This window comes from Nicotiana tabacum, chromosome 3, assembly GCF_000715075.1.
Source record: "Nicotiana tabacum cultivar K326 chromosome 3, ASM71507v2, whole genome shotgun sequence".
Taxonomy (NCBI): domain Eukaryota; kingdom Viridiplantae; phylum Streptophyta; class Magnoliopsida; order Solanales; family Solanaceae; genus Nicotiana; species Nicotiana tabacum.
The window spans coordinates 165,138,213-165,210,301 of NC_134082.1; the positions used below are offsets into that span (position 1 = coordinate 165,138,213).

Here is a 72,089-nt window from a genome sequence, read left to right on the forward strand (position 1 = left end):
CTCTAAGGTCTTCAAGGGCTCAGGGCCATGCCGACTTGCATCGAGGGTTTGTCACTTGTTTGTTCTTGGCTACTCCAGTGTGATTTCGAGCAAAGTCATGTTGTATTTGTTACGATCCTTGGGATTCTAGACAGGTTCTCTCATCTCTATATGGGTTTCTTTTGAAACCCTCATTTCTTCCTATATCTCCTAGATCTGCATAGATCTAGGACGATTTTGAGTTTGTTTCTTTAATATTTTACACTGTCCTTGGAACTCTTTACAAGAATCGTTGATTTCAAGTGTTTTTCACCTTCTTCTAAAATTAGGGTTTTGGAACTTCTTTTAAAACTTTATTTAACTGATTCTTTATTTTTAAACTTCAATTTCTTGCATATTTTTGACTAATTCTATGATTTTATTACCTCTTCAAATCGCATATGTTGAAAGCCCTAATTTTCAAGGTTTCTTTGTTTGATTCTGTGTATCAGCATGACTGACCGGTTCTTGTTTGAGTTTCTGTGACCATCTTGCCTTGAATATGTTCCTACTGAGTTTTTTAGCCTAACTTATATTAACTCTATGTGCTTGTATTCATCTTGACTGTAAGCACGTGATTTTTGCTTCACAGACGCTCACTCCAAAAAGAAATCAAAAAATAATGATAAATGGCCTCGCTGTACAGTTTTTCGATTTTTCGTGACATGTGCTGGTAGTCATTTGTGGTTCTGTCCATTTTTTTTTATTTAATCTTATATGTGTAACTGAACCGTGGGTCGGTCATTAAAAGAAAATTAAAAGAAAATTCACAAAAATATGCATCTTTTATTCTAGGATGTGATTTAACCTATTTTAAAAAAATTTAACATGTGTGTGATAAATGTGGGTGTCTTTATTTCATTTTTATTTTTAATTGTGTTTAAAATTAGAAAACAAAAAAAAAAGAGTGCAAATTATTCAGAAAATCGGACTTGGGCCTGCTTGTTTTAAATGTTTTAAGCACAAAAAGCAGCCCAAGTCAGCAGCCCAAGCAACCCGTCCCCAGGCCATCAAAACGACGTAGTTCAATACCAAGACTACGTCGTTTCGAGGACGGCTCATCTCAGCCGTTCCAACCAATCCAATCCAACGGCCCTAAACCCCTTTTCTCGACCCGTTTCCAAGCCCGACCTACTTTAGATGGAACGACACCGTTCCCCTTAAGGGAAGGGATCTTAGCCTTTGATTTCACTTGATCTGACGGCCATGATTTATTTTCCCCTTTCGTATATAAACCCCCCCATCACACCCCATGCCCCTATCCAAGTCCCCACCCAATCCATCGTCCCCCAGACCAGCCTTAACACCCAAACCCTAGAGCCGCCATAGCTTCCCTATCACCTGAACCCGACAGCAAGGACGCCGGTGACCACCTCCTTAACACCCCTGATGCACCTCAACCCCCTGAATCCAAATCCATCAACAGTTTGGCTCGAATCCTCCTCCACCTTCTCGAATCTTCATTGGAAGATTCGAGACAAAACTCGATCTACACCGATCTACCCCATATTCACACTAGATACTCCCCTGACATCCCTCGTGACCAAACCATGCTTGGTTTGGTCCGAATCCACCCACAAATCCCAAAAAAAACCAAAGCTGGAAAAGTCAAACCCTAGAACATAAAGATTTCGTGGGGTCTGTTTGAATTTAGACAAGTTTGAAGTCTAGTGAACCTTAATCGAAGTGTTCTTGGTCGAGAACACCTCGGTTAGGATTTGTTCGACTTTAAACGGGCAAATCAAGCCGAGCCTAGGGTCAGCTATGTTTGAGGTTATTCAGGTTTGCTCATTTGTCCCTGTTGTTGTCCATTTTTAGTTTAATCTGTTGGCATGTTTGGTTTGTTTGTCCGGTCCTGGGATTTCTGTTATCAGTTTGTCTCCCCATCTATACAAGACCTTTTGTTTAGTTTATTCTATTATGTTAAGTTCATGTGGTAGTGTCCTTATTTCAATTCAGTTTGTATTCGTCAAACCAATAATGCCCGTTTGTTTTCCTGTATCGTTGCAAATTGCCAAGAACGTTGTTACACTTTGTTTTGTGTTGTTTTGTTTGGTTGATTGCTTGTCCTGTATCACAATTAATATAGTCGAGTCGATGTATGTCGTCAATTAGTTTCAGCCATTGAATGGTAACAATTTGATTCATGTTGTTTGTGTTCTGCTGTGGTCGTATTTGAATTCAATTAGGAACTGAAGTATGTTGCCCATTGATTTGTTCAATTTGAATCAGAAAACATTTAGGGGTGTGTTATAATGGCAGTTCAGACTTTGGTCTTAAATGGATAGCATGTTTACTTGGTTCAGATTTTGGGCAGCATATGCTTGGTCAGCTGTTAAGGAATTTAAATAATTGTACAGCATGTGCTGTCAGATTATATTCCTGTTGCCCATGCTTTGGCTAAATAAATAAGAGATTAGGCCACTTTAACAACTAGATAGAGAGGGGCTGTCGGGGGATCTCATGGGAGGTTTGGTTATTTTAAATAGTTGAGTGGAAAAACAGCATGAAGGGGGAATTCTGAGTTGTCCAACAGACTGTAAAGTGCTGATGTTAGGCTATAAAAGAGGCAGACCTTCCATTAGAAAGGAGGAGGATTTTGGAGTCTGGAGAGAGGTTTTATGAGTTAGAAAAACTGAAAGAGAAAAACAGGAAGAAATTTTCAGAACACTGTAACTAAACAATGTCCAAAACTGCATAAGAAATTAAGTTGGTTAAGCTGTCTTGGCCAAGTCAGTTGTTCTAACTGGGGCTGTTACTATTCCATTAGGAAATTCTGTTTGTTTTATGCTGGGATTACTACTATTCTGAGTTTCTATATGTTGTGGATTGAGTCTTGGTCTCGCTGATTATCGAAGCTGTGTTGGCTGTTTGCTGAGCTTTTGTGGTTATTGAATTTCTGTTGCTATTGCATTGAACATTCTGGTTTTCTCGGCTGTATTTTACTACTCTGTTTCCTGGGTTTGGTTTGCTTGGTGCTCGACCACTTGTGAGCTTCATCATTGTGGCTGGTTGTTGTTACTGTGTTTTTTGCTGTTTGGTTGCCTGTTGCTGATACTTTTCTTCTTCTCCTTCTTATCGTCCAAACATCCAGGTACACATTCTAAATTCATTGATGTAAATGGTGAAGTTTGGAGTTGAATAAAGCATGAGAAGTATTGCAGTCCAAACATTAGCATAGTTACCATTTTTCTGCTGCTTGTAGTTTAGAATACTTGTATATTCAACATGTAAAGTTTGGCTTTCAAACTATGTAACGAAACAATTTTTTTAGTCTTATTGAGTTTGGTCCGGTTACCTGTTTGTTGTATGTAAATCAGAAAGAAGCTAGCTGAAGAATAATGATACTCGGCCAACAAGGGTTTCACATAGGGTCTGTTAAAATAAATGCAGTGATCACATTTGTGTCACCTTAATTCATCAGTAGGTAATGTGTATTTCAAAGGCATATTAGGCAATTTGGATTATAGCAAAAAGATAAAAAAAAATAGTGTAGTTAAACACATGGTAATACCATTTAAGATAGGTAGGGTTAGTTTCAGTTGTTCCATTTTTAAGTGTCAAGCATGCAAGAAATAATTAACTGAACTTCGTACGTATGCCCGTCAATGAATAAGGTCGAATACGTCTAATTTCTTCGCCTAAGAATAATCTTCTTCGATATTATTGTGCGTCAATCTCATGTTTCAGTCTTCTTGAATAAAAGAATATAGAACGAAAGCAATCCCTTTTGTACAAACTCTGCTGCAATTTTTCATTTGTGTTAGTCGTAAACTAATAACTAATAAATTACGTTTTTCAGCATGTAATTAATTAAGAGTTTTTCCTTTATTTTTAGAGACGAACTTAATAGAAAATGTAGTGGTTATAGGTTTATCTTTAAAAAATAAAAAATGATATGAGTCTCGCCGAATAAAAATGCAAATCGCGGGGCCCTCAATAATTAGTCATAATAAATACTTAGAATTTGGGATGGACTGTTTAGTGAATTTCACTGTCTTCCCCAAAGATAATAACTCGTTAGCCTCTTTAGATGCGATCTAATTAAATTACTTTCTTAAACTCGGGTGCGCATTTATGTGACCCAAATCCAAATCTCAGCGGAGTTGAAATGTGTCTCTGATCACGGGTACATTGATTGTGACGTGGTTCGAGATGCATGTCCACGACGTTGCAAATTCCTTTTAAAAATAATGAATGAGATGAGCCTCGACAAACAAAATGCACAAGCTGCGGGGCCCTCCAAATGTATATATATTAAAACACTTAGAATTCGGGACAGGCCGTTTAGCGAATTTTACGGCCTTCCCCAAAATAACAATACGCTAGTTGCGTTAGGCACGCCTTTAATAATTTATTTTCCTTAACTCGGGTGCACATTTATGTGACCTAAATCCAAATCTCAACCGAGTCGAGATATGTCAAACAACCACGGGTGATTGATGTAACGTGGTTCGAGATATGTTTTCACGACGTTGCAACTCTCGTAAAATATAATAATGAAAGCAGTAAAAGTTAAAATTTGCACATAAGTTCAATATATAAAAAATCAGATAATCAAGCCGAATATAACAGTTGAGCGACCGTGCTAGAACCACGGAACTCGGGAATGCCTAACACCTTCTCCCGGGTTAACAGAATTCCTTATCCGGATTTCTGGTACGCAGACTGTAATATGGAGTCATTTTTTCCTCGATATGGGATTAAAATTGGTGAGTTGGGACACCCTAAATCTCCCAAGTGGCGACTCTGAAATAAATAAACACATCCCGTTTCGATTGTCCTTTAATTGAAAAAAACTCCCCTGTACCCTCGCGGGTACGGAAAAAGGAGGTGTGACATTGACTGTTCAAGACTTGACTCTTTCTATCAGTGCTATTTAACCTTCATGTTTGCTATGTCTGGTTATTCTTATCTTACCTATTTATATGCTAAACACTGACTCATGACTTTCTCTTTAATTGATTCTGGATTCTCTGTTTCATGGTTTTATTGGAAGACCTTCCTTTAAACCTTTGATTCCAATCCTTTCTATTCAAATTGATTGATTCTCCTACCTTATCTGCATTGGTACCTTATTCTTGCTGACTATCTCCTTAATTAGAGTTTTCTAAACTTAGCCCTAATTGTTTACCCTATACTTACTGTATTTGAAACCTTTCCTTATTGGTCATACATTGATTTCTTTCTTTATTTGTTACTTGTTCTTACCGTTTGAACCCATTCCCTTAAATTAAGGGAGTACTTGTACTGATTTTTCTCTGATTGGTTCTGAGTTAAATAATTACTATACTATTGTGATTCTTGCCTTATTTTACCTAGTTTTGAACTATTATATATACATACTCTCTCATTAACACAAACACACGAACACATTAGTTCAAAAAGCTCTCTCACACTCAAAACTTTCTGCTATCTCTTTGGTTACTTGCTATTATTCTGAGTTAGTCGGCTGCAAGCTAAGGCTAACTATTGTGCTTTCCTATTCCTCACTTTGTGTTTACCATCTCTCTACAGGTAAGTTCTGATTTCAATTCAAGTCTCAAAACCAATATGTTTCTTTTACTACTTCACTTTATCATGTTTCTCATTTGCTTCTATCTATGGTTCTGTTGTTCAACATGCAATTGTCATGTTTACATTATTGCTTCATATAGCATGCTAATCTAACCTTCTTAGGGCTTTTCAGAACATGTTCTACCCCCTCCCCTAGTAGTCTGTCTCAACATGACTCTACCCTGCTTCGAATGCTTGTCTACTTGTTATCCAATTTTGATATGCAAGCTGACCTGTCACTTTAAATGGCTGATTCTATGGTTGTTTATGAAACTCCTACGTATTGGTACCAATAACTATCCCTTAAACCCCACAAGATTTGCTATGCTCATGATACTATGTGCTATGTGTGTCCCCAATTCCCATTCCCTTGTATGAAGGACTGTTACTTGAGTATTGTTGAACTTGTATGACTGACCTGCTATTTGTTTAATTACACCACTATTTTCAAAAGTTGTTTACCCAACAACTCTCTTGCTTACAAGTTATTTCAACTAAGTCTCTTTTTTAACACTGTTTTCCTACTAAAAACCTTTCAAACTATGTCAAGCACTCTCACTTTACTCCTATGTCCCTAGGTTCTGCCCCCTCCAGTGTGTGTACTGCCTTGGGATCCTCTTGAGATCTCTCTGAACTTTGGCACACTGAGGCTGATCATTCCACACTGCACTTACTGAATTTGGTTACAAAGTCTAGGTGTGAGCACTGCCCAGGATCCTTGAGACCCTTAGGGAACTCTGACGCACCTAGACAATGATATTGTTTATGAAATTGGCCTTTAAGGCTATTGGAGGTTTGGGAAACCACTTGGGCATGCTTGAGGCTCCCTATAGTGTAACTTCTTCTTTTTCTTCTTATTTGTTTATGTAATTCATTCATCTAGTTTGTAATAATTTATAAACGAATATTGGGGTAACTAGTGAAAAAGGGTGGGTAGTTACATATTTGTGGGGTAATATGGGTAGAAACCATGCCTATAGGATCTCATATTTGATATGTCTGCTCTGCCATGTTAGAAACCATGCCTATAGGATTTCATATATTTTCTATGTTTGCCTCACCAAGTTAGAAATCATGCCTATAGGTTTTACAACCAATTTTACAAATAGATATCATACTTAAGCATGTGATCAAGTTCAAGTTTCTGTTCCAATGGTTGTTTACATTTATTTCCACTAGAAATCATGCCTATAAGTTTATAAACTACTAGATATCATGCTCATAGGTAACAACATCAGAAATTCTGCATATAGATCCAAAATCAGTTTAGTTTAAATAAGTCAATCCAGTTCCCGATCAGTTTACTTTGAAACTGGTCTAATTAGTGGTTTGTTTTCCCCGAAATGAATTCTTTCGAGTACTGCTCTAATTTACTATTAGAAAGCATGCGTATAGGAACTCAAGTGTCTGTTTTAAAATTTGCCCACTGTTTTACTATATCAAACGTAGTTATCATGCTCTTAGGACACCACTATTCAGCGTATAGACAAGCCTATAGGGCATTTTCAAATCCTGCAACTCTGGAACTATTTCTGCTACTTAATGTTGTTTTGATTAACAAGCTTAAAATCAGTAGGCAAACTGATAGGGCCATTACTTCTGAGTTTATAAAAAATAAACCGCATATCTTCTATGTCTTGATATTTATTTAGACATCATGTCTTAGGATACCGTTTAACAATACGACCCTGATTTGTGTTTGAGTTATGCTGCTTATGTGCGTTGTTTGTGGAGGTAAACTTGAGCCTCTAATTGCTTCTTTTCTGCCTTATGTGCTAAGGTCCTATTTGTTCTTTCCTGTCGCCTTAGTATTTTTTCCTTTAAACCTTAGGGGTCTGTCTAGAACTGTCTATAGGTAGAGGTCCTAAATTTCCTCTAGGACCATTAAGAAGGGACAGGTAACAACACGCAATAGAGATCATTGACCAACACTCGTTTTAATAACCACTAAGGGGTGGGAAGGGTAGATATGTGATATGATGACTACGTGCTAATGTCACGTGTAGCCCCTCATTGAGGAGTGTTTATCGAACATTGTGTGGGGTGATCATGTAAGCTAACCAACCTAAGACCCCTCCTTTCCCAAATCCCTTTCGTTAAAACTTTGTTTTATATGTATACGACTTGTTCAAAATCTTTGTCTTATTATACAACGTCCAACGTGCTTTACTTGCAAATTATTTGATTTTACTATTTATTTATTAATGGACTAATTCATAAGTTAAGTTCGGTCGGGACCCACTATTGTGGACTGCGAGGGGTGCCTAACACCTTCCCCTCAAGGTTATTTCGAGCCCTTACCTTAAATCTCTTGTAATGCAAACCAATCCAAGAGTTAATTGCTTTAGGTGCCCTAATGCACCATAATCCCTTAGGCGGCGACTCTTCAAATACCCAATTCCCAAAAGAAAACGAGTTGTTCTCCATGAATGTCGAAACTCGGACTTTTCTCTGCAGAGGAAAAAAGGGGGCGTGACAAGGGTCTTCTTACACAAACTGATCATTTGGCTACAGTGGCCACCATTTATAAAAATGGTACTTGAGACACATCCTCCATATACCTAAGCATCCCTCATAACATGAGAGATCTAATTTAATCTACTTCCATCGCACCTAGTCTCTATAAAGGAGGTCAAAATGATTTGGGGCAAAACAAACAATGACCTCTTCAGTACTAAATCAGCATATACCTTCCTTGCAAACAAGGCTCTCCAACATCTGGCTGGAAGGTTAATCAACATCTACATGTGGATTTGGAAGCTAAGGATACCTAACAAGATTAAGACCTCCCTATGACTCCTATTCCGTGGAAGGCTTCCTACAAGGGCCTATCTTCAAAAAATTTGGGTCCCTTGTAATCCCATGTGTTGCTTCCACTATGCTGAAATTGAGACATCTTCCCACATTTTCTTTGAATCCCCCAATGCGAAAACATTCTGGCTGCACATAATCTCCAAAAGCACCACCACAACCCCCATATCAGAACCTCACCTTCATAAATAGTTCTTGGTCTAACATTGGGTCAACCTTACGGAGCAAGCCTTTCAACAATATTCTTTGCTGGGAAGACCTTTTTCCGTTTAACTTATGACAGTTGTGGATTACTAGGAACAATAATCTCTTCAACAATAAAAAAGATCAAGTCCCTACCTCTAATGTCCTAGCAAGGGCAACTGAGTATATTACTATCTCAACTGGGCACACATCCAGAAAAGAGAAGATCATCTAGGTCAAATGGGATCCTCCACCAAGGGGCCAATACAAGCTCAACATTAATAGGGTTGTACTTGGGAACACTGGGAAGGGTGGTGTGGGAAACATTTTCAGAAATTCCAGCGACAACTGGGTTCTGGGATTCATAAGAAGCCTTTCACACTCCACTAATAGTTGTGCTCCTTGCACTACTTAAGGGACTGCAAATTATAGAGCAAAGAGGACTTACACCCCTAGAAAACAACATAGACTCGACAGAGGTAATAAAATGCTTAATTTACGTATTTGACTCAATTATTTGTGAATGTAGATCGGTCATCCTAAGATTGGGAGACACAATGGTGAAAACAACTATAGGGAGATGAACAAAGTAGCTAATCTGAAGGCAAAACAGGGAGCATTGAAAGACCTTTTTGGAAGAACAACAATCGTGGCAGTTCCTTCGGTGTTTGCAAATGAAACTTTTTGGGCAGACATTCTAGGAACTATTTTTTCTAAAAGGATTTTGGACTGTAATATTAATACTGTGGAATAAAACTTAGGGGCACTTCATACGATGTATCTTCCTCGGGTTTTCTTATTTTGAATGAGAGTCTCTTCCTGATGGTCCCATGTAAGGCTCGTACCTATTTTTACCGAACCTTTTTTAGTTTCAGCTTGTCTTGTACTTACCCTTTCCTCTTTTTGAGACTGAGTGATGATATCCTCTTCTATCCGTGGATTCATGTTGTATCTATTGTAAACATCATTCCATTTTGTTGTTGGAGATTCTCATAGACTTTCCTTAAGTCTTCTCGTGGCTTCTGAACTTTTCTCATTTAGATTACTAGAAAATGCCATAGATGCCCAGTTATCAGGTACACGTGGCAACACCATCCTCTCACGCTGGAATCTGTCTATGAATTCCCTGAGCAGCTCCGTATCTCCTTGTTTTATTTTGAAAATGTCCAACATTCTTTTTTCAACTTTTTGAGCTCCCGAGTGTGCTTTGATAAATGAATTTGCAAGCTCAGCAAAAGAATCTATAGAATTTTTGGGTAAAAGAGAGTACCATGTTAATGCTCCCTTAGTGAGTGTTTCACCGAATTTTTTGACCAATACTGATTCAATTTCTTACTTTGTCAAGCCATGTTAATCGATGGCTTGATCATTTGCAAGTCTATTATTTTCATTCGATTTAGATCTATTAGGAGACCCCTCTCGTGATTGTCGCTGAGAATGTTGTGGAGAAGGATGGGGAGTTCTGTCACCTTGTTGGTTCAGTTGTTGTGGATCTACTTGGAGTGGTAAATTTTGTTGGTTATTGTCTTTGACATTCGACATGATAGTTTTCGATAAAGAATCGATTTGGAAAGCAGAAGATAATCAGATTCCCGACAACGGAACCAATTTGTTTAACCAAAAAATAGAAATTTCGTTCAAAGTTACTTTTAGAAGAACTCGGGTTACTGATAATCAAATATAAAACAAACAAGAAAAATTGACTTAAATGATAACATAATAAGTAAAAGAAAGCAAAGTAAATCAGTTTATTCCAATGATATATTGTGTCTTTACAAATGTTATTTCTCTATTTTTATAGCTATTTCTAAGTAATACGTTTCTTTCCTCTCATAACAGAGCCATTATGAGCCTTTAATGGTATTAATGTAATGTTATAATTGGCAATCGTAACTGTTTCGTGAAGATTCTATAACGTTTTTCATCATTGATGCTCATTAATCACGGATAATACGTATCTATACTTTTTTGCTATCTAAGTTCACTCATCCGATGCCTCTTCAAATTATCAAGAGGTCCGAATAACCGTTCCTTCCTATTTTCTTGAATCTTTACCCGCACCTGTTAAGGTTCGTGCCTCTTCGACTATTCTCTGTCAGTTGTCATTCTGTTATTGATCCACGTGTCTTGACGTGTCAGCACTTAATTACTTCCAAATGTTAACTTGATTTTTTCCAATACAGATAGTCCCCCCATTTTTCATTTATTCATCAATTGAATATTTGGGAAGTGGATCTCATACAAGCAGGAATTTTTGCTGCCATTCTTCGTATCATTATAACTTCTCTAAAATTGACGCTTTGCATGTCACTTCCATTTAATGCCCGTGACACATGGTGGCTTTTGATTGGTTTTGCAACCTTTCAGCGCCTTTTGAGGCTTTTTCCGACGTGCATCAATCACGAAGTGACAGTTCTCATTATGATGTTCTTATCATTACCTTTTTGTTTGATGGTTGTTTTTGAGTATAAATATAACCTTTGTCTTTTCTTTTCCATAAAAGTTTTCCATCTTTGAATATTTATTCTTGTCTTCTTCCTCGTACATCTATGTCTTCTTTGAACCCTAATCCCCGAAGAGTTCCTATTGTTGATGAACTTCCCCTTGTTCATGTTAGAAGCAGAAGAGGGGGAAGACTATGCAGTTTAGGATCATCATTTATTCGAGGTGCTTCTTTGCCTCCACCTAGTTCTACCCCTCCTTCTTCTTCTAGAACTAGGGGTTCTCTTTTACATAGATCTTCTGCCAGAAGTAGGGATTCCAGTGAGCCAATCCGTGAACCTATAGTAGACGAAAATATCCCTTCTGAACTTTCCTTCTATTCCGATAGAGAATCAATTAGAAACCAGGTTTCCTCTATGTCCTCTCATGATCGTACTGACGTTTACCTTTCTTAAATTACTGAAGGTTTAATCTCTATTGTCCGTAGAGATTGCCATTGGAAATGTGACTTCCCAATCATAATTCCTAATACAAATCAAAGAATCACATCCTACATGACTAGATTTTCTTTCGTGTATACATATCCTTTTACACTGAATTTTAGACCCCTCATTGATCCTATTATCATCGAGTTCTGTCGTTATTTCAATGTTTGTTTAGGACAAATTAACCCCATTGTATGGAGGGTTGTAGCTTGTTTAAGGTACTTGGCGAACTTGGCTCAATTGCCTTTTACTTTTTTTCATCTAATCCACCTCTACTCCCCTAAGCTATTCCAACATGGGATCTTTACTTTGGTGGCGAGGAGTAATAGGGTTTTAGTCAGCCCTGAGGATGACAAGGACCGTGGCTGGTATGCCAGATTTGTTGCTGCTCCTACTATAGGGTTAGTAGGCGAAGAAAATACTCCATTCCCTAAAAAGTTGAATTTTGCACGTAAGTTTTCTTAAAAACTTTCTCTTTCCTCTTTTTCCGTTTTCCCCCTTTTTTTTGAAAAGGTTTGTTCTTCTCGTGACTATTTCACTTTTTCTTTTTTCAGCAACCATGGGAACTGTTGAAGAGATTCCCAATTTCGTGGTTGGGTAGAGAAATTATTGACCATTGTTCTAATGGAGACTAGATCTTGGAAATACCTTTCGAACAGGTTTGGTTGGAAGGTTAAAATTCATGGTAAAAACTTTACTCTTTCCCTTTCTATTTTTGTTCATCTTTCATTTAGAATGTATTTGACCCGTCTTTTTATCAGGGTTTCCTATTCATGGTGTTAGTGCCAAGTCAATCGTAGCTTCCAGGGTTTCTTTGGCAAGAGCTCAAGAGATAATTTTGAGTTCTTCATCGAAAAGGAAAGTTTATGCGTCCCAGGATTCTGAGGAGGAAGAGGAACGAGATGGAAGTTCCTTGGTTAGAAGGTCGCGGGCTAGAAGACGTGTCATTTCGGATGATGAAGCTACTCCTCCCCGTTTTATTCCTGTGACTGAGCCTGTTGAAGCCACCTTAGTGAGTTCCGATGACAATACTCCTATGGCAGCTCGTGACTCCGATGAACAACTTTTTCCCGTGGGTTTGATAGTGAAAATTTTGATTTGGTGTCTGATAAAGTACCTCTTGCCTCTTTCTCCATGTCTGTTCCAGTGGAATGTTCTTTACCTGTTTCTACTGTTGTTTTTTCTTCCCTGCTTCAAGCTATTATGACTTCCTCTACAGTCCCCACTACTATTGTTCCTCACACTTGAGTTGGTTCTTCAAGTGGAAGTAGAGTGATGAAGTAGATTACCATTGAAGTCCCTACAGATGGTAGTCTTTTGAAAAAGTCAGGTCAGGCAGACGTATAGTTGAAACCCTTGATTGGTTCGGTTGAAAAGTCCAAACTAGAAAGTCATAGTTCTCTGACTTGGATGAATGATATCGTGTCGTCATCACTGAAGGTATTAATGTCTTTTCATGTTTTATTTCATTCTCTTTTTACCAGGATTCTTATCCCTTTTTTTAGATCAATCTCATCGGTACAGAGATGATGAAAAGGGTTTCCCATACAGAGCAGTTGATGCATGATTATCAAATTGAGGCAAACAATTGGAAAGAACAATATGAAAGTCTTCAGCTTGACATGGAAGTTTTAGAAGAAATCAAATGTACCTTAGAGCAGCAGTTGAGGGACATGGCTTCGGAGTTAGCAGTTGAAAAAGCTTCTTCCAACCAGGCAGGCAAGGATAAAACTCTCCTTGAGTCATCAGTTGCCGAACAACTCTCCAAAGCCACCAAGGAGATAAGAGGTTTGAGGGCCTTGTTGAACGAGAAAGAAGTCTATGCTGGAGAACTTGTTCAAACACTCACCCAGACCCAAGAGGATCTTCGTGTGTCTTCTGATAAGGTCAAGTTTTTGGAGAGTTCACTTGCCTCTTTACAGTCTTCTTACGATGGTGTTTTAGCTGAAAGGGAGGAGCTCAAGAGTGAAATTGACCATTGGGAAAGAGACTACGAGGCTCTTGAGGACAAAGCTGATGTCGAAGTAAGTTGGGCTATATTGAACACACGCCATGACACCCTTATAGAGGTTAGCCAAAAAGGTTTTAACTTAGGTGCTGAGTTAGCAAAGATTAAGGAAACCATTGAGAAAACTCAGCAAGTCCAAAGTTTCTCTTCTCCCATGGCTGATACTCCCGAGCACGTTGAAGATGACTCTAGTGTGGTGGGTATCCCAACTCCTTGAGATCAAATCGAGCCTTTTGTTGCTGGTGATGTTGTTTTGAACCCTTCTCCCGCTCCATAGTGAAAGTTTATTGGTGAAGTTTGACTTCCTTTTTTTCCTTTTTGGTGGAATATGTGGTGGTTTTACCCCTGGTCCCATTTGGGGGTTATGTTTTTTGGTGATAACAAGTCCTCAGGTCCTTTCGGGGTTTTTTGTAACAAGACAATCAATTTATAACTAAGTTCATACTTAGTTTTAACTTAATATTATTAAGTTTCGAGTTTCTGCTATACTCTTTTAGTAATTTTCCTTGTTTTTTATAAGTCCAAGGTCTTGCTTTTTAATTCGTGGGTTTTTGTATTACCCTTTTGACTTTTTGCATTTTTAGAAATGATTTATTAACTTCATGGATCTTTAAATCAAACATGAATTTATAAAAGAGGGCCCTTTTATATACGAAACTTAATGAAGAAGACGCCTCAACTTCATAATGGTGTAAACATACGAAAGGAGAAATAGGAACACACATGTTTCTTGAAATAACTTTGATAAAGTTTTCATTCGAACTTTGTCAAGTTTAGATAACATCTTACATGTATTTAACTATCTTCTATTACTCTTCCGTAAATATTTTCTTTACAACAGATTTACAAAAAAGAAAATCCAAGGGTTTCTTTATGACCCATGGCTAAATAATGTCTTTAACCTAAACATCCGTAAGATTCTGAAATTTGTATCCACAAGTGTCTTCTTCACAGGTTTTTGGATCAGGCTTGCATTTTAGGCTCGTGACTTTGCTCTGAACTTGATATTTATTGAGTAAACTTTAGGCTTGACTTGAAATTTAATCATTTCAGCCTTCTTTGCCTTCCTTATACATACATCATATGTATATTATATAGTCCCCCAAGTGTTTGAGATTTAAAGTATGAAATCTCGAGCACTTGATTATTTATTCCATGTGGTCCTTTTCCTGAAAATGAAAAACATACGGGACTCGGAGGTACGATTCTAGATGAAGACTGCTTAACCCATTTAAATTTCCATCAGAATAGTTGTAACCCTAGACCGGGAATTATGTTCTTTCCACGTGTCTTTTAGGTCGTAATTCATCATTTAGTACGGGCTAGCTTTCTGCCTATCATCGAAAATCATTAGTAAAATTTTAATAATTCAAAATAAAAATCGTTAGTGAGGATACCTACCCGTTGGTATTTTCTTCCCTTAGAAGTAGTATCTCTTCAGGTGAACAACATTCCAATTTGAAGGTAGAATCTTGCCATCCAACGTTTCAAGCTCGTATGCTCCTTTTCCTGCGATACCATGAACCTTATAAGGCCCTTCCCAAGTTGGACTTAGCTTTCCTGCATTGGTTGCCCTCGTGGATTGGAAAACTTTCTTGAGTACGTAATCCCCAATCTTGAAGTATCTGAGACGAGCTTTCCTATTGTAATACCGCTCAATAACTTGTTTTTGTGTTGCCATCTTTATTAGTGCATTTTCCCTTCTTTCTTCAAGCAAATCCAGGTTTACCCGCATCTTTTATTCGTTCGATTCTTTGGTGGCTTGAATATATCTCGTACTTGGTTCCCCTATCTCGACTGGAATTAAGGCTTCAGCTCCATAAACAAGTGAAAATAGTATTTCTCCCGTAATAGTTTTTGCTATTATTCGATAAGCCCATAAGATTCCAGGTAGTACCTCTGGCCAATTGCCTTTAGATTCTTCCAGTCTTTTATTCAAGTTATTGATAATGACTTTATTTGTTGATTCAACTTGTCAGTTACCCACCGGATGGTAAGGAGTTGAAATAATCCTTTTAATTCGCCAACTTTGGAAAATTCTATGATTTGTGCACCTATAAATTGCGGGCCGTTATCACATACGATTTCCTTTGGTACCCCAAATCGGCATATGATATTCCGACATATGAAGTCTCTGACCTCTTTTTCTCATACCTGTTTGAAAGCTCCCGCTTCTACCCATTTAGTAAAATAGTGAGTGAGCACTAATAAAAATCTTACCTTGCCTTTGGCTTGTGGTAGTGGATCTACGATATCCATTCTCCACTTCATAAAAGGCCATGGTGCAACGACTAGATGTAATAATTCAGCTGGTCGATGCATTTGTTACCATATCTTTGGCACTTGTCACATTTTACCATAAAATTTTCCGCGTCTTCTTCCATTTTTGGCCAATAATAGCCGGCTCTAATCATAGTTTTTACCAAAATCTTCCTCCAGCATAATTTCCACAATGTCCCTTGTGTATTTCTCTCATCACGTACTCTGTTTGAGAAGGCCCAAGGCATCTTGTTAGAGGACCACCGAACATTTTTCGATAAAGATTGCCTTGCTTTAAACAGTAGCGAGCAACTTTTTTGCGAAGTGCTTGAGCTTTTTTCTTATCCTCAGGTAAAATTCCATGCTGCAAAAAATTGACAATCTCGTTCCTCCAATCCCAAGTTAGATTATTGTAATTCACCTCGTTTTTGTCTTGATCGAGTACTGAATGAAACAAATGAATCACATAAGCATTCTCTTCATTTGTCACTTCTGCAGCAGATTCAAGATTAGCTAGGGCATCTGCCTCGGCATTTTCTTCCCTTGGTATTTGCATGACTTTCCAAGTGTGAAATTACCTGACCAAATCTAGTGCCTTTTCCAGGTATTGCTGCATCCTCACCTTTTTGGCTGTATAAGTCCCCTGCATCTGGTTAACAACAAGTTGCGAGTCACTTTTGATTATTACCTGCTATATTCCGAGCTCTCGTGCCAACTCTAAACCTGCAATTACAGCTTTATATTCTGCCTCATTATTAGTGATTGGATGACACTTTATTACTTGTCTTATGGTTTCACCCGTATGTGGTACCAGGACAATGCCGAGACCTGCTCCTTTTACATTTGATGATCCGTCAGTAAATAAGGTCCATGTACCTGGATTAGATCCGTTAAATACCTGGAGTTCTTTTTCTGCTTCTAACTGTATACCTTGGCTAAAATCTGCCATAAAATATGCTAGAACTTGTGATTTTATTGCAGTTCTAGGTTGATATGTAATGTTATATTCACTTAGTTCTATAGTCCACTTGACTAATCTACTATATAACTCTTGTTTATGTAATATATTACGTAAGGAGTAGGCGATTACCACAGAAATAGGATGACATTGGAAATAAGGTCTTAATTTCCTAGATACCATAATCAAAGCTAATGCAAGTTTCTCTAAATGAGGATATCGAGTCTCAGCATCTAGCAAAGATTTGCTAACATAATAGATTGGTGATTGTTTACCTTGATCTTCCCGAACTAATACGACACTTACCGCTACTTCTGAAACTGAAAGGTAGACAAGCAATTTCTCCTCTTCTTTTGGTTTTGCTAGCAGTGGTGGATTTGACAGGTACGCCTTTAAATTCTTAAGATTTGTTGATATTCTTTAGACCATTCAAATTGGTTCTGCTTTTTTTTTAAAGCTGAAAAGAATTTGAAGCATTTTACTGATGACTTGGAAATAAAACTGCCTAAGGCTGCTATTCTTCGTATGAGCCTTTGAACTTCTTTTTTTCTCGTGAGTATGTCTGGAATCTCTTCGATAGCATTAATATGCGCAGGATTTACTTCAATGCCACGGTTAGAAACAAGAAATCCTAAGAACTTACCTGATGAGATGCCAACTGCACATTTCTCAGGATTCAACTTCATGTTGAATTTGCGAAGAATCTGAAATGTATCAGTCAAGTGTTGAATATGGTCCCCTGTTTGTTGTGATTTGACCAACATATCATTTATATACACTTCCATGGTTTTGCCTAAATGTTCTTGGAATATTTTGGTCACTAGCCTTTGGTATGTGGCCCCATCATTCTTCAAACCAAATGGCATGACTTTGTAACAGTAAGTCCCCCTGTCCGTGATGAAAGAAGTTTTTCTTCATCTAGAGGATCCATTTTAATCTCATTATATCCTGAATAGGCATCTAAAAAACTTAACAATTCATGCCCTATAGTAGCATCAATTAGTTGATTTATATGCGGTAATGGAAACGAATCTTTAGGGCAAGCTTTATTCAAATCAGTATAATCTACACAAACTCGCCACTTACCATTCTTTTTAGGTACTACCACGGTATTAGCTAACCAATCTGGATACTTTACCTTGCGGATATACCCAATTTTTAAAAGTTTCTGCACCTTATCTTGAATCACCAGCCTTGCTTCCTTTTCTTTTGTTTGACAAGTGGATACAATGGATCTTTACTTAATTTGTGGGTCATTACCTCCAGTGGTATATCTGTCATGTCTGAATGGGACCAAGTAAAACAATCTGCGTTAGCTTCTAAAAATTCAATCAACTTACGTTTTATTTTCGGGCTGAGGTTGGTTCCAATGTAAACTTTTTTGTTTGGACAATGTACAAACATCACCACAGCTTCCAGTTCCTTGATCATTGTCTTGATATTTTCATTTTCTTCTAGTTCTTGAATAGTATCGGGCCTGGAATCTACACATGTTTGCCCATCTTCAGTTGAGGTTCGTGTTGATGCGTCCTCAACTATATTCTATGATTGCTATTTTTATTACTTTTGGCGTTTGAATCTGCCAGAGAATTAATACTTCGTGAAGCTTGTTGGTTACCACAGATTTTTCGTATCCTCCATTGTGATGGAAATTTGATAACTTGATGTAGAGTAGATGGTACAATGTCCATTTCGTGAATCTATGGTCTACCGAGAATCATATTGTAAGCCATATCCATTTCTATGACCTGAAATTTTGTATCTTTGACGACTCCTTCTGTGAATGTGGTGAGTATTATCTCCCCTTTTGTTACGATGCTCGAGTTATCAAAACCAGATAATGTGTTTGCCTTGGGTATCGGCTTATCATCAGCTTGCATCTCGTTTACCGCTCTTAACATAATGATATTCACGGAACTACCTGGATCAATCAAAACTCATTTTACATTAATGTCATGTACAAGTAAAGAGATTACCAGTACATCATTATGCGGGGTTAGCACGCCATCTGCATCTACATCATCAAATGTAATACTTTCTTCTTCCAAAACCTGTCGAATTCGCTTCCCGTGTGTGACTGTAATTTTTGAAACTTTCTTTGCTGACGTATATATTACGTCATTAATCTCTTCTCCTCCGCTTATGACATTAACCGTCCTTTTTGGTGAAAGGGGTTTAGGGGGCTCCTGGCTATTCTTCATATACGCTTGCTTACCCCTTTCACCAAACAATTCGGTTAGATACCCCTGTTTTAATAAATGTTCAACTTCGCCTTGCAACAATCTACAATCCACCATTTTATGACCGTGATCGTTGTGAAACTCGTACCAAAAATCAGGATTTCACCTATTTGAGTTTGATCTCATTTCCTTTGGCCAGCGTACCTTGTCTCCCATGTTCCTTAAAACAGCCACCAATTTGGATGTGCTAACATTAAAACTGTAACCGCCAATCTTTGCCTTCGAGCTTCTGTCATCATCTTGCACCTCTCGCGTGTTTCATTCTTTTCCGAACCTTGATGATGAACCTAACTCCCTATCTCGTGATCTATGATCGTACCTCGGGTTTTCTTGTTTTGAACGAGAGTCTCTTCCAGATGGTCCCATGTAAGGCTCAAACCTATTTTTACCTGACCTTTTTTCAATTTCAGCTCATCTTGTACTTACCCTTTCCTCTTTTCGAGACTGAGTGATGGTATTCTCTTCTATCCGCATCTTCGTGTTGTATATGTTGTAAATATCATTCCAAGTTGTTGCTGGAAATTCTCGTAGACTTTCCTTAAATCTTCTCGTGACCTCTGAACTTTTCTCATTTAGATTACTAGCAAACGCCATAGCTGCCCAGTTATTAGGTACACGTGGCAACATCATCCTCTCACGCTAGAATCTGTCTACGAATTCCCTTAGCAGCTCTGTATCTTCTTGTTTATTTTGAAAATGTCCTCCATTCTCTTTTCAACTTTTTGAGCTCCCCAGTGAGCTTGGATAAATGAATCTGCAAGCTCAGTAAAAGAATCTATAGAATTTTCGGGTAAAAGAGAGTACCATGTTAATGCTCCCTTAGTGAGTGTTTCGCCGAATTTTTTGACCAATACCGATTCAATTTCTTGCTTGATCAAGTCATGTTAATCGATGTCTTGATCATTTGCAAGTCTATCATTTTCATTCGATTAAGATATGTTAGGAAACCCCTCTCGTGATTGTCGTTAAGAATGTTGTGGCGAAGGAGGGGGAGTTCTGTCACCTTGTTGGTTCAGCTGTTGTGGATCTCCTTGGAGTGATAAATTTTGTTGGTTATTGTCGTTGACATTCAACATGATTATTTTTGATAAATAATCGATTTGGAAAGCAGAAGATTATCAGATTTCCCGCAATGGAACCAATTTGTTTAACCAGAAAATAGGAATTCGGTCAATGCTTACTTTTATAAGAACTCGGGTTACTGATAATCAAATATAAAACAAATAAGAGAAATTGACTTAAATGATAGCAGAATAAGTAAAAGAAAGCAAAGTAAATTAGTGTATCCCAATGATATATTGTATCTTTACAAATGTTATTTCTCTCCTTTTATAGCTATTTCTAAGTAATACGTTTCTTTCCTCTCATAACAGAGCCATTATGAGCATTTAATGGTATTAATGTAACGTTATAATTGGCAATCATAACTGTTTCGTGAAGATTCTATAACGTTTTTCATCATTGATGCTCATTAATCACGGATAATACGTATCTATACTTTTTTGCTATCTAGATTCACTGCTCCGATGCCTCTTCAAATTATCAAGAGGTCCGAATAACCGTTCCTTCTTGTTTTTTTGAATTTTTACCCGTGCCTGTTAAAGTTCGTGCCTCTTCAACTATTCTCTGTCAGCTGTCATTCTGTTATTGATCCATGTGTCTTGACATGTGAGCACTTAATTAATTCCAGATGTTAACTTGATTTTTCCTAATACAAGCATAACGACTAATCAGTTCATTGTACAGTTAACCCTTTTAAAACTTTATAACCTTTCAAAGATAAATGCTTATGTTCTATAAATAAAAATGTCTTTGTTTAGTCAATAGTAGGATATGTTATATTATACCAGGAGCATTATTTATTCTTTCTAAAAGTCGAACAAACGTTTCCAGATTAAGTGCTTCTACATATTTTCTTATTTTTGGCGATCATATATTTACGTGGAGAAAAGTTTAACATCGTTTAGATGATCGAGACTTAACATATAAAGCATGTGACTAGTGTTTTTTGCACTATGATAGTCAAAAGCTAAATAGTGGACAATTCAAATACACAAAAAATTATAACAGGAATAAGAGAATTCAAAATTTGATTTATGGTTAGCAAAGTATATTAAGGATAACTTGTGTATTTATCTTCGTATCATCTTTATATAATTATAATAAATAAATATCTTTACAGAAAAATAAAAATAAATGACCAAGTACATGATACGTATGGTTACCGTATTTGAATGTATGAAGATAATTTTTGTGAAAGAAGTCATATTAAAAGATGTTAATAATCGAAGAAAATAAGTTAAATATTTTTTTTTTACAAAATTTAATTTTGATGGAAATATTTATCTGATAATATTTACCCGATAAAGTAGTAGAAGTAAGATCACTATCATAAAAACAAAAGGGATTTTTTTTACTTTTAGTCCGCGCTAGAAATTATTTATATTTGATAGCTCAAAAAATATATAAAAAATGTATCATTTCTATATATATATATATATATATATATATATATATATATATATATATTTGATTCAAATCAATTGAGAGTGGGTATACGTCATTTTCTCAAAAAGAAAATTTTAGAAATTATGCAATTTGGATGAAGAAAAAAATAAAGAGATTTATGGTGCAATTCTACAATATCCGAAACTTATGGGCTCTTTTAGAAAATATTAGTTCTAAGTTTCATAGATGAAACCCTAAAGCCGTCCTGCTGCATATAAAGCTGCAGCTGAACTAAATCGTCTCCTCTGAAGTCTGAATTCAACCTGCCTCTGTATTCAACACCAGTAGAAGTCTCATCAGCAACAACACCATGGTAATCAAATCTCTCGAAATAACTACTTTCTCTTGTATTGTTGCATAATTTGAATGTAATTTGCTGCTTTATCTTTTGGGATAGCGTCAGTACAATCCATGGGTAATTTGGGTTTACTTAGATTAGTAATTGTTTTGGATGTTTAATCACAAGTTTGTGCCTTTCCTCATGAAAATCTGGGTAATTTTGATCTTGCTTAAAGACATGGTCCCCATTTTAATCTGTTGCTTAAAAAAACACGAGCAGAAAGCATTACTTTACAATGTTTACATATTAAGCTTTTAAAGAAGAAAAAAAGAAAGATATCAGGCTTTAATTGTTTCGAAAAGTGATGCAAATCGGGTACATCACATTTTGGGCGTATATAATGGTTGAATAAAGTTTTGCTTAATGAAGACAAAATTTTGAAACGTATGACTAGTTGGTTAGATTTATTTGGACAGGCCTTAGATTGATTTGAAGTGATGTAAAATCAGATATAGCTCTTAATTTCTTATTTTAGACAAGTGATGCATAAAGTTTAGCTCTATAAATAAACTGCGCTGAACCTTGAAACTATTTGGTTTAATTTTGTTTGAATATTTGTTGTTTGCTCGGTTGGCGTTCATGAAATAATGATGCCTTGATGTGGAGTTTTAGAATGTGAAGGAAAGAATGGTCGCTGTGAAGTTTTCTAATGTTAATGATTTGTTGTAATGTTGATGACTTCGCCTTCAGTCGAAGAGGAGGACTAGGGAGCCAAAGGAAGAGACTGTCATCCTTGGACCTGCTACGAGAGAGGGAGAGCTTGTTTTTGGTGTTGCCCACATTTTTGCATCATTCAATGACACTTTCATTGTATGTGGTAACCATTGAATTCAGTGCTCTCTATTATCTGATTATGTTGTTTCAAATAGTTACAGACTTTTATTGTTGGACTGCAGCATGTGACTGATTTGTCTGGAAGGGAAACAATGGTTCGTATTACTGGTAAGGACTATACCTTTTCACTCAATAGGCTTATTTAAATCTGAATATCTTGGTACTTTGCTTGGGGTGTTGTTGAGGAACAGATAAATTAAGAGCTCAAATGTAACATAATCTGGCTTTTATTTGCTTCGTTTTCATTAAAAACTAAGATACTCAATTGTAAGCTCTGTTTCGACAACAGAAAATAACAAGTGGAATAACATCTTTGCCATGCATTTTCTTATATTAATTGATGTATACCTTGATTCTAACTTTGACAAGAAATACACAAAATCAACATTTGGTTTCAATGGGAGTAGGTTGTGTTGGTTTCACTTATAATTCCTGTCACATTTTAGATGTCGTTTGAAAATTATTTTAATGTCATAATTCGTGCATATTGTTATTACTATGTTTTCTAGTTGACATTTGTGGTTTATTCTGAGTCTGGCGAAAATTCTTAGCTGCTACTGCTTATCTCAAGCATTATGGCCCATGGTACTTCTGTTATTTTTGTTTTGTTTGGAAATTGAATGAATATGTTACCTTCACATTATATTTATGGTTATGTTGAACTTCACAATTTCTTTTGAGTTTTGTCGTTCCTAGTTATTATTGTCCTTTTTTTTCCTTTCTTCTCTATCCTTTCACAAGTAGCCCATAATCTTTGAAGGATTAGCTACTGATGAAGTTCCGCTACTTAGAATCCTGGTTCTTCCTTTGCCAGCTATACACTTCCTCAAGTTCTTCAGTATAGCTATTCCTATTCCCATGCACTTCCTCGAGTTCCTCAGTATAGCTATTACTAGTCCATACTTGGCTTCTAAACTCCCATATTCTGCATTACCTGTATTAGTCTTTCTAAAATACTGTTTTAATCCATATTTACCATTACTTTGGTGCTCATTTTTTTAAGCTTAGCTTTTAATATCCTTCCCTTCCTTTTCGCTTACCCAGTGTAAGACCTTTGAGCTTTTGTCTAGTGAAGTTTCAGTAGTTCTGAATTGTGAGCTTGTTATTATTGTGACCATTTAAGCACTTCAAACTCTACATCCTAGCATGTCTGCTCAATAATCTTAGCTTAAATTTCTATGTAACCAACTTTTTGCGTTTGTTTTCTCTTTTACATCGCAACCATATGCTTTACACTTCCTCTTAGACGGTAAGAACCTTTGCTTTTTCAATGTCATTCTGGTGCAACAATCTTTGTTAACATGTCAGCATTGGTGTTTTCTTATCATTCTCTTAACTTGAATGGTTTGAAGGATCGGTAGATTTTCCATTGATGTTTTAGGGCTTCCAAAGCTTATCTACTTTTTCTGCTTTTTACGATTATCTTTATTATTTATAGGAACAAGTTGTAATGAATCTCTGCTGTCACCTGTTTCTAATAGGTGGTATGAAGGTCAAAGCCGATAGGGATGAATCTTCCCCATATGCTGCTATGCTTGCTGCACAAGATGTTTCTCAGCGATGCAAGGTCTTAGCTTATGTTCAGTTCTTATTTTCTTACGTCCCTTACCCGCTGCCATCAGTTGCATAATGTGTTTCCTTTTTGTCCACACTCATTTGGGTAATTTCTCCTTGACTACAGGAGCTTGGCATTAATGCACTTCACATTAAGCTTCGAGCTACAGGTGGAAACAAGACTAAAACACCTGGGCCTGGTGCTCAGTCTGCTCTCAGGGCTCTTGCTCGCTCAGGAATGAAAATTGGCCGTATAGGTATTGCTTAGCCTTCCTTCTAGCTTTTGTGTATCAAAAGTTCAGAACTATATGCAGTCGCTTATGTTACTAAAACCTTCATATAGGGCACACGTAATGGTTTGTATTTTTTACGGGACACGTTTAATGTGGATGATCATAATTGACTTTATTATATTGCAGAGGATGTGACTCCAATTCCTACTGATAGCACCCGTAGAAAGGGTGGTAGGAGAGGAAGAAGGCTGTAAGCTTGCTGCTCTTGTCAGGAAGCAAATTCGGATTCTTGTTGAGAATGTTGGAGGTGTTAGTTTTGATATGAACTTAAATCTTGCTCGTCTACTATGTATGTAGTTCTATTGATGTTGGCCTTGCCTATAGATTTTGCTTCCTTTTTCGTGGTTAAATTTGAGACATTTATGAGGACTATGAATTGTGGCCTACAATCTATTAGCTGGTTGAGAATCTATATTTCATGGTTTTCCAGTCTCGGCTGATTGTTAGATTGCTAAAAATTTTATTTTGTGCCTCACACAACTGCTTCTTTTTTGTCTCACAACTGTGGGTCATAGAATTTTGTGGACCTATTGAAAAGAGAGGTTTCGCCCTTTCCGGCTCTTCTCCTCCATGCTTCAGTTGCCGAGTATGATTTGGTATAGTTTCAAAGTTTTAAGCTGGAGCCTCACGTCACGGAACGAATGTTTTTGTTTTCAAATCAGCTTCGAAGAATGGCCGGGAATCGTCTTTTTTGTCTCACAACTGTGGGTCACAGAATTTTGTGGACCTAGATGTGTAAGATATGAGTCTACAAATATGTGAGATAAAAAGAGACCTCACACAACTAGTGTCAGTTGTGCAAGACACAAAATAAAATCACTCCAAACTAAAGCAGAGGCGATATTTCTACTACTAGCATAAAAAACATTTTAAGTACCACAATACCGCACCTTATTTCCTTCCTCTCCCTTTCCATCTAATATAAAGTGCAATCTAACGAGTGATTTAGTTTCTGCCACCTACCATCCTATAAGGCGTTTCTGGATTGCTAAATATAGTATGTGGAACTCAACCTATGTCCTCACAGGATTAATATAATTTGACTTTCTTTCCAGGGATGTACTGGGAATGAGATAGTGTAGTTTTCCATACTGAATTTTCATTACCATCTATCTATCTAGCCAGTTAAAACAACAATAATCAATCCAGTGAATTTTCGCAAGTGGGGTTTTAGGGGGTGATATGTGTACGCAATCTTATCCTTATTTAGGAGGGTGATATGTACGTAATCTTACCCTTATCCTGGAAGGCAGAAAGGTTGTTTTCAGAAGACCCTCGGCTAAAGAAATGATAAAAAGAAGTAATGACAGTAACTATAAACAACGAGAAGATAAAGAGGACTGAAGCCATTATACGATAGTAATAGCAATCTAAGAATAAAGGGATAACAATCGAACACTAATGCTCTTAAGTTGAAGAAGACAAAGGGAAATGCTTGACAACCTACTACTAACCTTCTATCCTAATCCTCGACCTCCACATTCTCCTATCAAGAGTCATGTCATTAGTAAACTACAGCTGCTCCATATCCCACCTAATCACCTCTTCCAAGAGTTCTTTGGCTTGCCTCTACTCCTCATACCCACCAAAGTTAACCTCTCACACTTCCTAACTGGGGCTTCTATGCTTCTCCTCTGAACATGCCCGAACCATTCAACCTCGTCTCTCGCATCTTATCCTCCAAGGGGGCCACACTCACCTTATCCCGAATAACTTTGTTTCTAATCTTATCCAACATGGTATGCTCACATATCCATCTCAACATTCTCATTTCAGCCACTTTCATTTTCTGGACATGAGAGTTTTTGACCGGTCAAGACTCTACCCCATACAACATGGTCGGTCTAACCACTACTTTGTAGAACTTATCTTAAGTCTCAGTGGCACATTCTTATCACATCAGATACTGGAAGTGAGCCGCCAATTCATCTACCCAGTTTGTGTTGGAAAATAGATGATTTGATGGAGTAAATTAATTATATCCTTAAGGAATTTATGCTCCTACTTTTTGTTGGGTGTATGGATTCCTTGGGATTTACAAGGCGAAATGAATTTTAGTTGAGCAAAAATCTTGAATTCCAACAAGAATACAAATGGAGAAGTCCTTCGGGCAAAATAGATTTAGCTATTTTGAGAAGGCACTTTGATAATAGGCATCCAATTAGACTAATCTAATTTGAAATTTAAATACATTTAAAATAAAAAAACTTGATTCTACTAAGAGCACAATGAAAAAGTCATTTCTGTTAAAAACAGATTTAACGAATTTTGTAAAGGAGCTTAGAATAATCATCTTAAAATTCAAAAAAACGTTTAAAATAATCCTATTAAAAATGTATATTGTTTTTTAATAAATAGCTGAAGTTAAATATTCTACAACTTGCCTACTCTTCTATTCTCAAATCATAACCACCCGAGAAATCCCCTTATTTTTGCGCGTTAAAAATCCACTTACTTTTTTGTGTAACATTCTTATTACGTGTTACATAACAAGCATTATTAAATTATCAAGGTTCATAGGAAACCCTTCAGAATTATATTTTGACACGCCAGAAAACAGACAAAAACAGTTTAGCATCTTGCAGTGTAATTCGATGTTAAAATGCATATTTGAGCATGTTTTGATATCTTATTTTGGGTCACATTTGGTATTTGATTGGATGTATTTTTCCTTCAAATCAGCGTGAGAATACCATGAGATCTGGCCCATGAAGAGAATGAAGGGAAGAGGCCCAAACTTACCCCCCATATTTATTACACTGATTCGACCCGATCCATTTATATTATAGAACATTTTCCATTATTTGTATAGACAGAATTTCATTCTTTACAAATAATAAAACATTTTCCATTTTTACTCTCGTTTATCTGAGCTCATAGAAGCTTCTAGGTTTCCTTCTCTAAGCTTGTGCACAATGAAGAATCTATAAGTTTTCATGGTATCAGAGCTAAGGATGACGTAGCTCACGTATTTTTCGGCGGATCGATGTTACCCCGAGCTGTTTCTAAAGTTTTCGTTTTTCGACGACAGTGTTGTGGTGATACAGTGTGATTTTCCGGTGAAACTCGAAGGCGGAAGTTTTTATCTTCAGATTGAAGGTTATTGTCTTCCAATTTCACTGGAAAATTGGTAATTTTCTTCCGATTATAACTAGGGGTGGCAAATGGGCGGGTTGAGCTGTATTTGGGCGGGTCAAGATGTGTTAGGTCAATAAATGAGTCATTGCCCAGCCCAGCCCAGCCCAATGTGTACTTGGACTAAGATGGGCTAAACAATGGGTCATAACGCAACCCGCCCAACTTGACCCATATTTAGAATCATGCCCATCTTGCATAAAAAAAGACATTTACCTTAAAATGTGTAAGTTGAAAAAAAATTTAGGGTGGGAGTGGGGGTAGGGGTTGGGGGAGGGTTTGAGGCTGGTGGGTAATGCAGAAAAATAATATAAAAAAAACAAAAAATTTAAAATTTAAAAAAAAGTAATTTTTTTAGGGGTTTTGGGGGGTGGGGTGGGGGTGGGTGGTGCAGAAAAAAATAGAAAATTGAAAATACAAAAAAAAGTAAAAAATTTCTTTTTGAGAGGAAGGGGTTTTGCGGGAGGGGGTAGGGTGGGTGGATGGTGCAAAAAAACAAAAGAACATAAAATTAAAAATGCACAAAAAAAAAGTAAAATTGGGGCAACTAAATAAATTTCTATATAAGTTGGGTTGAGATACCTTTTGTTTTGGGTGAGTTTTATGGGTTGTATTTGGACTGCTTAATGGGTCAGAATGGACTATAAAATATAATTAGTTAACTTGGGCTCAACCCAAATTGACCCATGAACTAAAATGTTTGTAATCCAATCCGTTAATCTCTGGGTGAGTTGGGCGGGTTTGGGCTCAAATTGTCACCCCTAATTATAACTGTGTTCGTGTGATTTCTGGTTTAGTGAATTTCTGAACCCTAATTTTCTCGAAGTATTTTGCTATGGCTCCTAATGTTGATCCTTCAAATGTTACTACTACTACTCCATCTAGTATGTCTTCTAACATAGTTTTAGTTACAAAGTATTTTAATGGGACGGGGCATGGAGGATGAAGACGAAACATGCTGATTGGTCTGTCATGTAAGAATAAGTTAGGGATTATAAATGGAACCATCGCTAAACCTAGAGCAAATTCTGTTCTATTTGAACCATGGGTTTGTTGTAACGATATGGTTACTGCTTGGATACAAAAATTAGATATAGTGTGATGTATACTGAGTCTGCACAAAAGCTATGGCAAGAGATTGAGCAGTGTTATGGCAAGGCAAATGGTACTAAGGTGTTTCAAATTAGAAAGGATCTTGCATCCATCTCCCAGGGGTCCTCTAGTGTTGCATCTTATTTTAATCGTATTAAGAAACTCTGGGATGAGTACTCTATCTCATATCCAGACCGCATTTGTGGGTGTAAGGAAGCATTTCAAAAGATAGAAGAAGAATAGAAGGTTCAACAATTTTTAATGGGGTTAAATGAGACTTACACTGGAGTTAGGAGAAATATCTTGCTCATGAAACCATTATCTAACATTGATAGTGTATATGCAATGCTGATAGAAGACGAGAGTTAGGTTGAGAATCAACCCTCCAATTCAGTTTTTGTTTCAGTTCAGAAGCCCTTCAGTTCTACTTACAATTTAGAGGCTACTACTCAGAAGACTTTCAATTCAAGGGTAAATTTTAACTCCATAAAGAAGAGCAACTCCAATTTGGTGTGTAGATACTTTAAGAAGCTAGGACATCTCATTGATAAATATTACAAACTACATAGGTATCCCTCTGGATTTGGAGCTAAATTCAAGAGGTATGCAGCTTATGCTCATCTGTCAGACTCATCCAACATGGGGCAACCTGATAATTCTGGTTCTAAAGGGTCTAAAGCAATTCCACTTGACATTGGTTGGGGGGAGAGGGATATTTTGACAAAGGAACAATATTAACTCTATTTCAACAATCCAAGTTCTCGTCTACTTCTCAGGATACTACATCTGCTCCAGCCAACTTTGCAGGTTTGATAGCTAATACTACTTTTGAGAATTGTGGTTTTCATACTTGCAATCTGTCTAGAGTAAAGGATAATTTTTGGATTATAGATTTTGGTGCAACTAATTATATGACTCCTCATGCAACATTACTCACTGATATTAAACCTCTCTCCTTACCTTATCTTGTTACACTCCCTAATGGCTATAAGGTTAAAGTAACCTAAATTGGTACTCTTTCCTCTCTGCCACCATGTTTCTTCCTGATGTCTTATTTGTTCCCTTCTTTCACTACAATCTCATTTCTTTGCATCAGTTGCTGGTACACCTTAAGTGTAATGCTTTCTTTACTCATTATGCTTGTGTTCTACTGCAGAGCCCTTTTCTGAAGAAGTCACTGGTTCTTGGTAAGCTTCAGAAGGAGCTATACATTCTTCAGGCAACTGACCTTAGTAATTTTGATTCTTCCACTTCTTTTTTTGTAAATACCATAACTGCTAACATTAATGAAATGAATAAGAGCAATTTTAATCATCGTCTTCTTATGTGTGCTGTTTCTAGAAATAGTGTGGCTGCTTCTGATATTGTCTCTACTTCTTCTTGATCTATTGATCATATGTGGAACCTAAGGTTGGGACATGCCCCTTTTGCTAAAATGAAACACATACCTTTTCTTTCCAACAAATTACCCCACAAACAGTCTTTTCTTTGTCCTATATGCCCTTTGGCCAGGCAGCAAAGACTCCCTTTCCCTGAAAGTTCTATTCACTGTACGGCCTCTTTTCAATTAATTCATGTGGATCTGTGGGGGTCATATCACACTCAAACATATAATGGATTCTAATATTTCTTAACTATTATGCATGACTTTACCAGGGCAACATGAACTTATCTCTTATCTTCTAAAGCCAATGCTTTTACCATTCTAAAATTATTTATCATTATGGTCCAGACTTAGTTCAGTTCTCATGTTAAGGTAATGAGATCAGATAATACATTTGAGTTGGGGGCAGTTCTGAGGCTGTATCATTCTTTTCTGCCCAAGGAATTCTTTATCAGACTTCTTGTCCCCATACACCTCAACCAAATGGTGTAGTGGAAAGAAAACATAAGCATCTTCTTGAAATTGCTAGAGCACTCCTTTTTCAATCCAAACTTCCACTCAAATACTAGGGAGAATGTATATTAACTGCTACTTATCTCATAAATAGATTCCCTTCCCCTTTACTTCATCACAAATCACCTTTTGAATTGCTGCATGGTTCCTCTCCTTCTTTTGAACATTTAAGAGCCTTTGGATGCTTGTGCTTTGTTTCTATGCCTGAGTCTTACAGAGAAAAATTCAAATATAGGACAATTCCTTCTGTTTTCATTGGGTATAGTCTAGGAAAGAAAGCCTATAAGTTGTTAAATTTGTCTACCTCAGCTATTTTTCATTTTAGGGATGTGGTGTTTCATGAAAACCTCTTTCATTACTCTAATTCCTCTGTTGCCCATTTATTTCCTCTTCTTATATCCCTTACTGCTATTGTTATACCTGAATCTCATTCCACTTCAACAATTCCTCATGTACCTCATCCTTCTTTTGCTCCCTTATTTAGTTCTATAATTCCTCCTTCTTATGTTTCTAATCCTCCTCTCAGAAGACCTAAGAGACCATCTAAAACTCCTGTCTACCTCAATGATTATGTTTGCACCTCAGTTTTAGTTCTAAGAATTGCTCTTATACTCCTGACACAAGCTTGGCGGAACCTCAATTTTATCATCAAGCTGCTTCACATCCTGCATGGCAAGAAGCTATGATAAAGGAGTTTCAGGCCTTGAATGCCAATAACACTTGGACTATTGTGCCACATCCTTCTGAAAAGAAAGCAATTCCTTGTAAATGGGTCTACAAAGTTAAACAAAAGGCAGATGGGTCTGTTGAAAGATATAATACGAGGCTAGTTATTAGGGGTGATAATTAACATGAAGGAGTTGATTTTACTGAGACTTTCTCTATCGTAGTTAAATTGACCATAATTAGATGTTTGTTGACTATAGCTGCTAAGAGAAACTGGACAGTTTTTCAATTAGATACCAACAATGCATTTTTACATGGGATCTTGATAAAGAGGTATTCATGAAAATTTCACCTGGTTTGAGAGTCCAATCCTCTTCTTCTGGGCATTTTCTTGCTTGCAAGCTTAATAAGTCTCTATATGGTCTTAGACAAGCTTCCAGGCAATGGTATGCCAAGTTATCCTTCGCACTTCAATCTAAAGTTTTCAATCAATTATGAATGATTACTCATTGTTTATAAAACTGCATGCTAACTGTTTAACTATGGTAGTAGTATATATAGATGATAAACTTGTCACTGGTGATGATTTATCAGAGATTCTTATTTTGAAGAGTTTTTTGGATGATCAATTTAAAATCAAGGATCTTGGTGAGATCCACTATTTCCTTGGTTTGGAAGTTCTCAAACAGTCTAATGGGTTTCTGATTAATCAACATAAGTTCCTTGTGGACATTCTTTCTGAATTTCATTGTTTAGCTGTTTCTCTTGTGGTTTCTCCTCTTGATCCTCACTCCAAACTCTCAGCTGATGTTGGGGATCTATTGCCCGATCTTTCTTTGTAAAGAAGATTGGTAGGGAAATTGAATTTCCTCTAACACATTAGGCCATCCATTTCCTTCACTATCCATTACTTGAGCCAATACATATCTGCCCGAGGATGCCCCATCTAGATGCAGCCTATCATGTGCTCAGGTACTTGGCTGGGACCACTACTCTAGGTTTGTTGTCTAATTCTTCTTATCTTGCTCTTCATGGATTTTGTAATTCTGACTGGGCTAGCTGTACTGATTCTTGAAGGTCTGTTAGTGGTCTGATTCTCTTCCTTGGTGGATGCACTATTGCCTGAAAATCTAAGAAGCAGTCCACCATTGCCCTATCCTCTGCTGAGGCTGAGGCTGAGTATAAGGCCCTGCGACTGCTAGTTGCTAAGGTGACTTGGGTTCTCAGACTATTGACTGGGCTTGGTGTTGCTAATCTTACTCTTGTTGATGCTTATTGTGACAGCCAGTCTGCGATACATATTGCAAAGAATCATCTTTTTCATGAACTGACGAAACACATTGAAGTGGATTGCCATTTTGTAAAGGATGCTCTGAAGTCAGGGGTTATCACTTTACAATCTATCTCTACCTCCTTACAAGTTGCTGGTATTTTTACTAAATCTCTGTTGGGTGTTCATCAGCAGGCATTCATCTTCAAGCTTGGAATGGATTCCCCTTCCAGCTTGAGGGGGTGTTAAAGCCCATGAAGAGAATGAACAGAAGAGGCCCAAAGTTACCAGCCCATATTTATTACACTGATCCGACCCGATTCCATTTGTAAATAATATAAATAGAATATTTCCCATTATTTTGTATAGACAGAATTTCATTCTTTACAGATAATAAAATATTTTCCATTTTTATTTTCGTTTCTCTGAGCTCATGAAGCTTCTAGGTTTTATTCTCTAAGCTTGGCACAATGAAGAATATGTAAGTTTTCAATCTGTCTTTTTAAATATGAGCTGAGTTAAACTCTTTCATTGTTGGCAGCCGTATGAAGAAGTCCAACTAAGGAAAATCACTAATATTAGTATAGGACGAATGTTACTAAAAACTGAAAAATATACTCCCTTCGTTTTAAATTAGATGAGGTACTTTCCTTTTTAGTCTGTTCCAAACTAAATGACATCTTTCTAAATTTGGAAATAATTCAATTTTAAACTCTTCATTTTACTCATTTTATCCTTAATGAGAAGCTTTTATAACCACACAAATGTCATGATCCCACAAAACTTTTTTCCCCCTTAAGATTTTAAGACCACAAGTTTCAAGAGCCTCCTTTTTTTTAAACTTCGTATCGAATCAAACTACCTTATCTAAATTGAAACGGAGGAAGTATATGTCAGGACAAAAACAAAATAGAAGCTCTATGTAACAAGGTCTCTACCAAAAAGAAAAAGGAAAGTTTTTTTTAAGATAAAGATAAAGAATTGTCTAAGACAAGTAGAGTTCAAATCTCGACGGAAAAAAAATATTATTTCCTCCATCCACAATAAGTGACCAATTTGCTTTGGGCATACCTATTAAGGAAATACTAAATTCTAGACGAAAATAGTTAGTGTGACTAAACTATCCTTCATTAAATGTTGCACCATAGTTTAGTACTCCCTCCAATTCACAATAAGTGACCAATTTGCCTTGGGCGCACCCATTAAGGAAATACTAAATTCTAGACAAAAATAGGTAGTACGATTAAACTACCCTTCATTAAATGTTGCACCATAATTATAGTAACAGTTACTTCTCTTCTCAAATGTGAGGAGTAAATGACTTTTTATGGATATGTACATAAGAGCAATTTTGGAAAAACAAATTGAATTTTTTCTTGATTATATAAATGGACACTTATTTTGGACCAAAATAGAAAAGCAAATTGGTCACTTATTGTGGACCAGAGGGAGTAGTGCTTACTTCTCTTTTCAAATGTGAGGAGTAAATGATTTTTTCGGGATACGTACATAAAGATAATTTTGAAAAAATAAATTGAATTTTTTCTTAATTATATAAATGCACACTTATTTTGGACCAAAATAGAAAAGCAAATTGGTCAGTTATTATGGATTAGTGGAGTAGTGATTAAGTTTTGATTGAGCTACGCGGAGCTTTAATATCACCGTTATATAAAAAAGATAAAGAATTGTCTAACACAAATACCAGTTTTGTCATAGTTAAAAGTGCAACATAAATTGGAAATCCCGTAAGGTTCAATTGGTGACAGGATTTGGACAGAGAGATTCAAAGGAGAAATGCAAATTTCCCATGTGCTTGTCTCTTTGCAAATGTCTTGGAATCTTCCACTTATGACCAGCTGGATTTCAACCCTACCACAGCCCAATATGGTTATCTGTTTGCTTTTTGTATGCAGCAACAGCAAAGCCAACAGGTCCCTTTAATTAAAATAGAAGCATTTTCTACTCTAAAGTTTAATCATTGTTGTCTATTATATTGCTAATAGTCAACAAGCTGATAGCCTAACAGGTGTTTCGTTAATCGTTATGGTTAAGACTCGATTCCTTAACCCGTAATTTGACCTCTTCTTGTTTCGTTTAACAAATATGGCTTATGTAATTGATAATTGAAACATTTTCATAATAGGATCTGGCCTCACACCTTATCAATTTTGCTGTTCTCACCAACTCAAACATCAATCCAATCTTGAAACTTGAAATTGACTTGGGAAGATACTCTTTACGGCTTGTTTGGATGGTTGTTACCTACTGTTCCCTCCGTTCCAATTTATGTGAATCTGTTTAACTGTGCACGGAATTTAAAAAAAATGAAGACTTTTAAAATTTGTGGTCCTAAACAAAGCAAAAAAGGGCCCAGAGTATTTGTGTGGTTCTAAAAGCTTCTTATTAAGGGTAGAATTGAAAGTTTAAGCTAAATTGTTACCAAAATTTAGAAAGGGATCATTCTTTTTGGAACGGACCAAAAATGAAATATGTTCACATAAACTGAAACAGAGGGAGTATTATGTTGTATTATATTATTACTTTATATACTATGTTATTTTTATTGTTACTTAAATTTTGTTATATCATAATATGAAGTCTGTTGTTCTGTAATGATAAAACCCCTCTTGTATAGCGATCAATTTGGTTTGATCGTGTTGTTATTTTATTTTTATTTTTTCTCATCTTGCCCTTACTAATATTTTACTCCCTCTGTTGCAGTTTATGTGAACCTATTTTCTTTTTGGTCCGTTCCAAAAAAATAAACCCTTCCTAAATTTGGTAACAATTAGCTTAAAGTTACAACTCTTACCTTTAATGAGAAACTTTTATAACCACACAAATACTCTGGGCCCCATTTGGACTTGTTTAGGACCACAAATTCCAAAAGTCTTCATTTGTTTCTTAAAATCCGTGTCCAATCAAACAGGTTCACATAAATTGGAACGGATTGAGTACTTTTTACCCTAATTTTAAATAATTACTCTATTCGATAAATCATGTTTTCTTTATAATATTGTAAGCTTATTCTTCAAATTGTGGTGTGTGACATAATAAAACAATGAAGAACGACACGATCTATTTAAATATTATATTCATTAACATAATACAATACAATATAATACGATAGCAAAATACCTTAACTCCCCCTAAACTTGACACGGATTATTAGTGACAACCTTAAACTATTCGTGGTCTTAATCACCCCCTCCCCCCTCAACTTGGCCTTCTTGAGACTCATTACTCCCCTGGACGCTGCTGTGGCAAAGAGTGTGGGTGCACTCGCCTACCACGAGGATTTTTCTGTATGTGGCATTTTTTTTAAAAATAAAATATATTTTTACCCTTTTAAGTATATTACTTTTTTGAATAATTTTTTTCGAATACAATTTATAATAAAACTTGGATACTACATTATTTAGGCTAAGTTTTTTATTTGGCTAAAAATAATAAAGTTTTAGTTAATCTTTTTTGAATTTGACCTGAAAATAAAGATTTATATAATTGAAATAAATAGTCAAGGCATCTTATAAAAAATACATAAAATACATAGTTTGAAATTAATTATTTTGGCTATAATTTTTTATATAGCTCTAAATTATGGTGCTCTAAAAATATTTTTTTAATAGATTTTACCTGAAAAAAGTAAAAATATACCGTTGAAATAAATAGTCATTGCATCAAAAGAAGAAACAAAAAGAGTGTAATTTCTTTTTGATGCAATAAAAAGAAATCACTTGCATTGTACACTCTTTTTATTTCTTCTTTTGATGCAATGACTATTTATTTCAACTGTGTATTTTTACTTTTTCAGGTAAAATCTGTAAAAAAAATTATATTTTTAGAGCACCATAATTTAGAGCTATATAACAAAATTATAGCCAAAATAATTAATTTCGAACTGTGTATTTTTTATAACTTTTTAGATGCCTTGACAATTTATTTCAATTGTATATATATTTATTTTCAGGTCAAATTCAAAAAAAAAAAGATTAACCAAAACTTTATTATTTTTAGCCAAATAAAAAAATTTAGCCTAAATAATGTAGTTCTATCCAAGTTTTATTATAAATTGTATTCGAAAAAAATTATCCAAAAAAGTAACATATTTAAAAAGATAAAAATATATTTTATTTTTTTAAAAATGCCACATATACAAAAAAATTTATGTGGCAGGCAAGTGGACCCACAATCTTTGCCACATCAGCGTCTAGAAGGTAGTGGCTCTCATAAGGCCAAGTTGAGGGGGAGGAGATAATTAAGACCACAAATAATTTAAGACTGTAATTACGTGTCAAGTTTAGGGGGTGTTAAGGTATTATGCCATGATACGTTAAGAAATAATATGTAACAACCATCCAAGCAAGCTTTCAATCCATGCTAAAATAGTACTAATAGACAAAAATTATCTCTCTTGAAGGTAAATTTAAAAGAGGGCTCTCAATTGTCATTTTGTTCTTCGCTCTCTTATCCATCTTTTTCGCTTCCAATCTTTCCAACAAAAACCCAATCCCTATATCCAATAGTGCACTTCCTCCCTCTCCAAACCCCTCCCAAAATGCAACTCAGACCACAAAACTATTGTAAAATCCTCCTCCTTGATAACAAGCCATGACCACCTGAGTCAGGACTCACCATAAATTACCCATATGATTGAGTCACTGTACTCAGCAGCCAGTCGCTCTTTTTCTTTGAACAATCTGAGATTTTCTGCCTTTAAACAATTCAGATTTGGTATCTCTTACTTTTCATTTTCTCCTTCCACGTTTTCCAAGTTTTATTGCACGGTTTTCCTTATTAACTTCAGCATTGCTTGTTTGACCCACCAATCCACCCTTCCCATTTTGACCCATCTTCCTATTATATAAACCCAATACACCAAAAAACCACAGAGCATTTTAGATTCATTGGTATCACAACCATTTTTGGTGAGGACCGGAGAAGAAATAGAGCTGAGCTGAGCTGCATATGGCATCCATTTGGGTCATTCTATCCCCATGGACACCTTATTTCTTCTCCTTCATAGCTCTTCTACTTCTTCTTGAACAGATCTCTTACCTGAAGAAGAAGCGTTCTATTCCTGGTCCAACTCTTGTCTTCCCTTTCCTCGGCAACGTGATTTCTTTAATCATCAATCCCACCAAATTCTGGCAAGACCAAACCTCTTTCGCCAAGTCTACAGGCCATGGCTTCTGTGCTAACTACATCATCGGTAAATTCATTCTCTTTATTCACTCCACTGACCTTTCCCACAAAGTCTTTGCCAATGTCCGTCCTGACGCTTTCCAGCTGATCGGGCACCCTTTTGGGAAAAGGCTATTTGGTGAGCATAACTTGATTTACATGTTTGGTCAAGAACATAAAGACCATCGCCGTCGAATGGCCCCTAATTTTACCCCTAAAGCTCTTGCTACTTACACTGTTATCCAACAAAAAATTATTATCAAACACTTTCAGTCCTGGTTGGACGAAGCATCAAAATCCCCTAACAAACCAATCACACTTCGCCTCCTTTGTCGCGATATGAACTTGGATACTTCTCAGACTGTCTTCGTCGGCCCATACTTAAACGAAGATTCCAGAAAGCGGTTCAATGTTGACTATAATTACTTCAATGTTGGGTTAATGAAACTCCCTGTTGATTTACCCGGTTTCGCCTTCAGAGACGCTAGGTTAGCTGTTGGGAGACTAGTTGATACGCTTTCCGTTTGTGCAGCACAGAGCCAAAATAAGATGCGAGGTGACGAAGAACCCACGTGCTTAATTGATTTTTGGATGCAGGAGTATTTCAGAGAGATTCAGGAAGCTAAGATTAATGGTTCACAAAAGCCGTTCGAGTATACCGGCAAGGAACTTGGTAGTTACTTATTTGACTTCCTCTTTGCGGCTCAAGATGCTTCTACTTCTTCTCTGTTATGGGCAGTGGTGCTTTTGGAATCCCACCCGCAAGTTCTGGAGAAAGTCCGGTCGGAAGTGGTGAAATTCTGGTCGCCAGAATCTGAGCAGCCGTTGACGGCGGAGATGCTTAGGGAAATGAAGTACCTGGAAGCGGTGGCGCGTGAGGTTGTTAGAATCAGAACTCCGGCGACTTTGGTGCCGCACATTGCCGGCGAAGAATTCCGGTTAACTGATGATTATGTTATTCCTAAAGGGACTATTGTTTTCCCTTCTGTTTTTGACTCGTCTTTCCAGGGGTTTCCTGAACCGGAAAAGTTTGACCCGGACCGGTTTATGGAGGAGAGGCAAGAGGAACGGGTTTACAAGAAGAACTATCTAGCATTTGGAGCTGGGTCCCATGGATGTGTGGGACAGAGGTACGCTATAAATCAATTGATGCTCTTCATTGCGTTGTTTACGGCTCTGATTGATTTCAAGAGGCACAAAACGGACGGCTGTGATGATATCGCGTATATTCCAACCATTGCTCCAAAGGATGATTGCAAAGTGTTCCTTTCACAGAGGTGCACTCGATTCCCATCTTTTTCATGAACAAATTGCCCCTTTTATTTAATTCTGATCGTTATATTTGGTCCCATTGGACCATGGATGTAATAGAAAAAAGAGGAGCAATTGCAAGAATGGGGTCAAATGTATTTGTCATTTTCATTTTTTTTCTTTTTCTTTACTTTAATGAGTGTGAATAATCAAATGATCAAGATTCTTTGGAGATGCTTGTTTGGAGCAATTGATGGCGTGGCAAATATTTGGGATTATGTGGAAATTTAATTTAATTTTATTTTAAAAAGGATCCTTTTAGATCCATTTAGCTTATCATATCTTGAATTTCCAACAAATTTATTTAAATATAGTGAGACAGTTGAGTTAATTTGTGGTAATGTGGGTTGTGAGTTTTTCTAAGTTGGAAGTATTATAGAGCTGTCATTGGCCTGGAAATCTTGTCTTTATTTTAAGGGACCTTTATCTACTAGTATTTGTAGTTGTCCCACTCCCACATGCGTTTATTTTGTAAGGCAATGACTAGTGTAGTTTGAAAATTCAGAAGTTAAACGAGGCAAATTTTATTTTATTTTATAGTCGAACAGCTATACAAAATAGTCTTTCTACCTTCACAATATAAAAACATCACAATGTAATAGGAAGGTTTGCGATCACACTATCATTCTCAAATTCTACTAATAAAATTATGCTAAATTTATTATTGTTTTTATTGTAACAAGTCAAATTACGCCCTTGGAAGAAAAGTGATCTTTTGAGGCTTAGGAGTGAGTGACATAGACTGGCCAACTGATTTTCGTTATTTTAGTCATGCTAATCGTTTTGAGGCCAATTGATTTGCGGTTTTTAGTAACGCTGATGGTTTTGATTTTGGATGGAATTAATAGCATGTTTGGCCAAACTTATCCAATCTTTGAAGTATTATTTTTTTTCAAAAAAAGTATTTTTTTTTTCTTTCTCAAAGTTGAAGTGTATGGCCAAATTTAGAAGAAAAAAATATATTTTTGAAGAGAAGTAGAAGCAGTTTTGGAGAAGCAGAAAAAATAGTTTCTCTTCAAAAGCATTTTTTTTGAAAAGCGTTTTTGAGAAAAATACATTTAGAAGCAGTTTTTGAAAGTTTGGTCAAATACTAATTGCTGCTCAAAAATGCTTTTTAAATTAATTAGTCAACCACAAATTGCTTCTCACCAAAAGTACTTTTAAGAAAAAATATTTATTAAAATAAGATAATTTATGGCTTGGCCAAACGTTGACTTAAGATTTCAAAGCTGTTGCTTTTAATTCTACCATCGTTAAAAAGCAGTCCTATCTTGCGGGGAAAAAGAAGTCATCCCTTTTAGTCCAGTGGCGAACCCACCCAAGTGGGGTCAATTAGACACTATATTATTATTGTAATGATAGTTAGTAGAGTGTTAATGGTTCGGCTGGACCGGTTATTTTATAAAATTTGTACCATATTAATTTTTCGGTTATTTTATTATGTATAATCAAATTAGACTTTTCGAAACCGTCTCAATCATGTCGGTTTTTCTTCGATATTGGCACAGTTCGGTTAATTTTTTATATGCTTTTAAATGTTTTATAAAAGTCAGTAGTAGAAGTAGAATGCAATAACATACGTACTTTTATAAGACTTAGCAAAACTCTCTAGATATTTTTACTGTTTAAAGTATGATGAATTAAGAAAACATAAAAGATATCCATAATATAGATCCTATAAACTATTTTATAACAACGTAAAAGAAACTAAGAAAAGAAAAAAAATATAAATAACACGAGTGTAAAGATATTCGCCAAGTTGGGACTCAAGAATAAAATCTATAGAAGATTAAATATTCAAAAAGATAAATCTAAATCATACGAAAGAAAACATATTTAACACATTGTAGTTTACTACTCATAATTGCTAGAATACTTTGTGTCTTGCTACTAAATTTGCTGAAAATAATTTATGTTAGGTAGAAGTAGCATAATAGGGTTGGATTAGGATTCAATTTAATTATTTGTTGACTTGTAACAGTTTTCATAATTTCATGGCCCAAGAAAAAGTTTAATTCTTTATTATTTTTAAATTTAATATATAATATATTTTTCATAAGTAAATTTATTCGGCACAGTTCATTTTTTTCGGTTTATTTTCATAAAATAAAAAACCTACCCTAATTATCGGTACATTTACAAATTTATATAAAACCTACATTTAGAAGCAGTTTTTGAAGTTTGGTCAAACAATAATTGCTCCTCAAAAATGCTTTTTAAATTAATTAGTCAACCATAAATTGCTTCTCACCAAAAGTACTATTAAGAAAAAATATTTATTAAAATAAGCTAATTTATGGCTTGGCCAAACAAGCTATAAGTTGACTTAAGATTTCAAAGCTGTTGCTTTTAATTCTACCATCATTAAAAAACAGTCCTATCTTGCGGGGAAAAAGAAGTCATCTCTTTTAGTCCAGTGGCGAACCCACCCAAGTGGGGTCAATTAGACACTATATTATTATTGTAATGATAGTTAGTAGAGTGTTAATGGTTCGGCTGGACCAGTTATTTTATAAAATTTGTACCATATTAATTTTTTGGTTATTTTATTATGTATAATCAAATTAGACTTTTCGAAACCGTCTCAATCATGTCGGTTTCTCTTCGATATTGGCACAGTTCGGTTAATTTTTTATATGCTTTTAAATGTTTTATAAAAGTCAGTAATAGAAGTAGAATGCAATAACATACATACTTTTATAAGACTTAGCAAAACTCTCTAGATATTTTTACTGTTTAAAGTATGATGAATTAAGAAAACATAAAAGATATCCATAATATAGATCCTATCAACTATTTTATAACAGCGTAAAAGAAACTAAGAAAAAAAAATATAAATCACACGAGTGTAAAGATATTCGCCAAGTTGAGACTCAAGAATAAAGTCTATAGAAGATTAAATATTCAAAAAGAAAAATCTAAATCATACGAAATAAAACATATTTAACACATTGTAGTTTACTACTCATAATCGCTAGAATACTTTGTGTCTAGCTACTAAATATGCTGAAAATAATTTAAGTTAGGTAGAAGTAGCATAATAGGGTTGGATTAGGATTCAATTTAATTACTTGTTGACTTGTAACAGTTTTCATAATTTCATGGCCCAAGAAAAAGTTTAATGCTTTATTATTTTTAAATTTAATATATAATATATTTTTCATAAGTAAATTTATTCGGCACGGTTCATTTTTTTCGATTTATTTTCATAAAATAAAAAACCTACCCTAATTATCGGTACAATTAAAAATTTATATAAAACCTACATTTAGAAGCAGTTTTTGAAAGTTTGGTAAAACATTAATTGCTCCTCAAAAATGCTTTTTAAATTAATTAGTCAACCACAAATTTCTTCTCACCAAAAGTACTTTTAAGAAAAAAATATTTATTAAAATAAGCTAATTTATGGCTATGCCAAACAAGCTATAAGTTGACTTAAGATTTCAAAGCTGTTGCTTTTAATTCTACCATAATTAAAAAGCAGTCCTATCTTGCGGGGAAAAAGAAGTCATTCCTTTTAGTCCAATGGCGAACCCACCCAAGTGAGGTCAATTAGACACTATATTATTATTGTAATGATAGTTAGTAGAGTGTTAATGGTTCGACTAGGGCGGTTATTTTATAAAATTTGTACCATATTAATTTTTCGGTTATTTTATTATGTATAATCAAATTAGACTTTTCGAAACCGTCTCAATCATGTCGGTTTCTCTTCGATATTGGCACAGTTCGGTTAATTTTTTATATGCTTTTAAATGTTTTATAAAAGTCAGTAGTAGAAGTAGAATGCAATAACATACGTACTTTTATAAGACTTAGCAAAACTCTCTAGATATTTTTACTGTTTAAAGTATGATGAATTAAGAAAACATAAAAGATATCCATAATATAGATCCTATAAACTATTTTATAACAACGTAAAAGAAACTAAGAAAAGAAAAAAATATAAATCACACGAGTGTAAAGATATTCGCCAAGTTGGGACTGAAGAATAAAATCTATAGAAGATTAAATATTCAAAAAGATAAATCTAAATCATACGAAAGAAAACATATTTAACACATTGTAGTTTACTACTCATAATTGCTAGAATACTTTGTGTCTTGCTGCTAAATATGTTGAAAATAATTTATGTTAGGTAGAAGTAGCATAATAGGGTTGGATTAGGATTCAATATAATTACTTGTTGACTTGTAACAGTTTTCATAATTTCATGGCCCAAGAAAAAGTTTAATGCTTTATTATTTTTAAATTTAATATATAATATATTTTTCATAAGTAAATTTATTCGGCACTGTTCATTTTTTTCGGTTTATTTTCATAAAATAAAAAACCTACCCTAATTATCGGTACAGTTACAAATTTATATAAAACCTACATTTAGAAGCAGTTTTTGAAAGTTTGGTCAAACACTAATTGCTCCTCAAAAATGCTTTTAAATTAATTAGTCAACCACAAATTGCTTCTCACCAAAAGTACTATTAAGAAAAAATATTTATTAAAATAAGCTAATTTATGGCTTGGCCAAACAAGCTATAAGTTAACTTAAGATTTCAAAGCTGTTGCTTTTAATTCTACCATCATTAAAAAGCAGTCCTATCTTGCGGGGAAAAAGAAGTCATCCCTTTTAGTCAAGTGGCGAACCCACCCAAGTGGGGTCAATTAGACACTATATTATTATTGTAATGATAGTTAGTAGAGTGTTAATGGTTCGGTTGGGCCTGGTTATTTTTGTAATTGTAAGCACGTGATTTTTGCCCTATGAAAGAATCACTCCCAAAAAATTCAAAAATAAAATAATTTTTCTTTGTGTGCAATTTTGAGAATTTTCGTGGCATTTTTAGGATAATTATTTGTATCTGTCCATGCATATTTATTTGTTAAATTAATAAAAATACAAAAATATGTCATATTTGCATTTATAGTTTAATTCTACAATTAGGAGTAATTAAGTTTGTTTTACAAGAATGAAAATTACAAAAAATATGCATCGTTTGCATTTTTAGCATTCAATGTCAAATTGTGCAATTTTGTTTTAATTGGTGTTTAATTATATATGATAAATATTGTTAGGAATTAGTTAGTATTTGTGATAAGTTAATTTAATTTATAACTTAATTTAGAATTTTAATTTTTTTAGGAAGATTAAAAGAAGAAAAGAAGTAGGAAAAATGAAAAATTCGGATTGGACCCAAACAAATCAGGCCCAAAATCGATACATGGACCCGGTCCAAATCAACCTGGTCTCACAGGCAGTGAAACGATGTCGTATTGGTGTCCCCATTCCAAACCATTGATTGATTCAAATGAACGGCCCAGATCAGACCACTCACTTACCCCAAACGATGCCGTATAGGGCTGTCTGATCTAAACGTTAACCCAATCCCATCCAACGGCCTCAAAACCACCCCGAGATGCCCGACCCATTTGGCCCCGGACCAACCCGACCTCCTTTTAAATGGAACGGCACCGTTTTACGCTAGCCAAGGGATCTTGGCCATCGATCACGTTCTATCCAACGGCCAGGATCGATTCTTCTAAACTGTATATAAGCCTCACCCCTTTACCCACGCCCCCAAACCAAACCCCCCTCACCAACTGTGCACCATCGTCCCAGAGACAAACCAAACATCCCGTTCCAAACCCTAGCCGCCACCCTGCACTCTCACCGTAAACCCGGCAACCACGACGCCGGTGACCACCAAAATAACACCCCTGATGTACCCAACCACCCTGAACACGAATCCGTTAGCGTCTTGCCTCGAATCATTCCCCACCGTCTCAAATCTTCGTTGGAAGGTTCGAGCAAAACCCCGATCTACACCAACCCACCCCAGATTCACACCGGTCACTACCCTGGCCTCATTCGTGACCAAACCAAGTTTAGTTTGGTCCGAATCTACCCAGAAACCCTCAAGCCCCAAATCAGACCGTATAAACCCTAGAACACAAAAGCTTTGGGAATCCAACCAGTTTAAACGGAGGGTTGGGGTCTAATAGACCTTAATCGAGGTGTTCTCGGTTAAAGTCCGTTCGACCTCAAATGGTCAAATCCAGTCAAAGCCTGGGTCGTTTGTTGTTGAGCTTCCAAAGTAAGTTTTCTTTTTCTTTTCTGTCCTTGTTTGAATGCGGTTTGTGTTTGTTAGCATGTTTAGTTAGTTTGTTGATTTTATTGATATTTTCTGTCAATTTTCTCCATCCTCGTAAGACCTTTTTAGTTGGTCGACTATTCTTCTGTCTATTGTTAAATACGTATGGTGAGATACATACTCGATTTGATTAATATCGTCGAGTGTTTCATTTATGTTGTTCCCCTGTTTTGTGCAAAGCTGCTTGAAGTCATTTGGTGCCCTGTTCGTTTTATTTGTTTATCGACTGATTGTTCTGTGTTATAGCTAGTATAGTCGATTGGATAAACGTCGTCGATTAATTTTATAGGTTTGAATGTTCTGATAGCCTCACATGATTGATCGAACTATTGTAGTTTAGCTGATTGTTTGAAATTATCTGTGAATGGTTTGTAGCTGCAGTGCAATTAGAGAAATAGCTAGAACTCAGTCTAGGGCAGTTGTTGAGTTTGAACTTCCATAAGTTCAAATTTCAGTTTGCTGAAGCTTAGGGTAAAACAGTAATACACAGGGGTTAAAGGGGTAGTTTGGGGATTGAAAAATTCACAAATTGGTTAGTTTAAAAGGGCTGACAGTAGGGTACTGAAATATGATTAAACTAATACAATAGTGGGGAACAAAACTTGATAGCATGGGGTAATTGAATATTGTAGTCTCCCCATACCTTCTGGGTACAAAAACACATGAGAAGGCTGTCAGGAGGATGAGCATTTTGATTAGTTTAAGGGGGTATGGGCAGAGTGGGAAGGCAGCCTGGGGGCTTGCCATTTCTGGCCTATAAACAGGCTCATTTAGAACAATAAAAGAGGACGAATTTTGAGAGGAGGAGGATTTGGAGATTAAGATTTGAGAGTAAGAAAAAGCAAAAACAGTGCTGGCTTTTAAATCTTGAAAGTCAGAGTATATTGAGTGTGAGACAGGCTGGATTTTTGAATCGAAAATGTCCAGAGTTAGAGATCTGTTGTTCTAGGCTGCTTTTCTTACAGTTATTTTCAGTAGATTGAGAGATAGAAACTGAAAAGAGAGGTCTTTGCTTTGCTGTTGAATACAGTATTGTTACAGCTTCACTGGTCTATTCATCATTTGATATTGCTGGTTGTTTTTCCAAACTGGTTTTGCTGGTCTGCACTTGGGTGACCTGTTGATGTTTCATTGAGCGTCCTGGGTTTCTGTTTGGTTTTAAAAATCTGTCACTGGGTTTTTGTGGCTGTGTTGCTGTGTTGTTGCATACTGCTCTGCTGATCATCACCCTTTTCCTCTTTTATTTCAATACCAGTACACACATGAACTCACTGATGATGTAACTCCGAGATTAAGCATGAAACGAAATATTTGGGCAGTTGTTCGTTGAATGAGGAGTCTGTTGTTATTCCATTATAAATGATAGTTGTAATATGTTTTGAGATGATTAACACTCGATGAAATTTGAAGCTGTGGAATGTGTACTTAACGAGGACTGTATGGGATCAGTAATCTCACCTTATTTGATTATAGATTTGGTAGTTAAACACTGAATTCAGTAGCATAGACTTTCAGGTTAACTGTACACTCTAAATAGTCCAGTATGCTGTAATTTGGTAGTGAATAATGCTAGTTTCCAATCATTAATTGTTAGTGTTAGTTTAAATGAGTGTTGTTAAGCATGAATTTGTTTCCAGTGATCGTAAAGAAAAAAAACAAGTTTAAAAGAGGTCTGTGTCTCGTTGATTCAATTCCGTAGTCCAGCTGGTTTGAAGTATAAATGTGTTTGAGTGTTAATCTAGTAGTAGTGATTTGAATAATACCTTATTTTGAATTGGGCCTTCAGTTGGCTTGCATGAATTGATTATTCTGTTGTGAACTATTTGGGCCCATAATATCCAAACGACTGCCCATATACGCGTTCATGTTTCGGATTTTGCAAATCATATTCGGAACCCAACTATAACTAACTTGTAAGCATGTAAATAAAGTTGGACCATTTTTCTTTTTGCATTATTAGAGACAAACTTAATAGAAAACATAGCCACTATAGGATGACCTTTTAAAATAAAATGAGGCGCGTCTCGCCAAATAAATCACACATCGCTGGGGCCCTCAATAAATACATAACCATTGACTAGACTTTGGATTTGGCCGTTTAGTGAATTTTTTACGGCCTTTTTCTAAAATAATAATACGTAGTTTCTTTAGGACGCGGCTTAATTAATCTCACCTTCTTAAATACGGGTGTGCATTTATGTGACCCAAATCCAAATCTCAACGGAGTCGAAATGTGTCTCTAATCACGAGTACATTGAGTGTGACGTGGCTCGAGATGCGTTTCCACAACGTTGCAAATTCCCCAAAATAATAATAATAATAATAATAACAATAAATAACGAATGAGACGAGCCTCGACAAACAAGAATACCAAAGTGCGGGGCCCTCAACGGATAGTTATTTCGAGTACTTAGATTCCGGGACGGGCCGTTTAGCAAATTTCACGGCCCTACCCAAAATAATGATACGCTCGTCGCTTTAGGCGCGTATTTAATAATGTTATCTTCTTAAACTTGAGTGCACATTTATGTGACCCAAATCCAAATCTCAACAGAGTTGAAATGTGCCAACAACCACGGGTGCATTGATGTGACGTGGTTCGAGATGTGTTTCCACGATGTTGCAATTCTTGATAAAAATAATAGTAATGATAAAAGCGGTTAAAAGTTAAAATTCACACATAGGCTCAACATGCATTAAATCAGATAATCAAGCCAAATATGACAGTTGAGCGACCGTGCTAGAACCACGGAACTCGGGAATGCCTAACACCTTCTCCCGGGTTAACAGAATTCCTTATCCGAATATCTGGTTCGCGAACTGTTGAACAGAGTCATTCTTTTCCTCGATTCGGAATTAAACCGGTGACTTGGGACACCCTAAATCTCCCAAGTGGCGACTCTGAAATAAATAAACAAATCCCGTTTCGATTGTCCTTTAATTAGAAAAACTCCTTCACCCCTTGCGGGGACGGAAAAAGGAGGTGTGACAGCTCTAGCGACTCTGCTGGGGATTGGAGACCCAGAATCTCTGGTTCAGGGTTCAAGAATTCGAGCTCAGAATAATTGTTATTATTCGGCATTGTCTATTATCTGATTTTATATGTGCAAAATGATATCTTTTACCGTTTTGATATTACTTGGACTGTATATATAAACTGTGACGAAACCCCTCTCTTCTCTCTCTTGAGGAGTGCACGCTGGTCGTGACTTCTTTCTGTTAGTGTCATATACCAAAATAGAACGAGGATTCGGAGAAGTGGCAAAACTGGATGGCCTTTTGGTTACCGGTACACAGCTCCCATCCTCGGCTCGAGTCGTCCGCTCGGGTAAGCCAGGTCTAGAACAAACACCTAGGTTTTAAAAAAACTTAGTATAACAAAGCCACATATCGGATCCCTAGTAGGAACGCTTATTTGCATCATACGCATTTGACTTAGGGGACTCAACACTGGGGTTGGGTCCGTCAAGGACTAGCAACCTGAAGTGAAAAGACCATCATGATGCATACTGTGTGCTTTATGCATTTACTTGTTTCAGACTTGCATGCTGACCGGCTTCGAAAATCGGGAATATTGGAAAGTTGCGAAAAAAGAGGGAAGTAACAGTGTAGAGAGTTAATTGCCTATTTTAGAAAAAAAACCAATGCCCCAAATACTGTCGAAATTCTGCCGAAATTTTGGGAAAAATGAAAAGAAAAATATTTTTTTATATAGTTTGTTTCACTCAAAAAGCAAAAGAAAAAAATAGAAAAAAAAGTCTCTTATTTTTAGTTTGGAAAATAGGTTGGTCATTGTTTTTTACGAAAAGAAAAAAAAGAGTTTTTGTTTTGTCTTATTTTCAAAATAGAAAAGGAAAAATAGTTTGTCGTGTCATGGAAAATGAAAAGAAGAGTATTGTTTCCAAAATTTGGTTTATTTTCTCTGCCCGAACTGCGCCAGTTTGATTCTCGCAGGGTGTGAGATACGTAGGCAACCCCCATCGGGTCCAACTTTCCCTTTTGCAAAAATAGGCAAAAAATATCAAAACCTCAAAATTTTCGTCATAAAGAAGTCAGGCGACTCCATTCTTGAAAAATGGCCGAATGTCCCTAAAAAGATGTCGGAAGGCTGTTTTTGCAAGAACGCCGCTCTTGCTCATTTTCTCAAGGATTTCGTCCGGTTGGTAAAACATAGCCTTTAAATCTGCTTCGAAGTGCTGAAAGGCCGTATTGACAAGACCGGAGTTTTATTTAAATGTGCGTCAATTTTGGTTTATTCTTTCTTTGAGTCCCACGAGTCCTAATCACCCCAAACCAACATTCAGAATGAGCACAGGTCCAAGTTGCCGGTAATAGTTAGGATCAAGATCCCTTTGGAGTTGCGCTTGTGGTGGGAGGATTTGGAAAAGTCAGAGCAAGACAAGATCAAACTGCATCTGGGAGGTCTGACCAGTTTGTTGAATGTCAGACCCAGATGCGACATCATAAAGGCTTTGGTTACATTTTGGGACCCGACCCACAATGTATTCCACTTCTCGGATTTTGAACTCACCCCAACCTTAGAAGAGGTAGCAGGCTCCATGGACGTTACTGAGGGGTTAAGGCACAAATATCTGATCGCTCTGAGAGCCGTAAATTCGCACAAGTTCATGGATCTACTGAAGATAAGAAAGGGAGTCCCGTACTCTGAGTTGGATAGGGGTTTTTCTACTCTACAATTCACATAACAGAGGTACGGGCATATAGGAGGGTTCGATGATCCGAAAAGCGGTGTTTGCAGTAGAGGGAATAGACAAAGTGGGATGAACATAGGCGGTTCGCCTTCATGGTAGCGTTCTTGGGCATTGTGGTGTTTCCTCGGAAAGATAGAAATATTGATTTAAAGGTGGTTGGAATCGTCAAGGTCCTGATTACCAACAACAAAAGCACGCTTGCTCCTATGATAGTGTCCGAGATATACCGAGCTCTCACAGCCTGTAAAGCCGAGGTAGATTTCTTCGAAGGATGCAATTTATTATTGCAGATGTGGATGATCGAGCACTTATGTCATCATCCTCAGTGTATAAGCTATATATCTACGAACGAAGGCTGCATCGAAGGATATAACCCGAGGGTTTCAGGGTTCAGATTGCCGGAAGGGTTTGAAGACTGGGTATCCTATCTCCGTGCCATCACTGCAGTACAAATAGATTGGATATTGGGTTGGCTTCCTATTGAAGAAATTGTGTATATGCCTGCCACTGGTCCTTACTTCCTCTTAATGGGACTCAGAGGTATTCAACCTTATGCACCTTACCGGGTGATGAGACAATTGGGAAGATGTCAGGTGGTACACCCAGACGAAGATCTCAGTATTTATGCAGTCGAGGTTAGCAACGACGACCAATTTCATGAAAAGACAGTTCGTTATATATGGAGCGAATGCTAGTATTTGCCGGCAAATACTCGAGTGTGTGACCTATCCAGAGGTGAAGTCTCACCTGCTTATCTCGCTTGGCATAAAAAGAAGAGCACTGCGAGAGGTGAACCAGAACGGCCAACCAAAAGACCTCACCTCCAAGATTTTGTTGACTCATCGCAAGAATAGTGGGGCTGGCTTGCAAAAGAAGAAAACTACAGGGCAGAAATAGGCAAGCTAAAACAACAGATTAGGGACCTGGAATTTGGAAACAATGTGCAAGTTGCTGCCGACAAAGGGGAAAAGAACAAGTTGGCCCAAGAAAATGGGGTGCTGAAGGCCGGAATCCGACAAATAAGAAAAGAGGCTGACAACCAACAAAGGAGTCGGTCGGACGAAAGGTTGATAAATGGGCTAAAAAATCAAATCACCAAGTGTCAAAAAGGTTTAGAAAGATCGGAATCTAGCGTGGCGAGAATCCGAGCCAGATGGGCAAGGGGTACAAAAGCGCGAGCAAACCATATGCGGCAAATAAAGAGGGACTATGAGGGGGCATCACTATATTGAGAGGAACAATATCCACTCTCGAAGAGCGGATCTTCAGACAAGCCCAAGATGCCCAAACAGACAGAAGGCGCTCTTATGATTTAATGGCCAGAATGGAAGAACTAATGGAGAGGTTTCAGGATCGACTCGCCGACAATTCTCAAATACTGGGACTAAAGAACCGGCGAATAGAGCAACTGTTCGTTGAAAGGGACCACATCCGAGGAAGGATTGATGAGATTGGGCACTACATCTACATGAGATGCCTAGCATGTGAGCAAATACCTTGTGATATCCTTCTTGCCTTCATCATGGGCTACGTCCACCGGATCATGAATGAGTTGAAGAGCTTGCAGAGGGGTCTTACACCTAAGTCCACGGAAAGGCCGAACGATGCCTCGCGAGCACCTAAGTTGAAATCTTTAATGTATTCCTAGTTCGAGTCTTGTTTGTTGACTTTATGGGTCCGATATATTCCCATATGGTGTTTTTCATCGAGTCAAGTTAAGAATTTTGGAATCCGCATTTTGCTGTTCTTTGTTTAAAATAAGTAGTTTGTAATAGCAAATTTTGGTTATGAACTAAATGATTCCAAAAGAATTTTGTGTCTATACTTTGTGGCAGAACTACGCCAGGTCTGATTCACGCGGGGACGTGATACGTAGGCAATCCACATAAGATTCGACCACCACTAAAAAAGGAAAGAAAAGAAAAAAAAGAAGAAAGAAAAAAAGAAAGAAAAGAAAAGAGGAAAAAAGGAAAGAAGAAAAATAATAGAGAGGAAAGCGAAGGGTTCCCAAAACACTTTAAAGGCACAAATAAAGCAAGCCGGGATGACGCATGCGGTTGAAAGCAAAAACATGTTAGAAATGGATAACTTCTTAAGAACATTACATCCCCAACGTGCGATTGCCAAATCTGTTAAACTCTAACGCTAACAAGTTTGCTGTTTTCCAAAAATACCAGACAGTTAGTTGTTAAAACGTTCTGGCATCACATCATTATCAAACCAGATCCAAGGGACCTGTACCAATAATCATGACTACTTCAGAAAACAGTGTCGAGGAAGAAAGTCCAGTAAGCCAGTTGCTGAAAGAGGCAATGGAGAAGATAGAAAGGATCAGATTGGAAATGAACGCGATGCAGTTAGCCTTGGACAAAGTACAAAAGAGCCCTGAACCACCCGTTACTCCTACACCAGGGCATATGCCGGAATACCCTCACCCTGGCCCTTCAACAAGCCTCCCGAATCACCACTATTATCAGGGGAGAAGCCCCTATGATTCCCAAGCTCCACCACCCCATCAACCTTTCCCACCACCAAATGTTCCCACTTTTATAGGACCCACACCAGCCATGCTGCAAAGATCAACTAGTGAGCGGTTGTTTCAGGTTCACGAAGCGCAATACTATCCTCCTGAACCCACATTCAATGCACCAGAACCCCATACCTATAATCCACACTTGGAGGTCCCGGCGGAGATGGAAAAGCTGGATAAGGTTCCAGAGCAAGATGAGGTAATAAGGAAGTTCAAAAGTCTGGAGCAATCCTTCAGGAGCATGCACGGAATGGGCAACCAGGTCAGCGTGGCTTACAAGGATCTATGCCCTTTCCCGGACGTCCAACTCCCGACAGGGTTCAAGATGCCCAAGTTTGACTTATATGAAGGGCACGGTGATCCTATGGCACATTTGCGGGGCTTTTGTAGCAAAATGAGAGGAGCAGGCGGCAAATATGAGCTACTGATAGCTTACTTTGGTCAAAGCTTAAGCGGATCGACATTGGAATGGTATACCAGACAAGTTCCCAGCAGGTGGTACACTTGGGATGATTTAGCGCAGGCTTTCGTAGGTCACTTCCAATACAATCTCGAGATAGTCCCTGACTTTCTCACATTACTGAGGACCGGAAAGAAGCCTGGGGAGAGCTTTCGTGAGTTCGGTTTTCGCTGGAGAGAACAGGCGGCCAGGGTTGATCCTCCCATAAGAGAGGGGGAAATAGTGGACTACTTCCTGCAAACGCTGGATCCAACTTACTTTGGTCACTTGGTGACGACGGTTGGAAAATCCTTTAATGAGGTAGTAAACATAGGGGTTATGATAGAGGACGGGCTGGGGTCCGATAAAATCCTGAATTACTCAGCACTTAAGGCAACGACTCAGGCTATTCAGAGCGGCACGGGAGGTGCGCTGGGGAGGAAAAAGAAAGAAGAAGTCGCCACAATTGAGGCAGGCAGTTGGTCCAGGTCCGGCAAACCATACTACAACCAGCCCAGACTCCACAATCCAAATTATCCATACAGCCCGTCACAACACTACTATCCACCTCAAGAACTACATTTCTCCATGCACCAAGCCCAAATATATACTCAGCCTCCGGTTCGCCCGCAATGGCGCGCGCCATCTCCCCAAAATGCATATGCACCTCCACAGAACACATACCCTCCACCCCAAGATGCCTATCCTCCACCCAGGGCGTACAGGAACCCTCCAGGGGCAGGCTTTCGAGGAAATCAAGCTTCTAGAAATGAAAGGCTACAGAGACAGAAATCCTTTGCTGAGTTGGGAGAAACCTATACCGCCTTGTTCCACAAGTTGAGGCAGTTAGGTTTGTTAAGTCCTGTCGAGCCTAGGTGGCCAAACCCCCCACCCCAAAATGTGGACCAATCGATAAGCGGCGAGTACTGCTCAGGAATGCTAGGGCATGATACCGAAAAATGTTGGAGGTTGAAACAGGCAATACAGGATCTTATTGATGCCGGAGGAACCCAACATCAACCAGAACCCATTGCCAGTGCACCACGAAGCTCACATGATCGAGCTGGTGCACAAAGGAGGGGAGCCCAAGAAACCCTCACAGACAGTGATGATGATCCGTGCCACTCCGAAAGAAAAATCGACCGGTGGGGAAGCAGGGGTACAATTGAAGGGGGAAGGTGTCAAGCCAGTGGTGGTATTAGGGAAGAGTCCATCCACCGCAACAAAGAAACTAGATCCAGCCAAATTGGTAGTATCGGGAGCATCATCTGCACCCGTAGTTGTTGTGAAAGGGGTCTGCAGGGAATCGGTCGTCATAAAGCCGGTAGTCCAATTGTCAGTGATTGATAGCAAGGCCGTGCCTTGGAAGTATGAAAAGGCAGTGGTAGTGTACAAGGGAAAGCAAGTGGAGGAGGATAGTTGTGAGGTGTAGGGACTGACTTGATCGGGACGGTGTTTTGCTCTAGTGGAGTTGAGAAGGTCCAACCCAGCAGTAACAAAGAAACCCGTGTTAGAAGAAGAGGCGGAGGGATTCTTGAAAAAGATGAAAGTGCAGGATTACTCCGTTGTCGAACAATTGAAGAAAACCCCGGCCCAGATCTCGTTGTTGTCACTATTGATCCATTTGGACGAGCATCGCCGGGCCCTAATGAAGACACTGAATGAAGCTCATGTGCCCAATGAAATTTCAGTGAACCACCTTGAAATGATTGCCAACAAATTTTTGAGGTAAACAGGGTAACGTTCTCTGATGACGATCTGCCAGTGGAGGGCACGAAACATAATAAAGCTCTCTACTTGACGGTCAAATGTGAAGATTCGGCAGTTACTCGGGTGCTGGTGGATAACGGTTCAAGTGCCAATATTTGTCCATTATCCACACTAAACCAGTTGAAGATTGACCATGATAGAATCCACAAGAACAACGTTTGCGTCAGAGGATTTGACGGAAGTGGAACAGACACTGTGGGGGATATTATACTCGAGTTGACCATCGGCCCGGTCAAGTTTACTATGGAGTTCTAGGTATTGGATGCCGCAGTATCTTATAACCTGTTGTTGGGGCGACCGTGGATCCACGCAGCCAAAGTAGTACCATCCACATTGCATCAACTGGTCAAGTTTGAATGGGACAGACAAGATGTCGTGCTGCATGGGGAAGACACTACGTGCACCATGGGAGGTGCCATTGTGCCATTCCTAGAAACCAACGGTGACAAAGGTCCGTGGGTTTACCAGATTTTTGATGCAGTATCAACAAACAAGATTCCCGAGGGTAAAAGCATTCCACACCCCAGGGTAGCTTCCGCAACCGTCATGATGGTTTCAGAGATGCTGGGTAATGGGTTCGTGCCAGGAAAAGGCCTGGGGGCTGAGCTTCAGGGGATTGTTCAACTTGTCTCCTTGCCCAAGAATTTAGAGACCTTTGGACTGGGGTTCAAACCTACTGCGTCAGATGTAAAGTGAGCGCGGAAAATGAAGAAGAGAGTTTGTGTTATTCCCAAACCTATTCCGCGTCTCTCCAGATCCTTTGTTAGAGCAAGTGCCAAGGGGTCACCGGTCCCGAAAATTCTCGGACCATTGATTGGGATGGACGGGGATTTGAATCAGAGCTTCGAAAGGCTGTTCGCTGATGTCAATGTGATAGAAGTTGGAGAGGGCTCCATCAGAACAGAGATACAGTTTGTGGGGCCTGAGGCCAATACCAACAATTGGACGGTTACTCCTCTTCCTACCGGGGGGGGGGGGGGGAGTCCTGGTAGTAGGCTTTGATTTTTCTTTCTTGTTTTCGGATTATTCCAGGGTGTAATCCAAATCTCATTTTATTTTGTAAAGTGTGAACCCTGTTATCTCGCATTTTAATAAAATTCTCTCTTCTTGTTTTGTTTTATTCTTTTCTCTTTCTGAACAGTTCTCTTTTTACTGGTTCTAATGACATGGCATGCACGACGGATCTTCGACCTAGTCTAAAAAATCAATCTGACTCCGACTTAATTGTACAAGAGATCGGTTATGATGATGAGTCCGAATACGACGATGATGAAGCATTCGAAGAAATAAACAGAGAATTATGCCAGTTCGAAGAGAAGCCCAAGCCTAATCTGAATGATACCGAAGCTGTCAATCTAGGGGATGTAGACGATGTCAGGGAAACCAAAATCAGCATCCACATTGAGCCAAACATCATGGAGGAACTAATCAAAGCCCTCGTTGAGTTCAAAGATGTTTTCGCATGGTCATATGATGATATGCCGGGATTAAGCACCGATCTAGTGGTACACAAATTGCCCACGGACCCGGCATACCCTCTTGTCAAGCAAAAATTGAGGAAGTTTAAGACGAATATGAGTGTGAAGATCAAAGAAGAAGTGACCAAGCAGCTGCAGGCAAAAATTATTCGGGTCACTCGATATCCCGATTGGTTGGCCAACGTGGTACTAGTGCCGAAGAAGGATGGGAAAATCAGGATATATGTCGACTACTGCAATCTCAACAAGGCAAGTCCTAAGGATAATTTTCCATTGCCCAACATCCATATCTTGATCGATAATTGCGCGGGGCGCGAGATCGGATCCTTTGTGGACTGCTATGCAGGGTATCATCAGATCTTAATGGACGAAGAAGATGCGGAGAAGATGGCTTTCATTACGCCATGGGGAACTTTCTGCTACCGGGTAATGCCATTCGGATTGAAATACATGAGGGCAATGACTACTGTGTTTCATGACATGATACACAAAGAAATTGAAGTGTACGTAGATGATGTGATCATAAAGTCCTGGCGTCAGGAAGACCATGTAGAAGACCTAAGGAGGTTTTTTCAAAGACTTCGAAGGTATGATATTAAGCTCAACCCGGCCAAATGTGCCTTTGGGGTTCCATCAGGAAAGCTGTTAGGATTCATCGTCAGTCAACGGGGTATTGAGTTGGACCCATCCAAGATCAACTCCATCCAGGATTTTCCACCGCCAAAGAATAAAATGGGGGTGATGAGTCTGTTGGGAAGACTAAATTATATCAGCAGGTTCATCGCTTAACTCACGACGACTTGTGAACCCATATTTCGGCTGCTGAAGAAAGATGCTACGGTAGAATGGACGGCGGAGTGTCAAGAAGCATTCGACCAAATCACAGGGTATCTGTCAAATCCACCGGTGTTGGTTCCACCTGAGCCAGGGAGACCATTAATTCTTTATCTGACGGTCTTGGAGAATTCGTTTGGCTGCGTGTTGGGGCAACACGACATTACAGGAAGGAAGGAGCAAGCCATCTATTATCTTAGCAAGAAGTTTACAGTATATGAGGTCAAGTACACTCAGCTCGAAAGGACATGTTGCGCCCTAACTTGGGTGGCTCAGAAATTGAAGCACTATTTGTCCTCGTATACTACTTATCTCATTTCCTGTTTGGATCCGTTAAAGTATATTTTCCAGAAACCTATGCCTACAGGGAGGTTAGCAAAATGGTAGATTTTACTCACAGAGTTTGATATCGTCTATGTGACGAGGACGACCATAAAAGCCCAAGTGCTAGCTGATCACTTGGTTGAGAATCATGTTGATGAAGAATACGAGCCATTGAGGACGTATTTTTTGGATGAGGAAGTAATGCATGAAGGTGAGCTGGAATTACCCAAGGAACCTGGTTAGAAGCTTTTCTTTGATGGAGCCGCAAACGCGAAGGGAGTTGAAATATGAGTAGTACTTATTTCTGAAACACGACGTCATTATCCTGTTACAGCTCAGCTGTGTTTCTATTGTACCAACAACATGGCTGAGTATGAGGCATGCATTTTGGGTCTGCGACTAGCTGCAGACATGGATGTCCAGGACGTTTTGGTCTTGGGAGACTCGGACCTCCTGGTGCATCAGATTCAGGGTGAATGGGAAACACGGGATTTGAAACTCATACCATATCGACAATGTTTGCACGATCTGAGTAAGCGATTTTGATCAGTAGAATTCAGACACATCCCAAGAGTTTATAATGAGGTTGCCGATGCATTGGCCACCTCGGCATCAATGTTACACCACCCAGACAAAATTCATGTTGACCCCTTGCACATTCAGGTTCGTGATTAGCATGCTTATTGCAACATGGTAGAGGAAGAAGTGGATGGCGAGCCATGGTTTCATGACGTAAATGAGTACCTCAGGATGGGTATATACCCGGAGCAGGCCACCGGAGACCAAAAAAGAGCCATTCGGCGATTGTCAAATGGGTTCTTCCTCAGTGGAGGAGTGTTGTACAAAAGAACCCCAGATTTGGGATTGTTGAGATGCGTAGACGCCAGTCAAGCCACGACAGTTATGGTAGAGGTGCACGCTGGAGTCTGTGGGCCACATATGAGCGGATATGTATTGGCAAAGAAGATCCTTCGAGCAGGGTATTACTGGCTCACTATGGAGCGTGATTGTATCAATTTCGTGCGGAAATACCATCAATGTCAGGTACACGGAGATTTGATTCATTCTCCGCCAATAGAATTGCATACAATGTCAGTGCCATGGCCATTTGTTGCATGGGGCATGGATGTCATTGGGCCTATTGAGCCGGCAGCGACCAACGGCCATAGGTTCATTCTGGTGACCATCGACTACTTCACTAAGTGGGTTGAAGCTAAAACTTTCAAGTCGGTAACCAAGAAGGCAGTAGTGGATTTTGTTCACTCCCATATCATCTGTAGATTTGGGGTCCCAAAAGTGATCATCACGGATAATGATGCAAATCTTAACAACAATTTGATGAGGGAGGTATGTCAACAGTTTAAGATTACACACTGCAATTCCACCCCATATCGTCCCAAGGCGAATGGATCAGTTGAAGCAGCCAATAAAAACATCAAGAAGATACTGAGAAAGATGGTATAAGGATCTAGACAATGGCATGAGAAATTACCATTCGCCTTGTTGGGTTATCGCACTACAGTTCGGACTTCGGTAGGTGCAACTCCTTGTCTATTGGTATACGGAACTGAAGTAGTGATACCAACAGAGGTCGAAATTCCGTCCCTCCGGATTGTCGCTGAAGCCGGGATTGACGACGATGAATGGGTCAAAGCTCGACTGGAGCAGTTGAACTTAATAGATGAAAAAAGATTGGCAGCAGTATGTCATGGCCAGTTATATCAGAAGAGAATGGCAAGAGCATACAATAGGAAGGTGCGCCCCAGAAAATTTGAAGTAGGGCAGCAAGTATTGAAACAGATCCTCCCACACCAGATCGAAGCAAAAGGCAAGTTCGCCCCAAATTGGCAAGGGCCTTATGTTGTGACCAGAGTGTTATCCAACGACGCTTTATGTCTGACAGATATCGAAGGAAGATGCGTCGACATGGCTATCAATTCTGATGCAGTCAAAAGATATTATGCGTAATTTCTTTGATTATGATAGTTATTTGTCCGTTTGTTTTTACTTGGTACTTATTGGATAATGAAATGACGGAGGAAATTCTTTCTTCTATCCAAACACTTTTAACCTTTGCTTCACCCTTTGAGCCTTATTTATTCTTTTATACCCCTCTTTTGGAGTCACTAATGAAAAAAATAATAATAAATAAATAATAATAATGAAAAAATGAAACGAGAGAAATGTCACAAGAAAAATAAAGGAATCTTGGGAACTACGTTTGACCTGATTCCTCAAAGAGGATACGTAGGTGCCTCACGGCTCGGTCATAGTGTGCATAGTTCAACATAGTGTAACAAAAAAAAAATCCCCCAAGCAAAGAAAACTGGGACAGAAGTTATGTTTTAAAGTTTCAAAAGAGGTTTGATTCCAAGAGTTGTAATGTTTCACCCAGAAGTTACTCTTTGAAATTTTGATAGCTTTTCTTTTAACCCCACACAAAACCAATATCGATGTCTATCACACCTCCTTTTTAATCTACACCCGCAAGGGCGTAAAGGAGTTTTTCCATTTAAAGGACAATCAGAACAGGATTCAATTAATAATTATTCAGAGTCGCCACTTGGGAGATTAATGGTGTCCCAAGTCACCGGTTGAATCCCGAACCGAGGAAATTTATGACTCTGTTACAGTCCGCGAACCAGAAATCCGAGTAAGGAATTCTGTTAACCCGAGAGAAGGTGTTAGGCATTCTCGGATTCCGTGGTTCTAGCACGGTCGCTCAACTGTTGTATTTGATTTTATCTGATTTCAGAACATGTTTTTGCTTATGGTTTTTTTTTAATTTCAAACCGCTTTTATTATTATTATGAGAATTGCAACGTCGTGAAAACGGGTCTCGAACCACGTCACAATCAATGCACCCATGGTCGTTGACACATTTCGACTCCGTTGAGATTTGGATTTGGGTCGCATCAATGCGCACCCGAGTTTAAGAAAGTAGATTATTAAATAGCGCGCCTAAAGCAACTACGCGTTTTTAAATTTGTGAGGGCCATGGAAATTCAACCAAATGGCACGCCTCGAATTCTAAGGAGTCACATGTTAATTAAGTGAAGGCCATGTATTCGAGATTTTGTTTGGCGAGATTCGTCTCAACATTTATTAAAAGGCCCATTTGATAGTGACTACAATTTTCTATTGATCAAATGTCCCCAAAGGAAAAAAAAACTTAATTACATGAAAACTGAATAAAATTCAGTAGTCCAACCTCAACAATGAGCTGGACCGCTGATGGGCTTCAGAAACGGCCCAAAACTTTGGTCAGGCAGGAGAAAGGGAAGCCTAGGTAACAGATAACAACACCTGGGATCGAATCCCCTAGGATGCACAAACTCATGAAGGTAGTCCGTGTGACAGCCTGAGATGGCTTATCGCTGAACCCAGCGAGGCCTTGATTTAGTTCAACCAAACGCCCCCTGAAATTACCTCTAAATTATTTTAAGTGTTCAATAATTATAGCAAAGGGGAAACAATACGCATCTACTCGAATTAGAAGGATATTAGTCAATTGAATTCCAGTTTTATGTACAGACTAATTTATCCACTGATATTCCGGTGAGTTCTTAGACAACATTAAGGTGAAAACCAAGCGGTAAACACGATCTCAACAGCATAAAGCAGACTAACTACTTCTGAATTAATTCACGCCAACATTACTATCAACCTATCATGTAATCAACTAACACTAGTGTTCACTTCATGAATCCGAAACATAATAGTTTATATAGTCCATTTAGCACAAAAGCAAGCAAAACTTAAACAATATCCATGAATTAAACACTGAATGCGTAGATCTGGAAATTAGCTAAATCAGAACTCAATTCTGCAAGTAAATTCATTCTTTACATAATTCATTTCTGCACACTTTAGCTCACAGTCATCAGGGGTACAATTGTGTACCTGGATAAGGGAAAATATGAGAAGGAAAGAAGTCAGCTACTTTGAACAGCAACAACAACAAAACTCAACAATATATCATCACAGAACAGGCCAGGAACTGCTTTTGAGAAATCAAAAATATAAGCAGACTCAATAGATCAGTCCAACACACACTTGAAATGCACTTCTAGCCCTCACAGCTGAGCCTAGATGCTCTCAAATGCTGCTGGACCCAAATCTCCACTGAAGTCCAAACTAATAGGCCCCAAACTCACTTGAATCAGTCGTTAGTCACTCCCAAACACTTTTTAGGAATAGAACCTCGAGCTGGAATGAAGAATGCCCAAGGAAGGACTGAGAATCACTAACCCTAGTGATGAACTAGTAAAACTGTTTTTGATTTTTCCATCTTTCGATGTTTCTTCTTAAGTATTGGAATTGAAATGCTAGCTGAAATTGAAAGCAAGGAGGAAAGCTTTTGGTGGGGATTTTTTGGGCTGAAAATTTTATATCCCCTTCCTCAAGGCACTTGATGCCCTTTTATAGGTGATACAAGAGGGTTCATCAGATTTTGGGTTTTATTTTTAGTCCCTCCCCTATTTTCAGTTTAGTCCTCTTATTTCTAACTTGTTATTCAAGTAAGCACCTCTATTGTGCTGAAATGTGCACTAAAATCCTATTCTAGAAGGCCCTAGGGTATTCTTCTACCCATGCAATACCTATACTGCCCTTTCATTACTTTGAAATTACTATTCCTATCAGAATTACCCTTTTCCATGCCCAAACTACCCCTGAAAGCTTCTCAAAGTTACTGATTCTACCCACATTCTCAACAGCTATAACCAATCCCCTAAATTAATCCAAAACTAACTAGGACTGATTAATTAGAACTCAGAAATTAACTAATCGAACTAACCAATCCCCATTGTTCAATCACACCAACTCAATCAAACTAGGAAAACCAGAGACCAGGATCAATCAAAGCAAAGCTTATGCTACCGATCAACATTAAATGAAATTAAACTAACTCTTAACCAATAAGCTCACAATCGACCATTCAAACATCAAATTCAGAACTAAAAGAAATTGACAGAACTATACTAATACACAAAAATAAATCGTAAAATTAACAGAACACTTAATGAAATCAAGACTATAACTAAAACTTCAACCATGCAAGTAAAAAGAAACAGGAAAACTCACTGAAGCACGAGAAACTCCGTCCAGTCACTGACGTCCGAATCCTTTCAGATTTTTGACATGCAACATCCCTAACCATGTGTTCTTATAAGAGAACACATGGTTAAGGATATTACGGTTCGAAATCATAAAGATTTTGGTTTAGGGTTTTGGCCAGAAATTCTTAGATCTGAAATTCGAGCCGCTTCACAGAGATTTGAAGGAAAATAATAATGGATTTGGGTTGAGGGAAGTCTGGGGATTGTGTGGTGTGATTTTGGGCTGGTTTGGATAACCCTGCGATATGGCCGGAAACTTCAACCGGAGATTCGACGAGCTCCGGCAACATTCGAGGGAAACCAATAACAGGAATGGAAGGAGGGATTCATGGGGGATCTATGGTGTTAATTTGGGGGCGATTAGCATCGGCGCCGCCACCGGCGACCTAGGGGTTTCAGGGCGGCGCAGCTAGGGTTTGTGGGAGGTGAGGAAGACGATGGGGAATGGGGTGGGGGGATACCTTCGGACACTTATATACCAAATATCCTAGTTAGATCCGGACCGTTGGATTGATGAGATCCGACGGTCGTGAATAAAGGCTGAGGAAACGACGTCATTTGGACTTGTTAGGAACCGGACCGGGTTGGGGAATTTGGGCTGGACTGTATAGCTGTTTGGACCAACGGATTAAGTGCAAAAGTGGCCCAAATTTGGCCTTTAATAACCACTCCCTTTATATTCTTTTTAATAATAATTTTTCCATTTTTCATTTTGCAATCTTGTATTTTTTGTATTTATTTTTCTAATTTTTACAAAGATGCAAAATTAAACTAAAACCAATTAATGCCTAAAATTAACTTAATAACTATTTGCGACCATTTCACAATTAAAATAATAAAAATGCTAAAGTGAACTATTTTTGTCATTTTCTTCATATCCTATTCTAAAACAAATTAATCCCTAATTAATACTAAAGTATGAAATTAAATCCTAAATGCATATTTATATTTTTGTATTTTATGTAAATTAACATGCGCAAATAAAATGCGATAATTATCAAAAAATGACACCAAAATGCACGAAAATTGTAAAAATAAAGAAAAATTATTTTGTTGGAATTCTTTGGGAATTATTCATATATAGGGCAAAAATCCGTGCTCACAGCTGCCCCTCTTTGCTCGGAAACACGAAAGGTTTTCGGGCAAAGATAAGTGAGCAAATACGAGCGATTTTTGCCCGTTCAAATATTCCGTTGTGAAGCATTTTTGAAAAGTTTGACCGCATCCTACTTCAGAGGTTGCCTACATATCCTGGGCTAAACAGAAATCAGGTCAGTGTAGTTCGGGAATGACCGGTAGCTGGTACTACCGGGAGCTGTGATTTCACTGCGATTGCTGTTGCTACTGCTTGCTGACTTCCCTTATTACACCGTGTAAAAATAAAAGAAGTTAGACTGAGCTATGAACTATGAATTACAAAAGTCCTATCTAGATTCTTCAAACTTGCTCTTGTACTTCCTTGTTGTCTTGTGTTGCCTTGTTGCCTTATTGTCTTGTGTTTTCTCGCTAAAATTCCCTGTTGCTATTTCAACTGGTTAACTGAGATGTTATTACCTCTCTCCAAACTGCTGAACTTGAGTAATCTTGAACTCTAATGTATTCCTCTGTTATCCAGGCGGGCTCTTGACTGCTGAACTTTAAAATTTGAAACTACTCCTCTATTATCCAGGCGGGCTCCTGACTTCGACTGCTTAAAATATTTAACACCTCCATTCTCCAGGCGGGCTCCTGACTGCTGAACTTAAAATTGAAACTACTCCTCTTTTATCCAGGCGGGCTCCTGACTTTGACTGCTTAAAATATTTGACACCCCCATTCTCCAAGCGGGCTCCTAACTCCTAATATTAAATTGTATGTCTCTGTTCTCCAGGCGGACTCCTGACTTCTAAAATTTAAACTGTATGTCTCCGTTCTTCAGGCAGACTCCTGACATCAAACTTGAAAAGTATGTCTCTGTTCTCCAGGCGGACTCCTGACTTCAAACTTGAAAAGTATGTCTCTGTTCTCCAGGCGGACTCCTGACAACTTGCATTTATCCTAAACATGCGAACTTTGCAACCAACTTATATTCCTCTATGCTATTCATGATTATCTTGTATTTTAACCATGCCACACTTGCGATTAAACTTGATTAATACCTGCTCTTCCCTCACGGCGAATTCCTCCTGACAAATAATTTTTCTGCCCCTGTTTCAATCACCGAAAATTTCGTTAGTTAACAAAAATGGTGGTTAGTTGATGGCATTCTTGCTGCATAGTCCTTCCATTGCCTTGCTTTGTATTGCCTGACATCCTCTGAACTGCCTGACTTTCCAACCGACTTCCACATTCCCCAATTTCTGACCACCTGAATGCTTTTATACCTATACTGTTGTCTCATATTTCCGGCCCTTTTGCCTAAACCTTCACATTTCCCATAACATTTCCCAAATATTCTGCCGATGCAACTTCCGGCGACTTCCCCTATTCCATTTTACATCATGTTGTTTTTGACATGCTCTGACCACGTTGTGCTTTACAATTCCGGAAGTTGGTAGTGAGCCTTGAAATCCCCTCTGCTTGCTTTGAACAAAACTGGCACTGAAACATCTCAGCTAGATAAAACCCTCAAAAGAAAATGAAATGCAATGTTTTTACGGGTTAAGGATAAGAAGAATCCAAAACCGGATGACTACTAAAACGAAGTAAAGAAAAGAAACTTATCTGACCGGAACAGCTAGCACCAATGGTCATGACATGCATTTCGGATTAATCGGCCCAACCAATCCGACTAAACAACTCTCAGTTGCCATACCTCATTGCCCAGAAATTCCATCAATTGTTTGAATTACCCAGACCTCAACCTTGTTTTCCTGTGGTTCCACAAAACGGTTTCCATCAGCAGACCTTTCTCAGTTTGCCATTTCTCAACTCACTTTCGCCCTGAGGTGCCCGTGAAGGTTTTTACCACTAAGACTCTCTCATTTTATTTTTCCTCAGCTCTCGTCGCCTTACGGTGATCGTGAGGGTTTTCACCCATAAGACTCTCTCATTTTTATCTTTTGTTTTTTCTTTCTTGAACCAGAGTGTTGCCATTGCCACGAATTACCACTACCTGCTCGACTTGGCATTTATCAAAAATTGATCAGAAGGTCTTTCTTTGGACCGTAATGTATGATTTTGGATTGGGTTAGAAAGAAAGGTATGAAAGGCTCAAAACAATTCAACTGGGTTCAAATTACAACTTTCGGAATCCAACTTTCACAACAATCACAACTTCTGCCCCAGTTTTTGCTTGGGGATTTTTGGATTTCTATTTTGGTATGACTGAACCTCGGAGTAAGGCTGCCTATACCCTTTCGGGATCAAGTCAAATGTAGTTCACTGTATCATAATTAGCTTTTGTTGTTGTGTTTTTCTTTCTTTCCTTTTCTTTCTTTTTCCTTTATTCTCTTTCTCTTTTCCTTCGCTTTCATTTTCCCTTTCTCTTCTTTTCTTCTTCTTTCTTTTTCTTTTCTTTTCTTTCTTTTTCTTTTCCTTTGTTTTTCTTTTCTTTCTTTTTCTTTGTCTTTTATTTCTTTTTCTTTTCCTTTGTTTTTCTCTTCTTTCTTTTATGTTCGGCACCTGTGTTCCCTGATAGTGCCATTGATTCCGAAAGAGGGGTATGAAAAATAAGTAAGGCTCAAAGGGGATGACAAGGGATAAGAGTGTTTGGATAGCAGGACAAAATGCCTTCATCATTTCAATATTTAAGACATGCCAAATACAAACAGATCCATTCAGAAATAAAGAAATCATACATAATATCTCTTGACCGCATCAGAATTGATGGCCATTTCTATACATTTCCCTTTTACATCTATCAAATACAATGCTCCATTAGACAATACTCTGGTTACTACAAATGGTCCCTGCAAGTTTGGGGCAAAATTTTCCTTTTGCTTCAGCCCAATGAGGCAAAATCCGCCTCAGTACTAACTGTCCGACTTCGAATTTCCTTGGACGCACTTTCTTGTTGTATGCTCTTGCCATTCTTCGTTGGTACAGTTGGCCATGACACACTGATGCCAATCTTTTCTCGTCAATCAAGCTCAACTGCTCAAGATGGCTTTTCACCCATTCATTATTATTGATTTCAGCCTCTGCAACAATTCGCAGAGACGGGATTTCCACCTCTGCGGGTATTACTGCCTCGGTGCCATACACCAATGAATAAGGAGTCGCCCCCACCGAGGTACGAACGGTGGTGCGATATCCTAACAATGCAAAAGGTAATTTCTCATGCCACTGTCTAGATCCTTCAACCATCTTCCGGAGTATTTTCTTTATATTCTTATTGGCTGCTTCAACCGCACCATTTGCCTTGGGACGGTATGGAGTGGAATGCCTATGGGTAATCTTAAACTGCTCACATGTCTCCTTCATCAAATGACTATTAAGATTAGCCCCATTATCCGTGATGATTACCTTCGGAATCCCAAACCGACAGATGATATTTGAATGCACGAAGTCGACTACAGCTTTCTTAGTCACAGACTTGAACGTCTTAGCTTCCACCCATTTGGTAAAATAGTCTATAGCTACCAGAATAAACCTGTGCCCATTTGACGCTGCTGGATCAATTGGCCCAATAACATCCATGCCCCACGCAACAAAAGGCCATGGCGCGGACATCGTATGTAGTTTTGATGGTGGAGAATGAATCAAATCTCCATGCACTTGGCACTGATGACATTTACGCACAAAACTGATACAATCCCACTCCATATTGAGCCAATAATAACCTGCTCGGAGAATCTTCTTTGCTAGAACGTACCCACTCATATGCTGTCCACAAACTCCAGAATGTACCTCAGTCATGATAGATGTAGCCTGTCTCGCGTCAATGCATCTTAACAACCCGAGATCCGGAGTTCGTTTGTACAACACTCCTCCACTAAAGAAAAACCCGCTTGCCAATCACCGAATCGTTCTTTTCTGATCACCGGTGGCCTGTATCGGATATACTCCCACCCTAATTTACTCTTTGATATCATGGAACCACGGCTCGCCGTCAATTTCCTCTTCTATCATATTACATTAAGCATGCTGATCATGAACCTGAATCTGCAATGGATCAACATAAGCCCTATCTGGATGGTGCAACATCGACGCCAAAGTAGCCAAAGCGTCGACAACCTCATTATGAATCCTTGGAATGTGCTTGAATTCTACGGCCTGAAACCGTTGACAAAGCTCATGCAGACACTGCCGATACGGTATAAGCTTCAAATCCCGTGTTTCCCATTCTCCTTGAATCTGGTGTACCAGTAGGTCCGAGTCACCCATGACCAAGACTTCCCGTATACCCATATCCATAGCTAATTTCAATCCCAATATACACGCCTCATATTCTGCCATGTTGTTCATACAGTAGAAATGAAGCCGAGCTGTAACAGGGTAATGCTGACCTGTTTCAGAAATAAGTACCGCTCCTATTCCCACGCCTTTCATATTTGCAGCCCCATCAAAGAAAAGTTTCCATCCCGGCTTCTCAGCTTGTTCCAATTCATCAATGTGCATCACCTCTTCATCAGGGAAATAAGTTTTCAAAGGTTCATAATCTTCATCGACGGGGTTCTTAGCCAAATGATCGGCTAGTGCCTGTGCTTTCATTGCAGTCCGTGTTACATAGATAATGTCGAACTCTGTAAGAAAGATCTGCCACTTTGCAAGCCTCCCTGTGGGCATGGGTTTCTGAAAAATATACTTCAACGGGTCCAAGCGAGATATAAGGTAAGTAGTGTAAGATGACAAATAATGTTTCAACTTCTGTGCCACCCAAGTTAGGGCGCAACATGTCCTTTCTAGATGAGTATACTTAACCTCGTAAGATGTGAAATTCTTGATGAGATAGTAGATAGCCTGCTCCTTCTGCCCGTAACATCGTGCTGCCCCAGTACACAACCAAATGAATTATCTAAAACCATCAGATATAGAATTAAGGGCCTCCCTGGTTCTGGCGGGACCAACACGAGTGGGTTCGACAAATACCCCTTTATCTTATCAAAAGCCTCCTGACATTCATCAGTCCATTTGACCGTAGCGTCTATTTCAACAATTTGAAAATTGGCTCACAAGTTGTCGTGAGCTGAGCAATGAACCTGCTGATATAGTTCAATCTTCCCAACAAACTCATCACCTTGGTTTTGTTTCTTGGAGGTGGCAGTTCCTGAATAGCTTTGATCTTCGACGGGTCTAATTCAATACCCCGCCGCCGACTGACTATAAACCCCAGCAACTTCCCAGATGGCACCCCGAAAGCACATTTTGCAGGATTGAGCTTAAGATTGTACCTGCGAAGCCTTTGAAAGAACTTTCTCAAATCTCTGACATGATCGGATTGCTGTCTAGATTTCACGATCACATCATCCACATATACCTCGATTTATTTGTGTATCATATCATTGAATATGGTTGTCATGGCCCTCATATAAGTTGCCCCGGCATTTTTCAAACCAAACGGCATGACCCGATAACAATATGTTCCCCACGGCGTGATGAATGCCGTCTTTTCTGCATCTTCCTCGTCCATTAGAATCTAATGATAACCCGCGTAACAATCCACAAAAGAGACAATATCATGTTTGGCACAATTGTCAATTATGTTGGGTAGTGGGAAATTGTCTTTTGGACTTGCCTTGTTAAGATCTCGATAATCGACACACACCCTGGTCTTGCCATCTTTCTCCGGCACAGGCACAACATTAGCTAACCAAGTGGGGTATCGTGTAACCTGAATTACCTTTGCCTCAAACTGCTTGGTAATCTCTTCTTTGATCTTCACACTTATGTCCGTTTTGAACTTTCTCAACTTCTGCTTGACAGGGAGGAGTGCCGGATCAGTGGGTAATTTATGAACCACCAAATCAGTGCTTAGACCTGGCATATCATCATATGACCATGCAAAAACATCTTTGTACTCATGCAATACTTTAATTATCTCCTCCTTGAGTTGTGGCTCCAGATGAACACTTACTTTAGTTTCCCACACATTGTCTTGGTCCCCTAGATTAACTGCTTCTGTGTCATTTAGGTTAGGTTTGGGTTTTTCTTCAAAATGACTTAATTCTTTACTAATTTCCTCATAAGCTTCATCGTTGTTACAATCCACCCCATCATCATACTCGATTTCTTGTATTATTACTTTCGAGCTAGATTGGCTTTTAAAATTGGGCCGAAGATTCCTTATGCATGTCATATCATTGATATCAACATAAAAAGAACTGTACAAAAGAAAAGAAAAATGGAAACAAAATTAGGAACAAAGAAAATTGCATTTCATTGAATGTAAAGATAACAAGGTTTTAACTCATCCAAACGGACGGAACATAGCAACTGGAATACAAGCCCTGGAATAATCCAGGTGACAAAAGGAAAACAAAACCCACTACCACGACTCCCTCCGAATTGGAAGAGGAGTAGCTTCCCAATTGTTGATGTTAGCATGTGGTCCGATGTACTGTATATCTGCTCCGCTTGACCCCTCCCCGGCCTCAACCATGTTTACTTCAGCAAATACTCTCTCGAACACCTTATCCAAATTCCCCTCTTCCCCAATCAGTGAACCTGACAACTTTGCCAATGACTGTTTCTTGATACCCGGCCTGACGAAGGACCTGGACAGGCGTGGAATTGGTTTGGGAAGAACCCAAGCTTTTTTTTTTCAATTTATGGGCCCTTCTAACATCTGACGCTGTTGGTTTGAACCCCAATCCGAAGGTGTCCAGATTTTTGGGCAAAGAAACAGGTTGAATAATGCCCTGAAGTTTAGCCCCTAGACCTTTCCCCGGCACGAACCCGTTACTCAGCATTTCTGATACTACCATGACTGTCGCAGCTGCCATCCTGGGACATGGAATACTTTTACCCTCGGGCACTCTGCTCACCAGGACCGTGTCGAAGACCTGATAAACCCATGGTCCCTTATCATCTTCGGTTTCTATAAAGGGCACAATGGCATCACTCATGGCGCATGTGGGATCTTCCCCATATAACACAATTTCTTGTCTGTCCCACTCGAATTTGACCATTTGGTGCAGTGTGGAAGGCACTACTTTGGCCGCGTGGATCCATGGTCGACCCAACAAAAGATTGTAGGACACTGCAGCATCCAACACCTGAAATTCCATAGTGAAATCGACCGGGCCAATAGTCAATTCGAGTACGATATCCCCTACTGTGTTTGTTCCCCCTCCGTCGAACCCTCGAACACAAATGCTATTTTTGCGGATTCTATCATCATCAATCTTCAACTTGTTCAATGTGGACAACGTGCAAATATTAGCACTCGACCCATTATCGATCAGTGCCCGAGTAACCATTGAACTTTCACACTTGACCGTCAAATAGAGAGCTTTATTGTGTTCTGTGCCTTCCACATGCAATTCATCATCAGAAAATGCTACCCTGTTTACCTCGAAGATCTTGTTGGCAACTGTCTCCAGATGGTTCATTGAAATTTTGTCGGGCACATGAGCCTCATTCAATATCTTCATCAAAGCTCGGCAATGCTCGTTAGAATGAATCAATAACGACAACAACGAGATTTGGGCCGGTGTTTTTCTCAGTTGTTCAACAATGGAATAATCTTGCACTTTCATCTTTTTCAGAAACTCTTCTGCCTCTTCTTCCGTCACAACTTTTTTGACTAGCACTGGACTGTCTTTAGCGCACTTAGCCTTTCTCAACTCTTCGGGGGCAAAACAGCGTCCCGACCGAGTTAGTCCTTGTGCTTCACAACTCTCTTCCTCAATTTCCTTTCCTTTGTATGTCACCACTACCTTGTCATATTTCCACGGTACGGCTTTGCTATCAACCACGGGTAACTGGACTACTGTTTTTATGACAACTGGTTCTACGTAGGCCCCTTTCATAACAACCACGGGTGCAGATGATGACCCTGGTACTACTAACTTGACTGGCTCTGGCTTTTTTGCAGCAACAAATGGTCCTTTTCCCATTACCAACACTGGCTTATCTTTTATTGCTTTTAACTGAACCACTGGCCTTGCGCTCACTGTCTTTTCTTTGACCTGGGCTTCTGTAGAACGGATCACCATAACCACCTGCGAGGGTTTTTTAGGCTCTGTCCCCTTATGTATCAGTTCGATCATATTGGCTTCATAATGCGCTAGTAACGGATTTTGATTGATGTATGGGGCCTCTGGAGCCTGTACTTCAATACGGCGATTATCAATGAGCTCTTGTATCGCGTTTTTCAACTTCCAACATTTTTCAGTATCATGCCCCGGCATCCCTGAGCAATACTCGCATCTAACAGAATGGTCCAGGTTTCTAGGAAGGGGGTTTGGTGTTTTGGACTCAATTGGGGTCAACATTCCCAACTGTTTCAATCTATGGAAGAGAGCAGTGTAAGATTCTCCTAGCGGAGTAAATGTTTTTCTGTTTGGGGCCTTCTCACTTCTAAAAGCTTGGTTTGGGCGAAAACTGGTTCCCGGTCTGTTTTCCCTGAGAGGTGGATAAGTGTTTTGTGGGGGTGGATGTGTGTTTTGGGGATTTGGTGCACACCATTGCGAGTGCACCGGAGGCTGAGTGTAGGTCTGGGCGTGGTGGATAGAAAAGTGTGGTTCTGGTGGTGGATAGTAGTGTTTCGGTGGGCCGTATGGGGTATATTGGTAATTTGGGTGGTGGGGTCTGGGTTGGTT

The 72,089-nt window shown here is 38.3% G+C and overlaps 2 protein-coding genes across 2 annotated transcripts; both read left to right on the forward strand.

The window, feature by feature from the left end:
- Positions 1-21,711: 21,711 nt before the first annotated feature.
- LOC107771427 (40S ribosomal protein S14-2-like) lies at positions 21,712-24,964 on the forward strand. Its single transcript, NM_001425770.1, has 6 exons — positions 21,712-21,781; positions 22,499-22,618; positions 22,705-22,750; positions 24,124-24,209; positions 24,324-24,453; positions 24,616-24,964. Exons 1-6 carry the CDS (start codon positions 21,779-21,781, stop codon positions 24,681-24,683), a joined length of 453 nt encoding a protein of 150 aa, NP_001412699.1. The 5' UTR covers positions 21,712-21,778; the 3' UTR covers positions 24,684-24,964.
- A 12,556-nt stretch (positions 24,965-37,520) lies between these two features.
- LOC107771426 (cytochrome P450 710A11-like) lies at positions 37,521-39,041 on the forward strand. Its single transcript, NM_001325102.1, is given in 1 exon segment — positions 37,521-39,041. A coding segment is annotated over 1 exon segment (1,521 nt).
- Positions 39,042-72,089: the final 33,048 nt, after the last annotated feature.

Coding starts and splice junctions, on each gene's coding strand:
- LOC107771427 (NM_001425770.1), top strand. Junction 22,751..24,123: donor AACAATGGTTCGTATTACTG/GTAAGGACTATA, acceptor TGTTTCTAATAG/GTGGTATGAAGGTCAAAGCC. Junction 24,454..24,615: donor AATGAAAATTGGCCGTATAG/GTATTGCTTAGC, acceptor ATTATATTGCAG/AGGATGTGACTCCAATTCCT.